The sequence below is a fragment of the Pecten maximus genome, chromosome 11, assembly GCF_902652985.1.
Source record: "Pecten maximus chromosome 11, xPecMax1.1, whole genome shotgun sequence".
In the NCBI taxonomy this organism is placed as follows: Eukaryota; Metazoa; Mollusca; class Bivalvia; order Pectinida; family Pectinidae; genus Pecten; species Pecten maximus.
The window spans coordinates 13,034,777-13,099,190 of NC_047025.1; the positions used below are offsets into that span (position 1 = coordinate 13,034,777).

At 34.0% G+C, this 64,414-nt stretch overlaps 2 protein-coding genes across 3 annotated transcripts; one reads left to right on the forward strand and one right to left on the reverse strand.

Annotated features, from left to right (window-relative positions):
- Nucleotides 1–14,811: 14,811 nt before the first annotated feature.
- LOC117337178 (lysophosphatidylcholine acyltransferase 2-like) lies at nucleotides 14,812–39,971 on the reverse strand. Of its 2 annotated transcripts, none has more exons than XM_033898026.1 (13): nucleotides 39,805–39,971; nucleotides 38,165–38,307; nucleotides 36,154–36,371; nucleotides 28,574–28,747; nucleotides 25,891–25,949; nucleotides 25,444–25,478; nucleotides 22,933–22,987; nucleotides 22,416–22,498; nucleotides 21,655–21,780; nucleotides 21,093–21,243; nucleotides 20,451–20,549; nucleotides 19,267–19,402; nucleotides 14,812–17,927 (listed from the first exon to the last, which is right to left on the reverse strand). In XM_033898026.1, the coding sequence occupies exons 1-13, from the start codon at nucleotides 39,868–39,870 to the stop codon at nucleotides 17,812–17,814; spliced, it is 1,461 nt and encodes a 486-aa protein (XP_033753917.1). In that variant the 5' UTR covers nucleotides 39,871–39,971; the 3' UTR covers nucleotides 14,812–17,811. The 2 variants fall into 2 exon arrangements, with proteins under 2 accessions (XP_033753917.1, XP_033753918.1); XM_033898027.1 differs by lacking the exon at nucleotides 36,154–36,371 and adding an exon at nucleotides 33,331–33,548 and having other exon boundaries at nucleotides 39,805–39,963.
- Nucleotides 39,972–40,025: 54 nt separating this feature from the next.
- Nucleotides 40,026–44,818, forward strand: LOC117337180 (casein kinase I). Its single transcript, XM_033898028.1, has one exon. It carries the CDS (start codon nucleotides 40,163–40,165, stop codon nucleotides 41,144–41,146), a length of 984 nt encoding a protein of 327 aa, XP_033753919.1. The 5' UTR covers nucleotides 40,026–40,162; the 3' UTR covers nucleotides 41,147–44,818.
- The last annotated feature ends 19,596 nt before the right edge of the window (nucleotides 44,819–64,414 follow it).

A 64,414-nucleotide genomic window follows, 5' to 3' on the forward strand; every position in this document is an offset into this window, starting at 1 on the left:
AAAATACTTCATATCGCAATTACGCACGCTGTGTTATTCTAGTCTATATTTTAAGTCAGTTCTTTTAGCGAGTTCACGTAAACGCCGACATTTGTAACGACAAATCTGTAAAGAGTCATAACATAAAACTTCATATTTTAGTAATAATCATTAAACGTAATCATTCTCAATTTTAATTGCGATTAAATTAATGAATATATTTAACAAACATATCAAACTAACTTTGAAAAAAGAATACAATGTGAAGGGACACCACTCTTACATAATCTAAAAAATTGGTGCTTACCTCAAAGTTTTTTCTCTCGTCCAATAGTTTATTGTCAGGACTAATTAAGTGCTTATCACAGACACATGCTATTCGAAACCTAAGGACAGAATGTATGAAAAATACAACGTAGCTGGTTCATAGCCAAAAATGTGGAAATAAGGGAAATTGAAAAATTCCTTTACAGGTGTTAAGATATATAGATGGTGGGGTGTGGTGTGTGGGATGGGGATGGTGGGGTGGGGTGTGTGGAGTGGGATGGTGGGGTGGGGATGGTGGGGGGTGGGGGCTCTATCACGTGAGCTACAATAGTTGTTAATGTTATACGGTGGGTAAGGGAATTTTCAATTAACTATAGGAGTTTATCACGCCCTCTTTAGTACATTGTATTTTACTCCAGTGAATCCATGTAAACAGGAAGTCATTGCTATCAGTTTCAGATACATTGTTCAAATTACATGCAGTATCACTTCCGTTACTTGTTTAAGGTTCCGCTTAACGGAAAACCCGTCAGCTAACCTTTCAAAAACTATGAAACTTCATATGCTCTGTTAGGGTTGCACATCTATTTTATCTCAGGGTTGTGTAGTTGTAAGTAGCTTTATTATGATAACTATCTTTAGTGCGGTATAAAAACTGCAGTTTATTTTTAAATGAATTATATGCCATATATAAATATGCACAATCAAGATTCTAAATATCTTTTATATTAAATTCAGCAAATAAATAAGAAAAAGTTATGGTCGATTGTCTTTAAAATACTTATTGCATGAAGGGACATAACTCCCATATCCAACGGAGTTTTGATTGCGTCCTCAATTTGATAATTATCAGCTTTTAATTTGAGTAGGTTAGTATATAATTACCTCACGAGTATCAAGAATGTTTGGAGAATAGTAAAAACTATCACCCCGGAGTAGAGGAAGCCCTGGCCGAGGGCAAACAGTTCTGCAGCGTATCCCCTACCGAGGGATGTACAGTTTTTGACTGTTCGCCAATGAGCATTGAATCATTTCTTTTATTACCAAATGCATCGACATGCATGGGTGTGGTGAGTGCGTATGTGTGTTTTGGGAGGCTGCGGTATGTTCGTGTTAAGTCTCCTTGTAATGGGCCGGAACTTTTGTCGATTTATAGTGCTACCTCACTGATGCATACTGCCGAAGACACCCAGCAGGTCACATTATACTGACAACGGGCGAACCAGTCGTGCCACTCCTAATATGCTGAGCGCTAAGCAGGAGTAGCAACTACCATTTTTAATTTAAAGGCCAAAAGTGAGGCATCGTATGCGTCAAGAGAGACATTAGGAAGAAGACAGTTGTTTTAAAAGAGAGCTGAAGAGAAACGATAAGATCCCAAATTTAGTCGCCTCTTACGATTTCTTACGCCCTACCTGCAGGGCAGTAGAACGAATATTGTCCGTCCGTCGTCCAGAGCTACGTTATTGCTGCTAGCAGGGCAGATGTGCTTGCGCTTTTCATTACACCGCGTTAACCGTTTCACTCAGGATATCCATTTTGTTTCTTACAAACACATCTATATCGATTTAATTTTAAGAAAAAACCTCCATACAGTTTTAGAAAAAAAACTTTTTTCACTAGTGTGACAGTGATGTGACAGTGAAGTCACCGAAATATCACGGTCTAGTCATACACTGGGTGTGATATACCAAAGTCTGTAACTGCCATTTGTTTGACGAAGGTGACAGTGTAGTCACCGAAATATCAAGATCGAATCATACACTGGGTGTGATATACCGAAGTCGATCATGTTTTATGTTTATTTGAAGAAAAAAATAACGATGTGATATTTTTGTAAAATTCATTTATTTTACATCGACCGGACAGGTGACCCCTAACCTTTTCATGTCCGATCTGGAAATTGAACCCTGGTTGCCTAGGTGAAAAGCAATTGTGCTACCACTGTGCCACACAGTACCGACGCTCAAAATCTAATTTACAGTTTATTGATATTTTGTTAAAAACATGTCATGGTCTTGTCTTTCTATATGTTCACTTCTCCTTTTTTCAAATTTTAACTCACGGTCCTTTTTAAGTTTCATAAAATTGTATTCAATATTTACAGATAAAAACGTCATTCAATAATTGGAAAGTAATATGGAATCAACATTGTAATTATTATCAATACATAACTCCTTTAAAAAAAAACCATTTTAAATAAATAAGTAAAGCACAAAACCATCGATGTAATTATAACTCACGGTCGGCTGCTTGTCCAGCCGACCCGACCTAAAAAATCCAAACTTGGTAACAGAAAAATTGTGATGTTTTTAAATATTTAAAATACCAAATAATAATATAAGTGTTATACAGTACACATTTATCATTATTAGAAAAAAATACACAGAACTTTACCAATCAAGTGTTTATTGTTCTAGAACAGCCTAGTTTTAGAATTATTATAGCTTTAAAAACGATATAAATAAAATGTTTTCATTAAAATGATTAATTCACGTAGATTGAAATGTATTATGTAGAGGGACATAACTCTTCCTTTCTTTCCGAGATATCCTCTGTTTGTCGATTGTGTTGACAGCTACATTGCCGCCTTTTTATATAGGATCCCTAATATAACAAAGTTTACTCTACTGTCGTTATATATATATATATATATATATACTGTAATCAATACCGTAATAAAGATGAGATTCCACGTGGACTGAAAATGACCATGCCTAAAGATAGACAGACTACCTAGTTATAGACTCGTACTAACAATACTACAAAGGAAGAGAGTGATGTATCTAAGTAGACTGGCCCACGGTCTCTAGGATATCAAAATTATAAATAACACTTATGTGAAGTTTCTAGATTGTCTCGTTCAAAGTTTCAAACTAGGGGAGATAATCGAGTACATGTATTATAATTCAGCTGAACAAAAAACTATGAGACTGGGTCTAGTGTCCAAGATATAGACTGACAGCCGCACCTTATACAAAGGGACGCTAGTCCTGCACCCTAAGTCCGTCACGTATATGTCACACTACAGCTATTACACCCAGAATGACCTTAGTCCAAAGTATATATACCATCTACATATGGTGTTGACCACAGCTAGCAGTTCGTAAGGAAGTCGTGTACCGCCACAAGATCATCGCCAAACCAGAGGGGTGTCATTACGACTAAAATCGATGTCAACCAGCGATTCCAATGTATATAGCACATTTTGAGACGTTTTGGGCTAGTAGCTTAAAATATGGTAAAAATGACAATCCCCGTTTTCATTACAACTTGAAGGATGGAAAGTAATCTGTGAGAAAAACCGATCCCGTTTACGTTTTTTCGATGAATAAATTAACATTTTCAGTCAAGTTATATTCACGACATGTTATGGAATCTGTTTTGTTGTTAATGTATTTGTTTGTTATATAACGCCAGCTGCGAGAGCTGACTTTCCTAAAATTTCCAAATTTGGTTGCTGTTGACATATTGCAAATTCGATATATAAAATATATAGCTAGTTATAGAAGATATATAAAAATATGTTAATTTTATTTTGCTAAAAACAAATATTTTATTAACCTAATTGATTGTTTTGTTATTAATATTTGTATTCTAAATATTATGAATATATAATTTGCAAAATTAATGAAATATTGAAATTTGAACTTCGTTGGAGAAGTGAATATTACAAATCGTTTAAGGGAGATAACTCTAGATGAAAGTTCATTTTAGAAGAAAGTTTGCCATCTAAACTTGATGGGATTTGACACAGATGTGTCAATTAACGAAAGAATTACAATGTACTTATACGACCGTGAGGCTGGGAATCTGATAACGATTCCTTTTATTATCTATCAGAGAACCAACATTAAAATCATCCAGCTGACGTTCTCAAAATTTTCATATTTTACTGACAAAAATTGTCATATTATATACCTTAACTATTATGGGTGGTTCATGGTTGAGAGAGAGAAAGAGACAAAAAATAGCTAAATAATGCAACAGGACACGCATGCAAATGGAAAATGGAGTAATTAATGATGACCCAAGAATAACAAAAATACCACATGTTAAAGCAGGGACGTAGCCTACATACAGGGATTGGAATATGTACCGTTTGAATGGCGTAGCGAGATTACACCGAGTTAACTACACAACCACTTTTAAATGTATGTCCCTTGTTAAAGTAAAACAGAAAAACTAACTGAAAACACATCCTGGTTGTATATAGTATCGATTGTATAGAAAACATTACATGAGTCAAATACCTATGAATTTCTCCTATCTGTCCTCATATAATTATTCTTTCAAAGCTGGCAACGGATACGTTAATATCCGGCCGGCAGTTCCAAACATCCCAAAAATAGTCAACCTAAAGGTTGTACAATTTTTATATATTAATCAGATAAATCTGCGTCAAACGATTGCCGTGAATATATTTTTTTAATTTTAACAAATTTCACAACATTTTATGCACTGTTCTATTAAAGCGTTATTGTTAATTACCAAATAAATATTCTAAATATTTTTATGCGAATTCGATAGAACGATTGTTATTCTAATTTTCATAAACAAAATTCAAATAATATTTATTAGAGGGAGTTAACTCTTTCTATGAAAATTCGTTTTCCTTGGTATTTATTGACCCTACATCTCAGTAGCTATTACCAGAAACATGTTATATATGTTTCTGCTATTAAATAGAGTTTTGTCAAAATATTTGCCAAATGTATCTGGTGTATAGGTCATGTTAGTAATTTAGTGGTTTGCAATCTTTAATCTTATCTTTCGGGGATAAAATTTTCGATAAGCTGGGGGGAGGGGGTTGGGTTGGGTTGGCATAGGCGTTTTTTTTAAGGCTATACAATTTTCCTCATCAGAAAGGGGGGGGGGGGAGGGGATGTCCTGACCCCCAGGACACCCCTTGATACTCTCTCTATAGCTTGCGTAATGAACCCAGGGAGTTAAAGAATTATGCGACTTCTTTTGTTTTTTCAAGATTTTTCTGTTACCCCTTAGGATGTCTTACGTCAAGTCAATAGTGTGTTGCATTACAATTTTTATTTATTTTTTTTAAACTAGATCCTTCACAAATAAAACAGTGATACTGGAGAACGATATCACCCATTAACCTTGAGGAATGACAGAAATCTCCAACCGAGGAGTGATATTCTTGGATGTCGAACCCAGACTATACACACTTGGTGTAAGAAAGATGTTGTTAGTCATTTTATTTATGACGTCGAAATATAATATATTGTTACACTTGAGTCCTACTGACAGTTCTAAACAATACCAAATGTCATAATGGAAATTGTTAATAATTTAATTTACTAATTATAAAACTATGATACAAGGCTTTTGCTGGTATATTGTTTTTAATTTGAAAATAATATAAAGTTTTTATACATTATTTGAAATAAAAGCCCCTGTTAATTACACACGAGACATTTGAAAAATAAATGTATGCACATTTGTTAAATTATTATCAGTAAGCAACATAATCATTATTATTTGAATCATTGTTTAAAGGGAGAACACTCTTGCTTCAAAACTTGCAGACAAATGACGACGTGATTATTTTCGAACTAATTCACAGCGCTTTGATATTGATTTGAACTAAATCCCATACATTTGGAAGAGTGCTATCTTTCATTCTACATGTCAGGCGTCAGCTGCAATAGCTGTTCCAAACCCCTGTGCCCTGTGTTATTGATCTATGTCTCTACTATTAACATATGATTCAATTTGTAGGACATTCCTTTTAATTATTCATTTATCAAAGGAAAACCTTTAAAAAAATGTTAGTAAGAGATTTTGTCAATAGTTAATTGTGTTATAGATATTTCAACAAACATACAAATTGAAATTGAATTTACAAATAGTCCCCTGCCGTTTGAAAAACGGGGGGACTTTAGGTTTACCCTCCGTCCGTCCGTCCGTCTGTCTGTCTGTCACGCAACAGTTGTCCGGGCAACTCCTCCTAAAGTACTACTCCGATTTTAACGAAACTTGGTATACATGATCAGTATAACATGTAGTTGTGCATCCTACATTTTTTTTCTCGAAAATTCATTTTTTCAAAATGGCCGCCAGCTTCTCATTGGTTGAGGCTTGTCCGGACAACTCCTCCTAAAGTACTACTCCGATTTTAACAAAACTTGGTATACATGATCAGTATAACATGTAGTTGTGCATCCAACTTTTTTTTTCCTCGAAAATCCATTTTTCAAAATGGCCACCGGCTTCTCATTGGTTGAGGCTTGTCCGGACAACTCCTAAAGTACTACTCCGATTTTAACGAAACTTGGTATACATGATCAGTATACATGTAGTTGTGCATCCCACATTTTTTTTCTCGAAATTTCATTTTTCAAAATAGCCGCCGGCTTCTCATTGGTTGAGGCTTGTCCAGACAACTCCTCCTAAAGTACTTCTCCGATTTTAACGAAACTTGGTATACATGATCAGTATGACATGTAGTTGTGCACCCCACATTTTTTTTCTCGAAAATCCATTATTCAAAAATGAATAGGTGCACTTCTAGCTCAGGCAGGGGACTTTGTAAATTCATTTTTTCAAAATGGCCGCCAGCTTCTCATTGGTTGAGGCTTGTCCGGACAACTCCTCCTAAAGTACTACTCCGATTTTAACAAAATTTGGTATACATGATCAGTATAACATGTAGTTGTGCATCCAACTTTTTTTTTCCTCGAAAATCAATTTTTCAAAATGGCCGCCGGCTTCTCATTGGTTGAGGCTTGTCCAGACAACTCCTCCTAAAGTACTTCTCCGATTTTAACGAAACTTGGTATACATGATCAGTATGACATGTAGTTGTGCATCCTACATTTTTTTTTCTCGAAAATCCATTTTTCAAAAATAAATAGGTGCACTTCTAGCTCAGGCAGGGGACTTTGTATTGCTGTTGCAATACTACCCATCCTTGTTAACATTTGACTGGCCTTAAATCTAATTCAAAATTACATTCACAGAGATCAGTCCTACTGAAGTCTCAGCTAATTCACAAGATTGTAAAGATTTTATTTTTCATATGTCTTATTTACAAATACATGAAATTGAAAATCATCAAATTCATTATCAATGAAATTCGGACGGTTATTATTTTAGATTCTAAGACAGTTATGTCGGTTGTGACATCACAATCACAAAATTTTATTTTTAAAAATTATAGTATTTAAATAATTACATTTGTCTTCCGATCAACGCAAATATGCAAACCAATATAGCCATGTAAATTTGTTGCCATTTGGGACCATGTTAAGCTAGTGTTGCAGCACATTATGTTCTAAAGTCAACTCATGACACATCTGCTTTTGATGTTTGATAAAACTTTATTCATCAAAATACAAACAGAATAACCAGTTTAACTTAATATAACATCACTCCTGCATCGGCTGGCTAATCTAGAAAATCCCAAATTTAATAGCTGTCTTAGTCATAATTTCGATTTATTGAAAATATAACTATGACAAATGATTTTTGAAACAATATTATTTTTAACCTCATAGTAAAACATAGTCAGAAGCATTGTTTGAAATATTATGATTATTAATATATTAGCAGGAAAATTGAGCTATATAGTATATTTTTACCCATCTTCGCTAGCCAAGGCTTCTAATTACGTTACACATTAGAAGCCTTGGCTAACAAAGATGATATTTACCTAGCATTAACAGTGGAGAATGGTATTATAGGATCAGCATGTCTTTGAAGCTTTTTTCACATTTTATTTTTTTTACAAATTATCTATAGTGTCCATTAGCTCTGCGAGATATGTATGCTTATAAGCATTAACAAAATTGTCCAATCATCCTAAATACTCCATGGGCTATATTCACTTTCACTCTCTACACCCCAAAACTATTGTATGTATTCTTATTTTTGTTACAACTGAAGAAAATCCTTATTTTTAGGCTACGGGTATACAATGTACATGTTTTGATAACTTTGATAATGAATTATCCTGTTGTGATATGAATTTTTATGGGTATCACAAGGCTTTGGATAATGCATGTCAAATATGATAATAATGACATGCCTACTGTACACTGAAAATTTTGTTCATGTAAAATCTAAATCTATACATCAGAATCACCTTATATTTTGTTATTTCAGATCACAGGGGCTCAGTTTTGGGATTTTGAGTAATGTATTTTATTGATGAAGATGATTTGATAGACAGCAAGCTAGGTGGATAAAACCGAAAGGTTTGTGGCATATCATATTATTGAATTCTCTCAATAAATTCCATAGTAAAGTCACTCATGCAAGATCCTCTATTCAATAACTACTCCTGCATTCCTCACAACTTGAAGTTTCTGAACAGGAAGGGCCAGAAATAAATGATGTCAGAGAAATCAGAATTATTTATAGATTTCGCTATGAAGAAATCGTCAGTGCAATCAAACTATAATATGGATAAATTTCACTTAGAATATATACAGAAGTCGTAAAAAAAATATATCAAAACTAAACGCAGGTCAGGTTAACCTTTTATTGACTCATACTGGAGGCTGATACACAAAAGTACTAATTATGCATTTTTTAACCAAATAACACACCCCACCATATTTTACTTCACTAAAATGTTATAACATACTTATGACACCGAGCTGATTTATATGAAGTGTCAATTTTATTTCCCTGAACTTTTTGTCAGGAAAAGTCTATAAAATATACACTGATTTTGATCAGTGTTGCATTTCCAATTTTCTGTCAATAAGTGGATGGATTTGGAATTACTTGGCTTGTACAGTATCGTTATCATTTGATTTATAAAATATTTCATTGAAAGAAAATATTGTAAATATATTGCTCTAAAACCTCAGGAGATATCATCCAGGGTGTTGGATCTTTCAAAAGCACTCAAAATGCAAGATCTTGGGGCCAAAGCCAAGGTTTTAAGGTTTTAATGGAATTTAGTGGATTTTTTTTTTTGCGGTTTTGACAGGGGGGGGGGGTTGAGAAAAGAAAACCTAGACAATCCCTGTGAAAATTTGCAGAAATATTTCGGAAGGGCATGACAAATAGAGGACTATAACATGAATTTTAGTTTAGCGTGAAATACACATATATATTTGCATTAAACTAAGATCTTCATGTGGAAGGAAAACTTTTGATAGATAAAGAGACACTCACTAATGGCAAGTTTGCATGAATCTCATTTCACTATTTTTGTGGAAGCATCCAGTTTATACTTTGACAGAGACATAAGATAGAAAAAAAAACCTCAAGTCTCTATGATCAGATTTAAAAGGAGATAAAATAACATTTTTCATTGGTAAGAAAATAAGAAATCAGTTTTCAATACAGTAAAAGCCAGGATGTTGTACTTATCAGTTACCCCTGAAATAACATAATAAACTAATCCAGAACAAAAAAGGAAGAGTCCATTTGTAACATTAATGGGTGGAAAGAATATTACCAGAATACTTCAATGAACAATACAATATAAATAACAAAGGTCAGATTTAAATAAGTTGACATGCCATACAAATATTAACAGTTTATATAAAAATATGATATTGCACAGTGAATATGAATCGACTTGAATTGTTTCCGTCACAAGACAGATACATCTACTTACTATGAAAGCATTGGTATTTTTAAAAGCACCTCATACCTGTTAAAATGAAAACAAGGGTTTCAACCCAATAGAGTCTAGATGAAAAAGTTCTTTCGATTCTGCTCACATAAATAAAATTCTGTTTTTGAAGAAATGAGAATTTTAAGCATACATTTGTATTGGATGCTAAGGTAATTAAGAAGATACCTCAAAGCAGTCAGTACACATAGATAAAGTGCTAACTGTGTTGCATTATAATAAAAACAGGGCTTTTTCAATATTTTTTTAAAAGACAAATTAAATTAGACCAAAGTGTTATGTTCTATTCTTTAGAAAACGAGGTTCTGAATAACTTAAAAACAAAACTGTTTTTTCATAAAATTTCAATAGTGCCCAAAATATACATTTCAAAGCTTCACAGTTTTCGAATTGCTAAATAATATCCTCCTTTCTTCTCAAAAATTCTAGTTTCTTTCTTGTAAAATGACAAAACAGCGATAATATTATATCTAGGGACTCAGGACTCTGTCCTATTTTTAGCGTGATATGCCATTGATATCAGAAAATATACAGTACAGCACACAGATTAGTATAGATTTACAAAACGCTAGGTTCTCTCACATTTACAATAGAAAATAGGTCATTTCTCTGGTACAAAAGTGTTCTTATATAAATATTCTTTGAAAATTTAATTGTGTTTCAGGATATAAAAATTCCATTAAAATTTATCTTAACATAGCAGGGAAAATGTACAGTATTGGTGATGTCTTTGTGAGGGAAACACCCAATTTTACCTAACCATAGTTAGAATTTATGGACAGGCTATAAGGCACTTTTTGAATACTCCTCTTGTTCCAATAACTAACCTCTGACCTTTCTCACCAATCTGTAACCTTCCCAATAATCATCTTATCCTCGTTATTAATGGGACTGTTCAGACACTTAATTACACAAAAAGATTCTGAGAAAAAAACAACATATTTCCAAATTGATATAACTAATATTTTGTGTCTTTTGTACAGTCTATTCTATAGTATTCAAGTTTGGATTAATGGGTTTCGGTGTGGGCTTGATATTTTTGATAATTTCAAAAATCTACAAGATATTGGGACTAATCCATAATTAATCAGGGCAGGGGTATCCTGTGGTTGTCCAGGGAGCCAATTTTCCTTAAACAACATTATTAGAAAGGTTTCATGCAGATCTTCCCATCACGCCTTTTGCACATGTAGCAAATACTAGGTAAGAGTCGCCAGTACATTGGTTACCTCCCACATTAAGATCCGTTGGTTACCTCCCACATTAAGATCTGTTGGTTACCTCCTACATTAAGATCCGTTGGTTACCTCCCACATTAAGATCTGTTGGTTACCTCCCACATTAAGATCCGTTGGTTACCTCCCACATTAAGATCCGTCGGTTACCTCCCACATTAAGATCCGTCGGTTACCTCCCACATTAAGATCTGTTGGTTTCCTCCCACATTAAGATCCGTTGGTTACCTCCCACATTAAGATCCGTTGGTTACCTCCCACATTAAGATCCGTTGGTTACCTCACACATTAAGATCCGTTGGTTACCTCCCACATTAAGATCCGTTGGTTTCCTCCCACATTAAGATCTGTTGGTTTCCTTCCACATTAAGATCCGTTGGTTACCTCCCACATTAAGATCTGTTGGTTTCCTTCCACATTAAGATCCCATGAACTGTTCTGTTTTAGCCAACTTTGTCTCTGGTGACCTAATACACCTAATACAAAGAAAACTTACTTTTTTTAGGTGGGGCGATAGGATTTTTTCTGCCAAGCATATCTTGACACGATTTCGAGATAACTTCATCAAACATCATAATGTTAATCTGATTTGTAGTGTAGTAGTTTCTTCAGAGGTTTGTTAAGGTCAACAAAAAGGAGTTTTCAATATTGAGTGTTTCTTAGGCATAGTGTACAAAAAATATCTTGCTGTCATAGGAAAATAAATACAAAAATCCCTGTAGAATATTCAGAAGGATCACAGTATCCTGTCAGATCACAGTCGGTCAACGTCATACAAAGTTGATTTTGAGATGTCAACCTTTCATCAGTCTTCCAACCTAATTGAGAATGTAAAAATAAAATATGATTTTTTTTTTCAAAATACAGCATTAAAGGAAATTCCACAGTGAAGTGGTAAATTAAACAGAGTAAAATAGAAGAAAGGGTTTGATACATAGTGGAGTTGTGTTATCTTCCCTTTGAAAAATGTCTTTATACATGTATACCAAACTTGTACTGAACATATTGTCACAGTATAAAAAGTTGTTATCAACAAATACGGCGTCAGTATAAAGTTTTACTGTACGCCTGTAAAAATCTGTCTTTGCTATTCTAGCATTTCAATCAAATACATATATTTCTTAATCTTCTGTTGAGAAGTGTACTTGATTATAATTACTAGGTCAGTGAAGTTGGTCAAAATGTGAAACTTGGTTTAAATACTGGGTATATCAAACAACATCAAGATCATTACAATATTTTCTTTAAAGTCATTTGGTAAAATAAACAGAAAAAGGCATTTTTCAGGTAGACAAAAAATTTGCAAGCAAGAAATGTTTAAAGCATTCATAAATTTGTGGAGCAAGTCTGTGTCAGTTCTATGGTATAACAGAAACTTTTATAACTGTTCATGGCAATTTTACCATTAAAATAGGAACTAGCATGTATGTGTACCACAATTACATTACCATGTAATAAAACTAGCAATGAATTAAATATCAAACAACTCAACCTAAACACTATCACCAGATTTATTCTATAGTTTTACTTCTACTGTCAGAACATACCAAATTTAATTTTGAAAATGTTCACTTTATCTACATAAGTCAACATTTTATATATTCAAAATTTTCTGAATATTCTTTTCATCATTAAATATTTATGCAAGTTTTAAATATTTTTTAAAATAAAAAATTGCCATTAAATGTATGTTTGCCTTTCACCCTTGAATGTTCAAATGTATATTTAATATTACTATTACATATTGGTATGTATGTTGATGTGATGGTTTTAGCCATCAAGTATTGGCATATTTGAAGTGCATTTTGGATGTATTTTGCCATTCAATAGTGATATGTCTGTATATTTTTTCACCACCAAATACTGGTGTTTGTTTTTCGTGATTAAACATTGGCATATTTTCTGACAAAACACTAATTTAAAAAGTAAAAACCCCACACATTTCTAAAATTTTACTCCCCAATAAGATAATGTTTTTCTATTTCTACTATCTAAAATACCCTGGCCCAATCCGAATATACAACCTTCAATAATTATTAAAAGAAAAAAACTGAAAAAAGGCTTTAAAATGAAACAGGATTTCTCCTCTACAATATAATTAACAGTAAGAAATACAAAATGAAACATTAAAACGGGCAAGAAGAGAAAACAATTAGTAAAGTTATATGAACCGATCATATATATCCTTCTAATCTCTGGTAAAAAAAAACCAACCCAAAAAAACCAACCAAACAACAACAGGTAAATGCACCGAGACAATGACTGTCAAAACAAATCACTACAAAAGTCAAACAAATCACTACAAAAGTCATATCATGTGATCTGCCTTTAATTCCTCTTTATGTTTTCTTCCGTTACCAGTTTCTCAACATGTATAGAGGCTAAAAACTTACTGGGTATAAAACATCGGGCAGACATTCCATTTGTTTTAGAAGAAGGATTTTATTTAATCTCCTTTATTCAGTATACTTTATAATGTAGCGAAAGGGGATTTTGTCACCAAATGTATGGTGCAATAACAAGATAGACATGAAACCAATGACTAGAGATGATAGCAAACATAAATGTAACAAAAACTTTCATCAAATGAAACCAAAATAACAATATGATAATCATCATATATCCGTCCCATACATTTTACATATTTGTGAGGATTTTTCCTACTTATAATTAATAGTTTAAAATGAATTGTGTCAACCATGTTAAGTAGGTACAGATAAACAAAAAAAAAGAAATGTTTCTGTAGTGACAAGATGTACAAATTTTATATTTATAATGATACTGAAAGATTATGACAAATTACCTGTTCAGGTGAAAGTCCTATTACAACTCACCATACGTTTTCCAATATAGACTGTTTATAACAAACGAGTGTTGAATATTCATAAGAACACTGAATATTCATTCAAGTAATATACAGTGTATATATTCATGCATTACAATAATGAATATTCATTACATAAGATTGCCAGTAATATATATAGAGACAAAGATATAAAATATATCACACTATATAGGCAGGTAATACTTTGAATAATATAGTTATTATGACAAATAATACTGGGCTGTCATTTAAATGTATCACTTTTTATGTCTAAGACAAACAAAATAAAAAAAAAAGCAAAATAAAAGTGGAACTTTTAATTAGCTTGTCTCCTTTAAAAATTTTCAAACTAAAGTGATAAAAAATATATGATTTTGATTCCTTAGTAATACATGTATATATTACTAAGAAATCATGTGGCCTCGTAGAAACATTATGCCGGTTTGATTGTATAGTATAATTATATATGGTCATCTCTGCAGATTGGTCAGTAATGGCACATTTGAATATGCATTAATTCCTCTTGATACATATTTTTTTATAAATAAAACTGTATCTACAGCTGACAGTACATAACAATGACGTGAAAAATTATCTACTACAAAAAGTAAATAAACAATAAACAGTACATATCAACATTTACATATCCATACTTTTAAAACCGTAATAAAACATCCTTGAATCCAAAAACCACTGTTTAATAAGATATAGTTCGATACTAATGAAATCATCATTACTTGAACCACATCATTTTTTAATATTACTAGTACATGTGAAATATTGAAAATTTATGTTGTTTCAATCTGAGCTTCTCAAAAACATTTTTTTTTTAAAGAAACATGTTGTTAAATTAAAAAAATTTCAAGAATTATTTTCTTCTTTCAATTTCTGTGCAGTCTTAATAAGTGTTTAATTAAACAATATCATTTTAAACACTGAAATGGTGAATAATTTTAACCCAGCACCAAAAACTATTTATTAGACAATGAAAACTCATGTTTAATTAGATTATAAACACCATTGTTTAACTTGAAAATGGATACTAACACCTTACTAAATATATACTTACATTATTGTAACTGATTACAGTGCCAACAAGTTTTCATGTAGAAGGACAAAATGAGCAAAATAGGAAAACTACCGACACATATCTATATACTCTAGTGTGAACCTCAGAAACTATGTATTAAAACTCAATTTGTATATATAACATGGGCAGTATCTTAAGTGTCCTCATACTGTGTATAATATATTTTTGTATATTTGGTAGGAGGATACTGTGTATAATATATTTTTGTATATTTGGTAGGAGGATACTGTGTATAATATATTTTTGTATATTTGGTAGGAGGATACTGTGTATAATATATTTTTGTATATTTAGTAGGAGGATACTGTGTATAATATATTTTTGTATATTTGGTAGGAGATTTCTTCAATCTTTTTGAGATTTACGAACATATGGCATGCAGTATCCAATTAGATAGAGCAATATAATTATTGTTTTCATTGAAGATCTTTATCTGTGACATCACAAACATTAAAGAGTGACGGTCAGCTCAGAGGCGAGTTGAACATTGCTTCATCTTGAATTCGCAACAACAAATTCTTAAATAAATAAAGCTGAAAGCAGCATGAGAAAACCATTATTTGCTTTGCATAAAGATATGTGAATAACTAAATTATAGTTAACGAACTAATTCTAGCGTTTAATCATTTGGCTATATGTTATTTTCTCAGTCTGGTTTAATAGTACTTACATTATCTGTATATTTTAAGGTAATATAAAAAGTATTTTGACTGTTTGATAACTATTTGGACCCCGATATATTTGAGGATACCTAAGCAGTCTGTGAGACAGATAGCAGACATTAATATGAAAACCAGACGACTTTTAGTCATTTCTCAATAATATTTCACCGATTGACTGACAAAATTCATGAGCTCAAATGTGATGTTTGAGCCTCCATTTGAAAATCACAGTTTATATTATGAAAAAGACCCTAGAAAAATCTGCGGTTGAAACACTCAATGAGCACAAAACTGATGATTAAACTCCAGCAGGAGCACAACAGGTAACAACGCCATCTTTCAAAACTTCATGAGCTCAAATTTGCAGTTTGAGCCTCCATTGTGAATTTTGGACTACACGATTTAACATAAACAGCTAAAACTATCATACATTACCGGTACCATGAAACAGAGCTTGGACTGCCATACAGAAATCAGTACCACACAACACTCAATTATTCCTGCCAGAAACAATACAAACATACAGAATGTATTTCACTTCATATAAAAAGATCTTTTTTCTTTGCCAATAATATGAAAGTTAAGAACCAAGCATTTCTGATATAAAAACATCACACACTCCTTTGTGCACATACATACGATATTAAGGCAGCGTAATTACTCAAAACCTAAAACCAAGCATACTCCATTTGGTGCAAGCTTCCTTTTATTAAAATCTCGCAACTCTCTATCTCATGACATACACATTCATTTTGAGCTCTCTGTACCAGATCACCTTACAAACATTGATCACATATATTTAGCAATAAATTACTTTTTTTCCCCTTTTTTTTCTTCTTCTGTTTTTTGCCTTTATGTCAAGAAAACACTTATCTGTGACCTTACATTGAATATTTCTTTTACATTTTTTAGTTCAATAAATTCACCATTTGGTTTTACTTCAGTTGTTCATATTTTCTTTTAAAGAAATCTGAATTTCCCAAAAATTGAGGCATTTTTCTTGGATCTGGACATACATTTTCCTAAACATTAATTTAAATAATATAAAGCTTGTTCAGTACTCACAAGTTGAAGATGATCTTTGTCCAAAGAAATCAGATATAATATGATATTCCAATACTGTCACTCAAACAAGCACCCATAAACATTGTCATACAACTAAAAAAAGTGCCTTGCACACATCAAAATTTATCAATAATCTCGGATATTTGCTGCAAGAAACTTGGATAGAAAATACAGTTTTCTTATCACATTACAAAATAAACATTCGTGAAAAAGTGAATGTTGTATAAAGTAGGAAGAAATATACTGTTTTGGCACCAATGTCTGTTTTGTAATGAGACAGATTTGGTATTTTCACGGTTGTAGAAAAATATCACATTATTTACTGAACATCCAACGGACTGGCCTATCACACTAAAGTGAAAGGAATATATTTTTAAAATTTCGATCTTAAAATTGAGTAAATCAAAAACAGAAAACAAAAACAATGTTCAATTGAAGGTTTTGAAATGTCAGAACAATTACGTAATAAAATCAAAATATTATAAATGATTGAGAAAGTTTCAATGTTTTTCAGGATGTATGTGCTACCTCACTCCACTACCTCTTTTCAAAAAAGAGTTCCAATGATTCGGTCTAATATCTTTTACAAATAAAAATAAACAGAAAGTAACACCAGAATAAATGTGAAGATACACTTAATTCTTATCAATTACACTACGTAAGGGAGATAACTCATAGTTATCTGTATAAGGTCTAAGGTAGCATACAGCTTTAGTTTAACAACAAATACAATACATAACTTCCTTTCCTTAAAAAAAATAACTATTTTGTTTGATATGATATTTTTTCTTTGAATTCGTTTTTTTTTCTGGAATTAAAAAATTGGTTTATAAAAACTCATGACTAACCCATTACTAATGACCCAGCATTGTATGTTTATGAAAATACAGAAAACTTAAAATGTTAAATCATAATCATACATCTCATTATAATTTGTGTTAGCCAATGATGAGCCCTTTTTTCATGAAATGGAATGGACGTTACATATTTGTCATTGACTGACAGCAGAAATGTGTATCTCAAATAATAAAACCACCTGCCAAGTAAAAGAACAAATCTCTACTACTGATAATCCACTACTCTGATTTAGTGTGAGCCACATTTCCATTTGTAGGTGCTGTTTTTGCATCTCTGTACGTTGTAAATAATTTCGCATATTCAGGATGTAATTCTGCATATGCCTTGAATTCATCTGTAAAGACAAAAACATTGACTGTTATTTAGACCTCACTTGAAGTGTAGCGTTCATGCACATGCAGACCTGCCAACCTTTCAAATTCAAAAATAGTAATTTGGCCCATTTTTGAGCAAAAAAAGAGTAATTCTTAACAATTCTTGCCAAATCTATTGCATCAAAAAGAGTAATTTGCTACTATTTCGAGAGAAAAAAGAGTAACGACCACCACAAAATAGTAAAGATTACTATAAAATAGTAGTAGTTGGCAGGTCTGCACATGTAACTGCCACTAAAACATTTTTTCCCATTATAGTTTATTACAAAACTGTGATACAGGCTTATTTTGAATATGGCAGGTTATAACTATATACAAAGCTAGGTCTTAGACATCAAGTAATTTATGTACCGTACCAGATATAAATTTGATAATTCAAATACAGTAATTGTGGTGACACCATTTCAGTTCATTTGTCTCAACCTAAAATACATCTCACAGAGGCATTTTTATTACATTTTTACCAGTGAAATATCAAAAATTATTCAGTCTATAAAAGTGATATTTTTCATCATATTTTTCACTAGTGAAAATATCACTTTTGCTGATTTGACCAATCAAATTAATGATTAGAAAATACCAAAATAATTGACCAATCAGAAAGCCCGACATATATGTCAGCACCTGGACAGGGGGAACTACTTTTTTTGTATGCAAACTTTCGCTGTAGGCCTAGTTAGCATACGGGGTAGGTTTTTCGTTGATAAAAAATGTAATAAACAGAATATCTAACAGTGTCTTCAGTAATACCAAATATATTTCACTCGTGTGGCTAATATTTTGATATTTTTCACTCGTGCTGCGCACTCGTGAAAAATATCAAAATATTAGCCCCACTCGTGAAATATATTTGGTATTACTGAAGACACTGTTAGATATACATGTACTCTATATCCTCCACACAACATGGGCCCATTTTTTTCACCCACCATCCTGACTTTACGTTTCAGTTACCTAACAGTTTAAGACCTCCTCCTGCACTTTAGTCAGACCAACAAGAGTGATTATTATAAGTTTATATCAAACTTGTATTTTAACAGTTGTAGAATTGATCAATAGGATATGTGCTAGCTCTAGGTAATGATATACCCCTCAGTATGGCAGGTTATAACTATATACAAAGCTAGGTCTTGGACATCAAGTAATTTAAATTTAAAATTTAAATTCCCTCCACCTCCAAAACCTGGCACGTCCTTAAATGACCCTGACTGTTAATAGGACGCTAAACAAAATAAACCATAAACCAAACCTGCTTTAATATCAGAAAGAGCCCTGACTTATTAACCAGCGACACCGTACCATAAGTGATTTTCTCGTCGTTCTTTGTGTCCACCCGTTCAAACAACTCATCCACGTCTTCCATTCCAAATGCATTTTGTAGGATCCCTGTGAGATCTTCCCGACTGATATAACCTTTGTTTTCTTGATCAAACAACTGAAATTCATACAAAAAAATAGATATTTCTAAACTTCCTAAAAGAAGACATATTCAAGGGTGAACAATTTCCCAATGAAAAGTTTATGCGAAATAAAAGATGTTATATACAAAACACTTTCTTCAGGTTGGTAATTTATACATTGTATATACATTCCAAGTATATACAATGTATATATGTAAATACATATGAGTGTAGACTTTGGTATATCACAACCAGTTACTATATAAGATATTTTTGTGACATTCTGGTGACTACACTGTGGGAGGTATACAAGACTAATCTTTTTTGACTTCCTTATACAAGCTGTTTTGGCTACCAAAAATCCTATACTGGTTGTGATATACAAAAGTTGACTCACATACCTAGGGAGATGTTTTTTGTTGAATTAGCCAAGCAGTTCTGAGAAATTGCTAGCTAGCCATAAAATCTAGAGTACCTATAGTTGATTCAAGCTGTGCTGGCAGACAAGGATTTAATTGTTCTTCTGGGATCAGGAGTAATTCATAATCATGTTGGACATTCATTTATATAGAAAACACAGATATGATAACTCTTGCTCCTGGACAGGTATCTATAAATAGCGTATCCATCGACTTTCATGAAATGAAAAAGTGACCTTTTACCCTCTAAACCTGATTGATGACCATCAGAAAGTGATCAGGTGCAAAATTTGATGCTAGATTATGGTGTGAATGAGAACCATATATGATGGGAGTTTCATGAAATAAATTGTGATAAATATTTTGTTGCAGAAGTAGTCAAAGTGACCATTGACCCTTTAACCTTTACCGATGACCATCAGAAAGTAAACTTGAGGCAAAACTTACTGTTATGATACTTTGGTGTCAATATGAGCCAAATCTGTAGAGGGGGTTCTCAAAATATATCATTGATCAAAACAGGATGGGACACGATACGGTAGACAACACGATCAACACTCTAAAATGGCGGCCAAATGAGCAGAAGAAAATAATGCTGAGGAGAAAATTTGCCACAGATCTACTGTAACAGAGCAGACTTGAGTTTGTTTAAATATTGACAAACCTGGAAGGCCAGCTTGATGGTTTCTTCTGTGTTTGCAGGAGACGACACCAGAGACAGTCCTATGACATACTCCCGAAAATCTATCATTCCAGAACTGTTCTGTAATTGGCAAAAGATGTCAGTCATACCTAATGTACATTATATTACAGGGAGACCACAAATAGAAATCACCATTTAACATTCTAAAACATGGTTAAATTTAATTTTTCTATACATTTGATGAGTTATAGAGCTTGTAAGCTTTAAAAGTTTTGCTTCTACAGAAGTTTGAACTTCTAATTTTATCTTTTAAATTTAAAGTGGATATTTTAAAATAATTAATATCATGTTCTATCTCTATATTTACTGATTGCACACAAGACTTCTTGCACTACCCTATCAAATATTCATTCACAGCTGAGTTGATTGGAATACAACAGAGATAACTATCTTTGATACAGCACAGTGTCTGTGGAAGGACTTAAACTAGCGACCCTTCTGTAATTCTGCATCATACTACTGTTACTTTCTGAACTACACACTTCCTCTATGCCTTCAAGGTGCTGGGCAAATAGGCTTTAAAGTTATGCTAATTTCAGTTTTAGTACAAAGATACATACAGTGACAAATTTCAAACAAATCAAACAAAGAATTGTAATTTACCCTGTCATAAAGGGCAAACACTTGTTCCAGAGCCTCAGACTTTGGCAGACGCAGGTAGCAAGCAAATTCATCTAGAGTTATCACCCCTGTCTTATTTGGTGCTATAGATGAATATCTTTCTAACATTGACTGTAAATCTTCAAGCTTTACCCTGAAACAAAATTCAACTTTTAAAAATAATTTCAGAATCAGGGGTGATGTTTGTCGTGTGTAAAAACAAGTTAATGTGAAATATTATTGAGAAATAATGAAAAGTCCCCTTTTATTTTCACAAGCCAGCCCAAATTAATAACATGTACAAATTCAAACAGACTTCAGGGTAGAAGAAATGCGATTGAAATTTTTACTGGAAAATAACAATACTTTTCCCATTTTGTTTACCAGCATTACTATTTTTCAGTTCCACATCTCTATTAAGAGACCACTCTCCATTAAGAGAACTTCCCTGGAGGGGGCGCTTAATATTGTTCTATCTGATAAAATTCTGGTGGAGACAAGCACCACCCTACTTTGTTTTTGAGATTCTGTTTGAAATAAATACAGAAATATGAGTCTTACTTACCCGAGTTTATTATGAAGTTTAGAGAACTCTACAAGTCCAGTCGACAATGGCATCTTTAGTTTGCCTGCCTGCTTCATTAGTCGACAATCATCAAATGAGTGATCAGTCGTTGGTACCCCTAATGATCTAAACAACACACAAAACAGTTAATTATTCACCATGACGTGTATTTACAATATATGCTTAATTACGGACCTTTATGTCTGAAATTTCATACTCAAGAAATACATTGTACATGAGGTGTCTCCATGCAGTAAATCTTATATTTTATGTATAACTTGAAAATGTCTGCAAGACATGAATGCCCCTCTCCTATACAAAAATGTGTCCTATGCAGAAGGGGTCAAAGGTGACCTATCATGACCCTTTAACCTTGACCGATGCCAATCTGAATAAGATCAGGTTTCATTTAGAACATGATTTCATAATATTATGGTATAAACACGAACCACATTTGTTGATGGGTTTTAAACTACTGTATGACTTTAATTTGGAGCTGGACGGCCTGGGTCGACATGGTTACTACACTTTATTCCCTCTACCATCTTTTCCATATAAATTGGTGAGAGCATAAAATCCCAAAGTTTATACCAATGTTTCTTCAAACATTCCTTTCTTTTGGGGATATGGTGTAAGGGGAGATAATTTCTGTGTGATTGTGGGATAAAATACATACATCCTCTTGGAATGGATCATTACACAAAGAATCAGCTTTGAATGACGCTTTGATTTAAACTTTAATTTCCAAAAATTCAACTTACTCTGCCATAATGCTTCGCACCCTCTCAGCAAACAGTTTAACATTATCTTTTTCTCCCTCTTTTGGAACAACAACAGGTAAAAACTGAAAATATAAACAGTTAATTTATTCATTTGAATAACATCAGGAAAATTTAAAAGTTGTATGGTTCTCTGAATTTTATGAACAATCATAAGACATCCAGATGAAAATTTACCCAAAACAGTTAAGCCTACATATGCATTACCAGCAATGTTGAATGTTTAATTTAATAAATACTTTGTATACTGGTATATTTTACTCTGTTGTAATAATTCACATTTATCTCTATTTATTTATTTATATAGAAGGAACCTCAAACTGAAAAGGTTCAAGAGATTTATAGAAAAACAACAAATATTTTGAATCCTTTGGTATGACCCTGTGTATATGCTGCTGAATAAACTATTACAAAGGCATGCTACGGATCACAGTGTATGGATGAAGCCAGGAAATAAAGTTGAACACCAGACCAAGTCTAGAAATTGGCGATTGAATACCTCTATTTCCATGGAATTGTGGAAGTTGCATAGTGTCAGCCAAAAGCAGGCAAACCTGAAATATGAGAAGATGAATGGAATACTGTATAGCTGTTTAACTTCTCTGGGCTAAAAACTTGCTGTTGTCTCAGTTGGAAACTATTTTGTAGGTACATATGGTAATACAAAAGGCCAGTATTGCTCACCTGGCTGAATTTGACCAACTGTTAAACCAACGTTGATAGACTTATTTGCTGATGTTGAACAATATTACACATATGGTTATGGGTTACTGCTTCAAAGACATCACTAGGACTCCCTTGAGATGTAAAAAGACTAAAGTGATCAAGGGGACTTACATATGAAATTTTAGAAAGATCCCTTTAGGGCTTTCTGAGAAATAGTGACAACAAACTTTAATTGTCAAAATCCAAGATAAGCACCTGTCGGCCATGCTGTTTTCCAGTCTGTCTCAAAATGCAATAGACCCCAGCACCCATTTACAGATATTACCACCTATACAGTACATACCAGATCCTATTTTTTAAGAAATGAATCATGTTTGAAATTCACTTGGTAGAAAATTCTTTTACAAATTGTAGTAAACTTGCAATAATAGAGTACGTCATTATCTGCTTGATTTAGCTATATGGACGATATCAATCTGTACTCATCAGCTGTAATAAATGAACAATTACATTAAGTATTGCTATACATGTCCCCTCCCTACTATTACACTGTAATGATATTTAAAGAAAGTGGCTTTTCTAATCTAAGTGTCGATGCCACTCATAGGTGCTGTGCATGAGGGATTGAAATACGGGAGAAAAGCAAATATTATATAAATATAAAATGGCATGTAAAAAGAAAACACTTTTATTGTTTTTTAAGTGCATTCCTGAATGTTTTACTCATGATTATCCTATGTCATTTTAAGAATTTTTATTTACTTTATAAAGGCTGTGGTTGCATTAAAGTTGTGATGAACAGTGAAGAATTACGTTTTTAAACCTCACTTGAATTGGCATACTCGTGATGTTTCTTGATAAACCACATCGCGATTCCCTACATACAGGTATAAGATTCCTGTGAATTACTCTCCCAGTTTATTTTGGTTCCTAAAAGTTTTAAAATTGTACTCAATTTACTGGGTTTTTTTCTCTCTGAGTAATAACTGATCTGTATCTAAATTGGAGATCTGACAACTTTAGTTAGAAGAAACTCGTCTCGGAAATTTATTATTTGTTCTCGATGAATGGGCCTACCTGATCTATTCGGTGACTTGTTGAATCACACATTATATACTTTGTGCAAGCATTTCACTACCGACTGATTTAAAATATGCAACCTCTTTATTGCTATCAGAATCTCTCCTGCGGAAACAAGCTAACGTTAGGTTTCGCCTCACAATCACTTCAACCAACTTAACCAGCATGGCCATTTTTGTGTGGCCTATGTCTCGGAAATTATTCGACTTTCATTTTAAGTATCGAATGTAAAAACAATCAGAGATTTCACTTATTGATTTCCAATTGGAAAAGCCGAGACTAAAAACAGTCTTCGAAGACCAAGGGCCATTTTTATCAACCCAAGAGCCTGAGGTGACTTTCCAATGTCGCATCAACTAGAGTGTATACGAGTTACCTCCCCTAGCACAAACCAGGAAGCAAGTGTAATAATTTGCACAGAAAATAGTTCGGAATACTCAGGGATAAAACAGGTCATATATGTAAGATTTAAGCAGATTTTCTATAATTTATTTAAATTCAACAATTGTCTTCAAACAAGTAAAAGCATGAATAATATTACTTATCACAAACAAATACTTCGTGGAAGGAGACAAAATTGTTTAGTGTGTTGTTAGTGTTTTTTGGGAAAAATTATTTCCGTTCCAATCCTGAACTGATTTATCATTGAAATAAGCGACATTTTGGTTCCCCGAGAGTTCCGAATGAATTCTTTCTAGCAAAATTTGGCGATGACCGCTTAAGGTTGCTGTTTCACAGCACCTAAATATAGTAACGGTGAACTTAACCCAACTACACTGAAACTTGAACTTGTCTGAGATGTTACGGTCTTTAGCAATTGTGCAAAGCTTGATCAAAATCTCTCAAGAAATGAAGCCGCTAAAGCATTGACAAACTTCAGTGTCACATATAACAAGACGGATGGTGAAGAGAACCCCAGTCCCCCGATTTCACTGGTAGCGTACTAATAACTTAGAGCGAAATTCAGCCTTTTTACCCATATTTTCAACGTGAATTTTGCAGAATCAAACTAACTACTACTGGTAATGGACTTTCAACAGCAACCACCTGTCAATAGTGACCAGCTTCATTGGTTCCTGATCATGAGTGGTCACTATAAACAGGTTTTATTGTAGTAATACGGACATCGTCTATCTATGCATCACTGTTGTACCATTCATAACATCTACAAGTGTCTGAGACTTTATGTAGACAAAATAGAGATCTAGATTTTGTGATCAGTATTTGTATCCAACTCCTTGGTTAAGCAGTGTGAAGTACTTACGCCCCAGGTCCTTCCCATGTCCATGTATATGTGTCCTGAAATTCAAGATGAAAGACAATTCATGTAAAATAATTTTTCATCTACTAATTTTCAAAGGAAATTTAACTTGCACTTCCGTTTCCTTTGATCAATTATATTTATTTCAAAGGTTGTATCTGTGAGAAATATATGAGAAGATTGATATATATTTTTTAATACAATGTTTTTTATGTAATTTTTAACCATTTTTTTTACAAAATTGATTACTTCAGGCGGGGATTCGACTATGGAGGGACTAAAACGTAATTTTACGGGAAAAGCATGCGACCAGCAAAACATAATTTTACAGGGATAGCAGCTCTAGGGTTAAAATGTAATATATGCTGAAAGAAGTTAAAAGTCACTAAGATATAAGACTGAACATATGAATATACTGTTAAAAACAAATTAAATTCCAATATTACTCACCATTTTATTTGGATAGCGTATACAAACAGGCTGAACAGGCATACAGGGGTAAAAAGCACCTAATAACAAAATATAAATGGTTACTATATGGTGCTACAGGGTAAACTCTCAACAAAAGGCCAAGAGGACCTGCATCATTTACCTGGCTATTTCAGTGAGTTAGGCAAATGCACTATTATGATGTATATTTCCCCCATTTGGGCCCTGTCCATTTAAATTTGTTGCCTTTCCTAAAAGGATGCCTTTAGACTATATTTTGGACTGAATCCTTTTATTCCTTCTGCAGAAGGATTTTAAAGTGACTACTACCTAAGATTTGGCCCTCAGGAAACGGTAAGTTGCCTTTATAAATAATCAACTATACCAATAACAAGAGGCCCAGAGGGCCTGTATCGCTCACATGGATTTCATGAGATATGAAACAAGAATGATGATTAAGTATATTTGTCACTGGTATTGCTATGTCAATATATCATAGGCACTTTATATGGGAAAATGAGGATTTGATGTCAAAAAATGCATTAATCCATGAAATAAAATTAACTTTTGGCACAACCCCATAGGGATGCTACCACACAAATGTGAGTGATATCCATTGCTTAGTTTCAGAAAAGAAGTTGTTTAAACCAATTGACCCCTTTTGACCCCGCCTTCTGCACCCCGGGGGGAGTGGGGGTCAGTTCCTTCCTTTATAAAATTTTGAATCCCTACCCAAAAGGATGCTACCAGGCAAATATGAGTGATATCCCTTGCTTAGTTTCAGAGAAGAAGTTGTTCATATCAATTCAGCCAAATTGACCCCTCTTGGCCCCGCCCCTCAGGCCCCCGGGGGTCAGCCTCACCATTTTTACAATTTTGAAGGCCCACCAAATAGTGATGCTACCAGGCAAATATGAGCAATATCCATAGATGAGTTTCAGAGAAGAAGTCGCTAATATCAATATAGCCCAATTGACCACATTTGGCCCCGCCCCTCAGGCCCCTGGGGGGTCAGCTCCATCATTTGTACAATTTTTAATCCCCACCCCATAGTGATGCTACCAGGCAAATATGAGCGATATCCATCGCTTGGTTTCAGAGAAGAAGTCGTTTATATTAAGAGAGCCAAATTGACCCCTTTTGGCCCCGCCCCTCAGACCCCTTGGGGGTCAGCCCCACCATTTGTACAATTTTGAATCCCCACTCCATAGGGATGCTACCAGGCAAATATGAGTGATATCCATTGCTAAGTTTCAGAGCAGAAGTCGTTTATATCAATTCTGTAAAACTGACCCCTTTTGGCCCCACCCCTCACACCCCAGGGGGTCAGCCCCGTCATTTGTACAATTTCAAATTCCTACCCCAAGGTGATGCTACCAGTAAAATATGAGAGATATCCATTGTTTGGTTCCAGAGAAGAAGTCAATTATATGAATATAGCCTGATTGACCACATTTGGCCCCGCCCCTCAGGCCCCTGGGGGGTCAGTCCCATCATTTGTACAATTTTAAATCCCAACCCCATAGTGATGCTATCAGGCAAATATGAGTGACAGGCATTGCTCGGTTTAAGAGAAGAAGTTGTTCATATCAATATAGCCAAATTGACCACATTCGGCCCCACCCCTCAGGCCCCTGGAGGGTCAGCCCAATCATTTGTACAATTTTGAATCCCCACCCCATAATGAGGCTACCAGGCAAATATGAGCGATAGCCATTGCTTGGTTTCAGAGAAGAAGTCGTTAATATCAATATAGCCAGATTGACCACATTTGGCCCCGCCCCTCAGGCCCCTGGGGGGTCAGCCCCATCATTTGTACAATTTTGAATCCCCACCCCATAGTGATGCTACCAGGCAAATATGAGTGATAGCCATTGCTTGGTTTCAGAGAAAAAGTCGTTTATATCAATAGCGCAAAAATGACCCCTTCTGGCCCCGCCCCAGAGGCCCCCAGGGAGTCAGCCCCATCATTTGTACAATTCTGAGTCCCCTACCCATAGGGATGCTTCTGACCAAATTTGGTCAAATTCTGATGTGTGGTTATGAAGAAGAAGTCAATTGTTGACGGACGGATGGACGTCAGACCAGGTGAGCTAATAAAGCGATATACAAGCCTATACGGTAAGTACATATTTTTTGGTCATTCACTTCCGTTGAAAAGAAAATATGACGGAAAGGCCTGCATGGTATTACGATTGGATTAAAATTCATAATATATGAATTAGATCAAGACGACTCTGTTTACATTTTTTATTTTCTAGATATCAACCAAGAATTGTAAGTCACTTTAAACTTAATTAACAGAAAGTGTTAGTTTTGTGACAAATTCTTGGAAAATATCATGTTTTAGTGATTTTTAACACTATAGTTGCTTTAAAGAATTTGCTGATTTATCCCTGCGGGGCCATGGCCCTCAGGCCCCAGGGAGGTTAGACCCCCTATCTCCAAGAATGCTTGTGACCGTTAAAATGCACCCTTAAGTAGGCCTGCCTGCTCAAATGCTCACCTGTTTCTTATTAAGATGACCGTGAAGAGATAACCAAAGTTCAAAGCCAGTCAATTCATCAAATGATCAAACTTTTTTTCTTTTAGCCATAAGACTGACTGAGCCCTCGATTTTACCATGACATATTCCAGGTGTGCAGAGAGTGAAAGTGGACATAGCATTTGAATTTAATTTAGTAAATTTCCAAGTTATACCGACCTGACTTGAAATTGATGACAGCCTTTCTGTTTGTGCAGGTGCCCTCTGGGAAAATAATGATCTGAGGCCACTGGCCTCCCGACATGGCCCGGCGATTGATCTCTTTGATCGTGTTCTGTCGAGAGTTAGGGTCCTCACGATTCACATAGACTGGTTGTGTGAACTCCATGAGAGCTGAAGTAAATGCATACCATAGTTACAATGTAAAGAGAACAGCAATTTGAAACGACTTTTTTCTATTTTACTAATTTTGTGAAGATTACTTTAATGTCATTACTTGTGACTTATAAAGAAACATATAAGTCAAATTTGAACATTTTTTTAATATATTTTAGTATCTAACATCTATATTTTTTAGTTAATACTTCACAATAAAGTTTTGCACAACTGAAACCTGATAATTACTTCTAACTTGAATTAATATGGGGAGATACATGAGAATTTTATTAGAGAGAAACACGGCAATTCAAATTATTAGTATCAAGGGAATCTGTAAGATCTATGTACCGTCAGGTTGGTAAGTATATGATGCACACAAACTTATTATTCAAAAGTTTAACAAAATATTAAAAGGGGGGTTCTAAATTAAAAGAAACTGGTGTTATAATTAGAGTTGGCAGTTTTTTTGTCCTATACTTTGAGAAATTCCTCAAAAAGGGAGATAATAAGAAAAAAAATGTTCAAATGGTGATTCAAATATATTGTCTCTCTGTCCTATAAATAATTCATTGAGATGAGAAATCATCAAATTGAGGATGCATTATACTTTACTTTCGTCCCATCGTCGGAGACTCACGGTTGATTGCACTACGCTTCGCTACACTCTACACTTATAAGTGTAGCGCAGCATAGTGCAATCAACTGTGGGTCTTGGACGATACTTTCGTCCATAATAGGTACATATTGTATATACAGTAAATGTATTTAAGTTTAAATTTGACTTGTTTCTTATACATGTAATATCAAATTACCTTGTTAAATATGGGTATCAATATATAATAAATTAGTATTATAATAGCCATATGTGGTATACATGTAAATAATTGGTTATTTTAATGTCAGTTTCGTTATAGGATCAAGTTTAATATACATATATATATATATATTTATCACATAACTGGCCTGTTCTACTATATGTCAGTACTATCCTAAGACATATGCAATAACACGATTGTGATGTCACAAGTACTTAATGTCATCACAATGAACGTGTGACATCACATGATTTTCTCTGCAGAGAAAAACATACTGTCTCAAAATTTGCCTGTCTTATATAGAATTTAGAAAATTTTTACTTGTATTTTAATAAATACAAGTTATATGATAAACAGAATCTTACACTCATGACTATGTCTTATGGAAATATTAAACTTGTTAAATTATCTTATATGCCACAAGCCTGGTTTACGCAAATACCATATCAAATTATTGAACTTGATTTATTAATTCCATATATCATATAGCAAATCAAGTATGATCTACTTTATAGCATATGATAAAGTGGAGCCCCTGCTTGACAAGGCAGTGACCAAATTGATAGTTCAAAATATGGAGTTTGTATGTCAAGCTTTTATCCGAGTTTACTGCATTTTTGTCTGTTTTCTATAACAATCACTATGACCATGTTATACAGGATCCAATATAATTGGCCTACAACCACGATGCATTAAAATGCTGTCAAAGATTTTTGTCCTAACAATCCATCAGATCTCATGACATGAAAAATATATACCAAGTATTATAGTTATTCCTCTCTATGTTAACCTACATAATACCACAAAATCTCTCTATCCTGATTCAAACTGTAATCATTTTACAAGATTTAGAAGCGATACATATCATTTTGCTATTAAATAAGTATTTTATAAAATGACAACTTTAGTTACATTGTCACAGGACAATGGGTTGAAATACCTAGATTTCATGGATTTTTTTTATTCTTGCTATTATATTTGTGTTTCCAATATCAGATCACAATAGGTCAGAAATAAATACTATCATATGCCCAGCATCAGGGGCACTGCCATTAAGAAATTTGAAGTTATTTTACCGACATCTAATAAATTAAGTATGTTTTAACACTGACAAAAGACTCTCAGTAAACCTCAAACACAGAAGATTCTGATCCAGATATTAATAGAAGCATAGCACTACTACATTACACAATACATAGCCACAAACCACGCATATTACAACACAGTAGTATACCAAGTAACATGCACATGCAGAAAACATGCAAATTCAATGGCTACTAAAAAGGCATAGAAGACAGAGTATGTTTCTAAAAATATTGAAATAATAATCAATTTCATAGTAAGTAAATAGCAGCATTATTCTGCAGCAGTCACCCCCCTCTCCTGCACATTCAGACATGTGAAATGATATGGGGATAATAGGGGAAAACTATCATATCCTTCAATGGGTAAATTAGAATGTATTTAAAATCCAAAAAGTTTACATTGTATACGATAATCATAATATCAAATACTTACTTATCAGAAGATGAAATATGACCAAAAAAGTGAAATAGCAACAAGGTTTGTATAAGGCCAGTGACAGTGACCTCCATAATTTCAACTAAGTAGGTCAAGGTTATAAGGGGAACAAAGTGGAGATATTTTTGTGATGAAAAATCTTACTTGAAAGACACAAACAAGAAGGAACAAACTTTCAGCTTTTTTCAGCAAGATCATAAAGACTGAAGAAAACTTGAGCAAGTCAATAATTTAAGATGGCAATAACAATATTTACAAGAACAAAAAACAAAGCGAAAACGTATTTTATCAAATTACTTCAAATTATATATGCCAGAATTTTTTTTATATGTAAGACAGATAGAATTAAAATTTTGACAATTTATTATGCAAGTATTTTATCAAATAACTTCACATTATATATGCCAGAAATTATTTACAAAATATATGAAACTGTCAATATTTTTCTTTCCATTAGAAAATTGTTTGTAAAGCAATGATCAGACTACATGTGTAAATACTCACTTAAAAGTGAGCCAGTGTTAATAAAAAAGACTGATTATATGATAAAGCAGAATTAGATTAAGTTTTTAGTGGGAAGTGCAACAAGAATGTTCAAATATCTGTACTTCAGTTGTTTGAAGACAAAATAATTCATTTATTGATTATAAATGATTTACGAGACCCAAACACATGGTCCACCTCTCAATAAACAACTAAAAATTACATAACAAAAATACCATCATGAAAGAAGAGTAACTAACTCTTCTCGATAGAAAAATCTCAAATTGGATTACTGTTGTGAGCTAGTCTTGGCAGTTGTCTTCTTTAAAGGGTCTAGTTTCATATTTTTTGTTTTTTTTTATTTTTAAAATAAAAATAGAAAAGTTTTGAATTTTTTATTTGCTATATATGTTTGTAATAAACGTACAAGTCACATGACCAGTTAGGAAATATGGCAAAATTACTATTTCCAATTTTTATGGAGACTGTTACATGTTAGTGATGTTTTAGGAAATGTGATACACTGTACAATATTTCTTCTTGAGGTGATATGATTATCTGATGCATTGTGTATGTAATGTAGGGTTTTGCAAAGGTACATTGTCCAGGTCATTCAATGGTACTGAAATACCAAAAACTACTTCTTCTGCGTGTTTTGTTTTGTTTTTGTTAAATTAAGTATTACACAAATGTGATAATCGTTTATATGTAGCAATGTGAAGAATATTGTTGATATTGTGACCTTGATTATAGGTCAAGGTCATTTATATGAGGACACTTTAGACTGCTGCCCAATGTATATTCTCCATGGCAGGAACATACAGGCCAAAGATGAGTACCATGGGTCTTCAAGAGATTGAGGAGAGGATTCACACATGATTTTTTTCACTATTTAGCCTGTGTGACCTAGAAAATAGGTCAAGGTCATACACTCTGTCCTCGGTACCTGATAGCAAGATATCAGCCCTCTGGCCTTTCTTGAACTTTAGAAGAAGATTCCTGATGGTTATGATACATTTTACCTCCGGTCAGTGACCTTGCAAATATGTCAAGGTCATTAATATAGGAAACTTTAATGTTTTCAGTTGCTTACAGTTTTCTAAATGAGGTTGAAAGTTGACTTACAGACAGATGACAGACGCCCACTCATATACCATACCATAAGCTCACTGGCACTTCCTGCCATGTGACCTAAAAGTGAGCTGCAAATATTCATTTCAAAATTTGTTCTCTGTGTACCACGGCCACTAATTGTATATCAATAGCTTTGTTCTCTGGTTCATTATTTTTAGTTGCCAGGTAATAACATATGTAGTTAGGTTTGAATTATCTTTCTCCTAGGAAAGTCAACACATTGCACTAAAAAACAAATATTACGAATCATATTTACATCATATTTGTGCTGCACAAACACGATAATACTTTTTTTTTTAGAGATCTGCAGTATCAATTTGGTAAACAACTGTAAAACTCCTGCAATTTTGTCATTTATATCATAAAACTGTCATAATTGTTCTGGTTATCTGATGAAACTTGACCCAGACGCTTGACCTTACTGGACTCTGGACCTTGACCTTGCTGGACCCTTGACCTTTGATTGCACTGTATTGTCTATGGTAATTTGTGTACATATGTAATATCAAAATTAATATATAGATTTTCCCCAGACATCCTGATAAAAACAGATACATATTTTTTTTTAATCTGACAACTTTTTATTCCAAGTTGAGATTTTTCCTATAGTGAGAGCTAACAAAAAAATCTTGCTAAGATACGTACTTTTCATTAAGGGAGGGAATCGTTCCGCTCTAGCGAGGGAAGTCGGTAAGAATGGAAAGTAAAACAAGACCATTGCATCAAAAAAGGTGGAGTGAGGCGCACACACAGCTATTGGAGCGTCACTAGCCAGGGCACATTGACCTTTAACCTTGATTCTATGAAATCCGACGCTGAAGCAAACTGCTCTTCCTAGAAATGCTAACGGCCCATGAATCGATCTAAATGTAAGCAAACAAAGAGATCTCTGTTACATGTCAATCAAGCAGAGAACTTGTCCTGCCACTGCTTTATACTTCATTTGTGGCAAAAATATGATTCTGAACTGTTGTGCCATTTTGGCTTGTCGTTTGTCTGTAAAAAAAATGGAGGGAAAAAACTTCTTTTTTTTTTCAATTTGGGATCATCTTTTTATATACCTCAATCAGTTTTTGATGAACTTGTACTTGCAAAAGAAAAGCACAGAAATATGAAACTTGATATAGTGAAGACATTTTTATTATTATTGTACTCTATTTTAGTCCCCGAGTACGAAACTTGATGCCAAATCTGAAAGCTTATATCCTAAGTTCATTAATAAATCATTTTAAGTGCAGTTTTAAAGCATTTAAGAAAAGACTTAAAAAATAAATGTAATGTATTCATTGCAAGCAGTGAAATTTTGCAGAGTGCATAAATCACACAAGTGCCAACGAGATCAAAATTACATGTAGACAATTATGAATGTATGAATTAATTACATGTATATCAAGCAATTTTCTTCCTTAAAATTATGAAAAATTCTGGGTATTCAATAATATATACATATTATGCTTTTCAAACAGCACTTCAAAAAATAACATTAAATAAATGTGTTGTGACAACAAACCTAAAAGCAAAAATTTGGAAATGAAATGACAAATTCACATAATTACAGGTCAGCATGTAATTGGCCAACAGCCTGAACAGGGGATCTTGTATCTTCAGGTCTAGAAATGAAAATGTATAATGAAAACAAAAATATTAGGACTGTACAGAAGTACGTACCAACAAATTATGTTTGATGAAACAAATTGTCGCTCCAAGTTGTATATATGGAATCATCCAGTTTTAATGAATTTATCAAAAACACAGGCGTCATGCTCAAATTCACCATGCAGAGAAGCATTTTCAAATGGGAATTTGTTGTTGATGGGTCATGTAGGTAAAATAGTTGTAATTTTGATCATATAAAGCAGATAGTCTTTTGGATAAATTATCTAAACAATGACTGTCCATTAAAAATACTTTTTAATACTGAAGTACAGCTGTATAATTCAGTATTACTAGTAATTGGCAGTTAGGTACATAAAAGAATTTAACTCTAGAGATTTCTCTACCACAGCAATTTTCAGCAGAAGTCAGTTGGCCATGCCTTCTGTTCCCAGACACACGGATCAGGGAATACAAAAGTAAGTGGTACCAATTGTTTCAAAGGTTTGGTAAAATCCAGGACAAAACTGCTGACCCTACAGATTTTTTCTAATTCATGTATATCTTTGTAAAAAAAGATAAAGTAAGCTACCTTGGTTTTTTGTATAAATTATCTGCTCAAAACACAATCAATCAACATTTTCACATGGCCAACCAATAACATATTTGAATGAATGGTTTGGAATCTTCCACTTTCATATTAAATCTAAACATAGTGAAAGCAAAAATGAAAGCAAAAACCATCTTGCACAAGCCAAAACCACAGACAGAAAACATCGGTTTCATTCCTTCAGCCATCCCCAACAAAGCCAGTTAGTCTCAGCATCGGAAAAATGGACACAAGTTTTCTTCGACAAGACATTTTAATTGCTACCTTACATTTATGAGTAGGATATGTAATATGCAAAAACTATAAAGCGGTAATTTCTTTTCTTGAACATTGATTGTCATATATTACACAGGGATTCATGCATCCGGTGCCTGTAGTTTTGAATTATTTGATACTGAAGGGAGACAAATCCAACAAAAGTTCGCATAAATGTATATGACAACATGCATCTTTAAATTTCTAAGACTCCTGTGCTATTTAAGCCACCTGATATACCTGGTGGTTGCATTGTTTGTATAGGGTCCTGGATGATCTGACAGTATTGGTGGGTCACAGAAATAATACAATCTATGATCATGGCCATTTTTCCGATCTGATCAACAATGAGCAAAAAAAACATGCAAATTAGTTTTTCTTTTTTTTTTTTTTTTTACAAAATCAGATGGCAGCAAAATATTAAGCTGTAGTAACTTGTATTGTCAGGGATTTAATTACACTTAGTAGAAAAATATCCTTTCAAACCAAATTAAGTGACTACCTAAATATTTTATCAGTTAATACAGAGACTTTACAGCATATTTTCAATGTTCATGCCACCATGAATGCAAGTTGGTTGTTATCATGGTAGAATATTGTAGCGCTCTCCCCATATTTGAGAATGATGTATACCCATCTGTGTCATCAGTTCAAATAATTTCTGTAACAATTTTAGTCTATGAAATGTTTACTTCTGATGCTGTTCTCCAAATTGCATTATAAAAGGCAAGATAAGAGTGAAATGACACTGCCAAATACCCTATGATATATACTGCCCAATATCTTATCATATACTGCCCATATCCTATGACAAACTGTCCAATATCCTACGATAAAACTGCCCAATATCCAATGAAAGCTATTTCTTGCTTCTGGCAGCATTGATATAAATATATGTAGTCTCGTGAAATTTGACACAGATACAACTTTGTTGACCGGGTAAATATCATTATTACTTCCATAAAATGTTTTGGATTTAGAGACGGGAAATATCATACACAAGGACATACTTCCAAATAATGGCACTTTTTCAGCTTGAGACTTTGCAACAATGGTAGTGAGTTCCAAGGCTACAACAGGTAGAGCATCAAAGTAGGTCGAGTGTGGAACAAGGGTAAGTATAGGTGCTTCCTCAGCACACACTCTCTTCCCCTTAATTGTTACCCAGTGAAATCCACCAGCCAGGAATAATCCTCTGCACATCAGAACAACCAGTGGTCGTAACAAGCTACAAGCAAAAGTCATAAACCTGCATACACATCAAGCTTTGAGGAATTCAGTGCCGACCTTGTGACATATCACACAAGCACCATTTTTCCTTACTTCTGATCTCCAGGGAGTATTCAGTAACTTTTACTTTAAGCTAAAAAAAATTCTAAGTTAATATTAAAGTATCTTAACAGATTTATTATCAGTCTTTTTAAATTGGTAATTTGCTTCAATAAAGTTGTTAAATGTTCCATGAAAGTAAATGTCATTTAAAACTATGAAAAGTGCAAAGTAATTTAACTGATTTATAACTGATACCTGGTAAGCACTAAAGCAGACTTTTTAAATTGCTTCTATACTCGTATATGTAAACCCTCCATGGACAAAAATAACCAAATCTAAATAAAGATAAATTCAAAATAATGGATATAATTAATTATTGTAGTAGCTAATTATAACCTGTTAGTAGTCTTACTCAAAATCAGGAAAATAAATTAACTCATATTATTGTCTGAAAACCATAATGCTCAAAAGTTTGTTAGTACAAAATCAATTATTTATGAGATTTTAAGAAATTTTCTCTGTAAAATCTAAATTTTAATCTTGAATAAGCTTTTAGACTTATGACCTTAAAACCTAGTTATGTACCGGTACCACATTTATCCTGCATGCATGATGACTTGCAATAAGACTAGGGGCAGCTCATAACCTCAACTCAAATAAGAAGCTGGGCTTATTTCCAGACAGGGTCTTATAACAGGATGTGCACATTTCAATAAATTGGGTAACAATATAAATGTATATGCTTCAATTTCCTCAAAATTGGAGAAAGTTCATTAAAAAGTACATTTCTTAGATATTGTTAGAACTAGTCACAGCAAACTGAACATTGCATTGCTGAAAAGAAAAAAAGTATGAACTAGTTCAAACATTTCAAATTAGAGGTTCTGACATTTCAAAATACTGTACACATTTAGAAATTGTTAGGATACATCACAGCAAACTGAAAATTATATTGTTGGATGTTAAATTTTGAGAGATACTAATGCACATACCCTACAAAAATTTAGATTCATTTCATTTCTTTGTACATGTATATGATAAACATTGCACTGCTGAAGAGAAAATATAGCATTGCATATATGATATCATTTCAGAGATGATAATATCAAAACAGTCTAAACCTAACTACAACATGAATCATTATAAACACACTGGAATTAATAAGCCTGCATTTAAATGCTATCTATATACATGTACACTTAGTCTAGCTGATGGGACATTGGATTACCCGGTAAAAATCAATAATCCATTATCAATTATCACAGGAAAGACTTCCCAATGTAATTAATAAATTTGTTTTTAACTGAATTTTCACATCATTATTGTGTACTGTATAGGCTGTAAATGCTGGATCAAAAACAGGGTGAAATATCAATAACATAATAAATCAATAATAATTACAAGTGATCTATTATGAAAAAATAAATCAAATACCAGGTCTCGTGATCTACTATCTCCAATGAACCATTGTTTGAACACTTTTACAATATATATACTTCTGGTTTCACATGTGAATACTACATCTACCTTAGCTTTAAAGTACAGTGTATTGAGATTGAAAAGAATAGAATTTCCTCAAGATTTGAGATAGTAATATATTAAAAGTATGCAATATATCTTCCACGAAAATACTTGAATTGTTTTAGAAAACATTCAGCTTAATGTCTTACCAAACTTGTTACTCCATTATACTGTGGTCTAATTATAAATTCTTTTAAAAAAGGACAGTGAATGTTTTAGGAAACTTACTTTCTCCATCCACAAAGAGGTTTCTGTTTCTCCTCTGGGGTCCTGAATGCCAGGGCTATTTTTGCTAATGCGAAGCCAGACACAAGGAAAATGGCACAGAAAATCAGGCGGAATGGGACTACGAACACAGACATCAGTGCTATCTGTAATGGGGATTATACATAAATATTATATTTACTTTTTTATTATTATACTTCCTCCAATATCAAAAATTATATAAACTTGTCTTCATACTATATATATAATAATCTTCTAAAAGCTTGAGGTTCTGTTTTTATTTTTCAAATTAAAATGAATAAAGAACTGACTGCATCACAAAGAAATTATATTGTACTGCGCATCTCAGTAGCTTTGGTATGGATATTTCAGTCTAATATTTTTCCAATGTAATAAAATTTGTCTATACTGTGCCCATATTGTGGTAGCCATTTTGTGCATCTTTGTTGTGACAAGCAGTATATTATATAATATATTATGCCATCATGATCAGCTGTGTAGCATACATGTTCAACCAAAAACAAACTCATAAGCTGCTGCAAACACATTTCGTTTTGGACATTGGATAAAAAAACTTGAGCTAACCAATTTGCCATCAGTGAGAGAATTACCATTTTGCTATGATTAGCCAAACAGATATCATCCTCCCTTGCCAGAGTGTATCTTGTTCTAAGGGAGATTAATCTGAAACTTATGCTTGAAACACAGGGACATATGCATCATAATTCTTAATGATAAAATTATTCATAAATACATATAAATTATTTCTGGAAGCATACGACTATACATGTGACGTCCGTGTTTGAATACACTCATTGATGACCTGCTTATATTTGTGATTATGGGATACAGATTGAATCATGTTGATGAACCCCATCCAGTCACCACCGACATTTTGTTTTGTGCATGCATGCTCATGGCAGGAAAATATCAAGAAATTTTGTAAATTAACTAAACTCAGAGTCAAGGGGGAAATCTGTATTATATATTGGTCCTCTTCTTCAACATCCATAACTCAATCTTACTCTGTAACGTTCAATATGTCTAACATTATTCAGTGGCAGAAATGTTGTAACCTTGCAAATTATGATTAAAAAAAAAAATAAGTACAATACAGTACCATTATTCTTTTTTTCCAACATCCACCCACAATGGTATCGATTTACAACAAGGTAAAATATGCTTACTAAAAAGCATTTAACGTTGACTATAAATATAGAAACCTGTTTTATCTACCGGAAGTAATGCATCAATTTTTGGTACTTTCCCATGTGCTAATAAATTTCAGTTTTGCATTTTTATGATATTACATGACTAAATAAATGTGATTTGGACGAATAAATTGATGAAGTTAAGTTTAAAATGATTTTAAGTTTGTGTAGATCTATCAAGTTTTTCCCCGACCGGAAAATATAAACTTCAAAATATAAATATTCCTATAGTCTAATATCGTTTTATATCTAAAGAATACATCTTAATCAAAACAATAACAAATTGTCTCCACAACAAATTACAATTCGTTTGCAAAAAAAAGTATTGCAACAACAGTGAATTAGCACACGCTTAATATTTCAAAACCTGTGATTCAGATGACTAAATGAATCACATCCTCATACGATTACAATATACATCAAGGGTCATACCCTGATCTTGTCCATATTTGTGAGGTCGATCTGGTGCACAAATGGATTAGGAACAACTGGCGTCATCAGAGATTCCTGACGAGGAATTCCCTACGTTTCTTTTCATGTTTTTTACGTGTTGATAATATGGCTTTTACAACATTGTCCGGTTCACTGACGGAAACGGTATTAATAGATTTCCTGCACGCATGCGCTCCAGTCCGACGTAGACAGAGACAAATGAATTATGGGTAATCCTTATTGCGATGCAACCACCCAAGATGGCAACCAGTCAGAACAGATAATTTTGTGAGATATTTGGATAATTTTACCCATAAAAACTATAAAACATAGATGATACACGGGTAACAAAGTCAAGATGGAAAGTGGAGGTAAAGGTAGTAGTGGACAGACGGAATTTATTGTTGGTGGAAAGTACCGTCTTGTTCGAAAAATAGGCAGTGGCTCGTTTGGTGACATTTATTTGGGTATCAACATAACAAATGGAGAGGAAGTGGCTGTGAAGCTTGAATCCCTCAAGGCCAGACATCCCCAGCTATTGTACGAAAGCAAGTTATATAAAATATTAGCTGGAGGAGTAGGTATCCCACATATTCGTTATTATAACCAAGAAAAAGAGTATAATGTCCTGGTTATGGACTTGCTTGGGCCCAGTCTTGAGGATTTGTTCAACTTCTGCTCAAGAAGATTCACGATGAAAACTGTGCTTATGCTTGCTGACCAAATGATTGGGCGTATTGAATATGTTCACAACAAAAACTTCATTCACAGAGACATAAAACCTGACAATTTCTTGATGGGTATAGGTCGTCACTGTAATAAGGTGTTTCTCATTGATTATGGTCTGGCCAAAAAATACAGAGATAGTCGGACAAGACAACACATCCCATACAGAGAGGACAAGAACCTGACTGGGACGGCCCGGTATGCAAGTATCAACGCACATCTTGGTATTGAACAAAGTCGGAGGGATGACATGGAGTCGCTTGGCTATGTGCTAATGTATTTCAACAGGGGATCACTACCATGGCAAGGATTAAAGGCTGCAACGAAAAAGCAGAAATATGAAAAAATAAGCGAGAAAAAGATGTCAACCCCAGTTGAGGTCCTGTGTAAAGGATTCCCCGCAGAGTTTGCGATGTATTTGAATTACTGCAGAGGACTTCGTTTTGAGGAGGCCCCAGACTACATGTATCTACGACAGCTATTCCGCATCCTTTTCCGCACATTGAACTATCAATATGACTACACATTTGATTGGACAATGCTGAAGCAAAAAGCAGCAAATGTGACCAGTACTGGTGCAAGTATCCCTACCGGAGCCACTGCTGGGCACAAGTAAAAAAAATAGTTCTGATTTGAAGATTACCACAAAAAGTAACCGGCATTCATAAAGATGGTGTGGCTGATGAAGACAGTTTGTAGTAAAGAAGTAATGTTTTGAAGATAAGAATGTAACATGAATGGATAATAGGTTGGTTGTAGATGACCAAATGTCATGCTTATCGTTCATGTATACCATGAGAAACAGTATTTATGTACTTGCTAATCCCTGCGAGTAACATGAAAAAAGTGAATGAGAGCCTAACAATATATAGATGATCCAGCACATTTTGATCTGGTTATAAACATGAGTTCAGATCAAAGAAAGAAAGTACTTGTTGTCATGAAAACAATTTGACAGTCTTCTGGTCATAAGGACCAAATGTCTAAATTATGAACTGGGTACACTATATATGTACGTGTGTATATGACATCGCTCAATATGTATTGGTATATCCTTCATGATAATAATTGATTTAATTAATCGTGTAGAAAGTGATAATACAGTACACATTATTTAATCTAGACATATTGGGTACAACAGAAAGCAGAGAAATGTGTGTTTCCATTCTGAAATTAACCACCTTGAAGTTGAAACCATTATTCCTTTATTTTTCACATAGTTTTTTGGCTACTGGTATTTAGTAATTGTATATACATAATTAATCACAATAACTACTTAATGGGGGATATGATATACAAACATACATGTATAGCGATACTGGCCAAGATACACACATTTTTTGCCAAAACAGTTCTAGACTCACTGGTTTAAATCCATTATAATTGTAAGTACATTATGCTGAATCAATGTCCCACATAATCTGATGATTTGGTGGTATGTTGATACATGTATGACTATATATGATGTAGGGTTTCATGTTTCTGTATCCATTAATTTAGTTCCTTGTAGTTGTACATACCAGATAGATCATATAGTAGAAAAAACTATATGTTAATTCTGTATATATTTATTTAAAAATGAAACTAATTGTAAACTGCTTTGTAATATTTGGACCTCTGGTGTAATATGTGTATATATGTGTTCTTTTAGTGAAAGTAATACTATTACACCAACGAGAAGTATTTTGTAGTATTTTAAGAAAAAATATAACATAATATGAAGAAATGGGGGTTTCTTATAAATAGTCTCACTTGATACATATGTTTATAGTTGAACATTTTCTGCTTAAAAACAAGACCAGTTTAGGGAGAACGAACAAATGGATTTAATACAGTTATAAGATCAGTGTAGTGTTCTCTGTATAGGATTTCAGACAGTGGGGAGATCAGGAACCAATACAAGTACAGTTTTCTGTCAAATTTTACTTGTGCATCACAACCTTTTTCAAATAAAATCAATTAGTTTAAAAAATAATGAAGTACACAATATTGCATTGACTGATGTCTTAATTAACAGCCAGGCATTCACTGTGGGCAATAAGATAGCATGTCATTTGTCTTGGTCAAAATCACAAATATTTAAAAAAAAAAAACACAAAAAAAAACCACACAAAAAAACAACAACAACAAACAAAAAAAAGAAAGAAGGAAACAGGACATACATGTTCCTTTGCCTATTATAGATATATGGGTTGTTTAAAAAAATGATTAATTTTGAAATGTAGAGCTACTGATTTGCTAAATAAAGAAAAAATTCTAGAACTCGCTATGAAATAACTTTAAAAAATTCTTCTACTTTATCTAGTCTGTAGTATACTGTAGTTAAATCATATAATTGGGCATGACTATCAGACACTCAGTGACATAGAATTTATGTTTGGTTTTTAGTTTGTGGCCTAGTTGGCAGGTTGACAATTTCAGCTTTTAATATTTACAAACGAAACATTTTACTTCCCCATTAGTAGAAAAGTTGTTAGGATTTAAACTTAAAGGAAAATTGTAATGATGTAAACTCATATACTGTACAAACATTTAGTAGTGCTGTTGATGTAGTGTACATTGTGTAAGTAAATTATAATTGTATGCTGTTCATTGTGCTACATACATGTATATTATTAATAATCACATAATTGTTTCTTGTGTGATGGAAAATGAAAGTCTGTCACTTTTTTTGTCACAGTGTTAAGTATTTGTGGTTAAGTTTTTGATGTGGCACAGGGAATTTCTATCATATTTATCGTAGTGTTCGGCAAATTCACTTTCTGTAAAATGTAAGTGTTTGTTACATTGTTAATTGGAATAAACAATAAAATCTTACATCACAGATCTACAAGTATATATATGATCATTTCAAGTTGATGAATGAAACTTAGATGTTAAAAAAATGAAATGTTTATAAATTATGTAAAATCTAGAATACTGTGGCATATATATAAGAATGTTTACATTTTATGATTTGTACAGAAGGAAAGGTTGATGCTGCAGTTAGTTTTTTGTTCCAGCTTTGAGTCCAATACTAAACCTTCCAGAGAAAGAAAGTAAAGTCCTAAATACATTCATTTGTAACACTGTAAAATTGTTTGGAGTCCTCCCTATATTGAAAACACTACATCTTGTTTTGGAACATGCTGTACAAAAAAAGTCTTTCTACCTTTTGTTTTTAATAATTCTGCTTGATAAGCAAGTTTGATGTTTCAGCAAAGTAATTTGTATGTACATGTTGAATGTTTCACTGTATATGTCCTGCGAAAAATTGTCAGAATGGATGTACCATTTAATTAAAAAAAGATTTATTGAATATGGGTCATCGTGTATGTGAATTTACTGATATAATTATAATTTCGTGTAAAGTGGGTGTTAAATATTGACATGTAATCCATTTTCACATGCAAATTTTTGCCATGTTTGAGCAAATAATTCCAAAAATATCTTTTCCTTTCTTTCATTTTCTTCTCTTTCCCCCACATTCATATATATTCAACCTTTGTACTCTGCTTTTGTGACAAAATATTCCTGTAAAGTGTAAATAGATTTTAGCTGAAACTGCCCGTCATTATGTCTCGATACATCATAACTTCCAATTAGCTTTTAAAATACCATATTCATCTAAGTTTTCAGCATGTTCATCACATGCTTTACATAACGGTTAAACCCTACCATTATTTTGTAATAAAATTATTCTCTTCCAAATTGTGATGTGATTTCACACTAGCTGGTACCCTTGATTTCTACATAAGCTACTTGAAGTTATAGCAGAATGAAATGATGTGGTACCTCTATGATGATAAGAGTGTTAAAATGCATTAAGAATTTCGGATATATACTTGATCACCAGATTTTCAAACAAAAATGTGTGAAATTGTGCAAATGATTAAATCATTGTTAAAGTATGGTTAAAAACATATGTTTAATAATGATTAGATCACAATTAAGCAGAAATGATATATATGTAAATAAGAAAATTAATCAATTCTATGATATGATGTTGATTTAGATAAGAATTCACTCCAGACAGAGATGTTCACAGTACACAAGTCTGGTAAAGTGTGTGTATTATAAGTGTATACAATGTCATTGTGTGTGTATTTCACCAGTACTTCACCTTCTGGATCTGTATTGGAGATAAATGATTTATGGTGTAGCCAAATGGAACTAGCACTTGCTCACTGTTACATGTTTCCTGTTCTGATTACAATGTGTGTGGAGCCCATTATCTTCAACACTGTATAGGCTTGATATGTGATGTGGTAAATTCCCTTCAGTATATTAAACGGGGAAACACTTAAAATTGTCTATGTCCTGTTATTTTTCATCAGTAAGGGAAGTTTTAAGTACATGTCCAAGTTTCTAGTTTTCAAATAAACTATTCATTTCAAACAAAGTTGTCATGTTATGATGAACTTGGGTATCAAATGAAACATTTGTGATGAGATAGGATTTTAGTCAGCTAGAACATGTTTGTTGATGTGTTTGACTATTTTCATTATTCTCCAGTCTTAAAACATGGTGTTTATTGAAACTTGAGGTTAGACTGTAAGTAAGTATTATAGTTTAAGATAAACAATTGATAATTGGCCATGGTATTGTCTTGGGACAAGGGGTTTGGTGGGGAGGGGGTGCTGGGGAAGGATAAAACTGTACAGTTTTATTTTTAGCCCACCATCATCAGATGGTGGGCTATTCAAATCGCCCTGCGTCCGTGGTCCGTCGTCCGTCCGTCCGTCCCTCCGTCCGTCCCTCCGTCCGTCCCTCCGTCCGTCCGTAAACAATTCTTGTTATCGCTATTTCTCAGAAAGTACTGAAGGGATCTTTCTCAAATTCCATATGTAAGTTCCCCTTGGTGCCTAGTTATGCATATCGCATTTTGAGACCTATCAGAAAACAACATGGCCGACAGGCAGCCATCTTGGATTTTGACAATTGAAGTTTGTTATCGCTATTTCTCAGAAAGTACTGAAGGGATCTTTCTCAAATTCCATATGTAAGTTCCCCTTGGTGCCTAGTTATGCATATCGCATTTTGAGACCTATCAGAAAACAACATGGCCGACAGGCAGCCATCTTGGATTTTGACAATTGAAGTTTGTTATCGCTATTTCTCAGAAGGTACTGAAGGGATCTTTCTCAAATTCCATATGTAAGTTCCCCTTGGTGCCTAGTTATGCATATCGCATTTTGAGACCTATCAGAAAACAACATGGCCGACAGGCAGCCATCTTGGATTTTGACAATTGAAGTTTGTTATCGCTATTTCTCAGAAAGTACTGAAGGGATCTTTCTCAAATTCCATATGTAAGTTCCCCTTGGTGCCTAGTTATGCATATCGCATTTTGAGACCTATCAGAAAACAACATGGCCGACAGGCAGCCATCTTGGATTTTGACAATTGAAGTTTGTTATCGCTATTTCTCAGAAAGTACTGAAGGGATCTTTCTCAAATTCCATATGTAGGTTCCCCTTGGTGCTTAGTTATGCATATCGCATTTTGAGACCTATCGGAAAACAACATGGCCGACAGGCAGCCATCTTGGATTTTGACAATTGAAGTTTGTTATTGCTATTTCTCAGGAAGTACTGAAAGATTTCTTTCTCAAATTTCATATGTAGGTTCCCCATGGTGCCTTGTTATGCATATCGCATTTTGAGACCTATCGGAAAACAACATGGCCGACAGGCAGCCATCTTGGATTTTGACAATTGAAGTTTGTTATTGCTATTTCTCAGGAAGTACTGAAAGATTTCTTTCTCAAATTTCATATGTAGGTTCCCCATGGTGCCTTGTTATGCATATCGCATTTTGAGACCTATCGGAAAACAACATGGCCGACAGGCAGCCATCTTGGATTTTGACAATTGAAGTTTGTTATTGCTATTTCTCAGAAAGTACTGAAAGATTTCTTTCTCAAATTTCATATGTAGGTTCCCCTTGGTGCCTAGTTATGCATATCGCATTTTGAGACCTATCGGAAAACAACATGGCCGACAGGCAGCCATCTTGGATTTTGACAATTGAAGTTTGTTATCGCTATTTCTCAGGAAGTACTGAAGGGATCTTTCTCAAATTTCATATGTAGGTTCCTCTTGGTGCTTAGTTATGCGTATCGCATTTTGAGACCTATCGGAAAACAACATGGCCAACAGGCAGCCATCTTGGATTTTGACAATTGAAGATTGTTATCGCTATTTCTCAGAAAGCACTGAAGGGATCTTTCTTAAATTTCATATGTAGGTTCCCCTTGGTGCCTAGTTATGCATATCGCATTTTGAGACCTATCGGAAAATAACATGGCCGACAGGCAGCCATCTTGGATTTTGACAATTGAAGTTTGTTATCTCTATTTCTCAGAAAGGACTGAAGGGATCTTTCTCAAATTCCATATATAGGTTCCCCTTGGTGCCTAGTTATGCATATTGCATATTGAGACCAATCGGTAAACAACATGGCCGACAGGCAGCCATCTTGGATTTTGACAATTGAAGTTTGTTATCGCTATTTCTGAGAAAGCAATGAAGGGATCTTTCTCAAATTTCATATGTAGGTTCCCCTCGATGTCTAGAAATGCATATTGCATTTTGAGACCAATCGAAAAACAACATGGCCGACAGGCAGCCATCTTGGATTTTGACAATTGAAGTTTGTTATCTCTATTTCTCAGAAAGGACTGAAGGGATCTTTCTCAAATTTCATATATAGGTTCCCCTTGGTGCCTAGTGATGCATATTGCATATTGAGACCAATCCTTAAACAACATGGCCGACAGGCAGCCATCTTGGATTTTGGCAATTGAAGTTTGTTATCGCTATTTCTGAGAAAGCAATGAAGGGATCTTTCTCAAATTTCATATGTAGGTTCCCCTCGATGCCTAGTTATGCATATTGCATTTTGAGACCGATCGGAAAACAACATGGCCGACAGGCAGCCATCTTGGATTTTGACAATTGAAGTTTGTTATCGCTATTTCTCAGAAAGTACTGAAGGGATCTTGCTCAAACTTTTTTGTAAGTTCCCCTTGGTCTGTTGTTCTGCATATTGCATCTTGGGACTTATAGGAAAACAACATGGCTGACAGGCAGCCACCTTGGATTTTGACAATGGAAGTTTGTTATAGCTATTTATCAAAAATTGCTGAAGGGATCTTTCTGAAATTTCATTTGTAGGTTGCCCTCTGTGCCTAGTTATGCATATTTGATTTTGAGACCAGTCAGAAAACAACCTGGCTGACAGGCAGCCATCTTGGATTTTGACAATTGAAGTTTGTTATCGCTATTTTACAGAAGGTACTGAAGGGATCTTTCTCAAATTTCATATATAGGTTCCCCTTGGTCCCTGGTGTTGCATTTTGGGACCAATCCGAAAACAACATGGCCGACAGACAGCCATTATCGCTAAATCTTAAATTTTATATATAGGTTCCCCTTGTTTGAAAAGTACTAGAGGGCTGTTTCTGAATTTACACAGATTAGTAAGACTTAGAGGAAGGGAAAAGTAGGGAAAAGATCAATCTGACATGGAACCTATAAAGATCATTCAATGGTGGGCGCCAAGATCCCTCTGGGATCTCTTGTTATATAACTTTGTGCAGTAGATGTTGGTGTAAATCTGTACTGCCTGTTGTTGATTTTCATCATTCTGTGATTTTGTTGACTGTCTACCTGTGTTTGCCATTTGTTTACCTGTATAATCAGTACAAAGAGATGTGTACCTTAGCCCCTGTTGGTCACAGGTGCTTGAATTGGATTGCCCAAAACTCACAAAAGATATCATTGTCTTACTATATGACTGGACACAGGAAAAAGGTCTACGAAATATTATCTCCGATATTATTTAGACATTTTTATTGGTGAAGGGGCCAAACATTTCAAGCACCTGTGCTAATGATCATATATATATTGACAAGGTAGATCTTTTGTATTACATCGGTGTGATGTATAGGAGTGGCTAATTGTGTGTTATAAATTTACCTATTAATTTCCGTGAAGTAGCTTAACTCTATATAATAATACTGAATGTGTATGTTCAATTTTATCAATACTGTGGTGTATTGTAGAATGAGTCCAGAGCGTTGATTGTGGATGTAGTTCGGCTTCAATGTTTTACATTATGTTCCGTTTCTATTAGTAGAGCTCAAATATGCTTTAAACTCTAGTAGTTACCGTAGAGCTACACTTGTATACGATTTGATTTATTAGTGGGTAGAATTACCAACTTTGACATGAAAAAAATCTACTTTATCTTGCCATCTTAAATAAGGAAAATCAAAATTTCAAAACTTTAGCATGATGCATATTTCAGGGGAGGGAGAGAATGTTAACTTATGATGAACATATTTTTGAAGTTAATTGATTATAAAATTGATCAATGAATTTTTCCTACACGTAAATTATATATAAGAATCAGTTCTACTATATTTGACTAGTGATGAGATTATAAGTGTTAACTCTCCTATGGTTGTAACATTGTTTGTATGGTTAAAGGCTAAGTTCATTTCTCTATCACTGACCATTGTTTCCTGTGAGGCTTATTTTTTGGCATTTCTTCTGTATAGTAATGGAATTTTAATAAATGTTGAAGTTCTGAAACCCATTGTTTTATTCGTTCATTTTAACATTATACATGTATTCAAAATAATTATATTTTACACTTTTATGACAAGTGTCTCGATTACTTTGTCATCAAACATGAATTAAAAAGTTTCATGATTCTAACTGAAAAATAATGAAAAATACCCAACATTAACAAGTATGATTTACACGTGATCTCTTGAGACATAATACCGGATTATACAACCCTGGCCACATATATCTCCTGCCCCATCAATGAAACCTGTCGTGTAAATCTAAATCAAACCCCAGAGATGCTGCATTCTCAAAATAGGAACCATGGCAATAAAGACAAATGTGTACCAACTGAAAAGCATGAGGTTTGTCTAGACTACTTTATATCATATGACAACTAAAATCTATACACAGTCCTGACTTTCCTTCACCTACGTTTCTCAAACCATCATTGTTATTGAGTTATAGGACGCTAACACGTGCTCCTACTTAAAATTAACTTTGCGTCATATCTTTTGCCCATAAGACATGTACAGTTGCCAACTACAATGTATTCTGTAGTAAATCCTTGTGTACTGGTATAAAGTTGGCGACAAGGAAGTAAACGCAGCGAGATACTTTTTAGTAGGTCGGGCATTGTATTGTTCGCTGAAGTATTATTTGTATTTGATTATATGCCCAACTTCATATGGTTAAGCTGAATATGTATCCCCACACAGGTGAAAAATCTTAAGATGACGTTACTGAAGAGAAATCCACACTTTAAGGGCGAAGTCTTTCCCAGAAAATTTTATTTGGCTAGCCGTGGACTCTATTTCGGGATATGGAGTAATATTTGACGTCAGACAATAATCAAAACAACAAAAATCCAGTTCTTATACACATCTAAAGTGTTAATGAACTAATGTCAAACAACTCAAAATCACGAAACCGAGTCCCTGTGAAGTGTTGGCATTGCCTAGTGACGATGGTGCCCTTTACACTATTTAAAGCTCGTTTGATTGTATTCAGCTTATTTTTGGTAACTCGTTGCTGTGTCAAGCTTAACATTAGATAAATACACATCTAGCTACACACAGACTGTAAATAAACTCTGAGGTCCCTGTTTACTGTACTATAATCAGAATGGTAAACTGAGAATCGATCTCCGCTGATAAAAGTCACCTTGCCACATACACTCTCATTCCATCGGGATAGATTCGTGCCCTGTAATTCGTGTCCTGGTGATAGATTCGTGCCCTAGTGATAGATTCGTGCCCTGTAATTCGTGTCCCGGTGATAGATTCGTGTCCCTGTGACTGGATATTAAATGGAACAATTACAGTTAGGTGAATTGTTCGGCGTCGACTGCGGTAAAAATTTAGATCGATATGCTAATATTTCCTTAATTGATCCAGATGTGGTTTAGATTACTGAATAATATATACAAGTGTCATAAATCGTGGATGTTTGCACGGACCCAGTTAATCAACTAAGTACACTTTTGTATTACTAATATACTGATATCGTCTTTAAATTTTTCGTCCCCGAGTGATGTAGTCAAATTACATGTTTTAGGCTTTAATTTGGACTCATACCAACGTATAGAAAACGGGGTTTTTGTCATGGTTTTAGTTTCAATTAGTTGACAGAAATAATAGTGGTGAATATACATGTACTGATAATTATCCACCCTCACCCACACCCTCAACCACGGGGACATGAGAATTTGTTACAGTCTACACATGTATTTGGACCTCCTCTAGTTGTATTGTACATTTCCGCCGTTTGTGGGGGCTAGATTAAAATTCGGTAAAAATGACACCCCGGTGTCCATTTCTCAAGTCCCTGTGGCCACACCCAGTCTTTAATTCAAATGTTTATTAGATATTTTCAACTCCGGCAAAATGACTTTTTTAGCCCACCATCATCAGATGGTGGGCTATTCAAATCGCCCTGCGTCCGTGGTCCGTCGTCCGTCCGTCTGTAAACAATTCTTGTTATCGCTAATCCTCAGAAAGTACTGAAGGGATCTTTCCCAAATTTCATATGTGGGTTCCCCTTGGTGCCTAGTTATGCATATTGCATTTTTAGACCAATCGGAAAACAACATGGCCGACAGGCAGCCATCTTGGATTTTGGCAATTGAAGTTTGTTATCGCTATTTCTGAGAAAGTACTGAAGGGATCTTTCTCAAATTTCATATGTAGGCTTCCCTTGGTGCCTAGTTATGCATATTGCATTTTTAGACCAATCGGAAAACAACATGGCCGACAGGCAGCCATCTTGGATTTTGGCAATTGAAGTTTGTTATCGCTATTCTTGAGAAAGTGCTGAAGGGATCTTTCTCAAATTTCACATGTAGGCTTCCCTTGGTCCCTGGTTATGCATATTGCATTTTTAGACCAATCGGAAAACAACATGGCCGACAGGCAGCCATCTTGGATTTTGATAATTGAAGTTTGTTATCGCTATTTCTGAGAAAGTACTGAAGGGATCTTTCTCAAATTTCATATGTAGGCTCCCCTTGGTGCCTAGTTATGCATATTGCATTTTGAGACCAATCGGAAAACAACATGGCCGACAGGCAGCCATCTTGGATTTTGATAATTGAAGTTTGTTATCGCTATTTCTGAGAAAGTACTGAAGGGATCTTTCTCAAATTTCATATGTAGGCTCCCCTTGGTGCTTAGTTATGCATATTGCATTTTGAGACCAATCGGAAAACAACATGGCCGACAGGCAGCCATCTTGGATGTTGACAATTGAAGTTTGTTATCGCTATTTCTGAGAAAGTACTGAAGGGATCTTTCTCAAATTTCACATGTAGGCTTCCCTTGGTACCTAGTTATGCATATTGCATTTTGAGACCAATCGGAAAACAACATGGCCGACAGGCAGCCATCTTGAATTTTGACAATTGAAGTTTGTTATCGCTATTTCTCAGAAACTTATGAAGGGATCTTTCTGAAATTTCATATAAAGGTTCCTCTTAGTGCCTAGTTATGCATATTGCGTTTTGAGACCAATTGGAAAACAACATGGCCGACAGGCAGCCATCTTGGATTTTGACAATTGAAGTTTGTTATCGCTATTTCTCAGAAAGTGCTGAAGAGATCTTTCTCAAATTTCATATGTAGGCTCCCCTTGGTGCCTAGTTATGCATATTGCATTTTGAGACTATTCGGAAAACAACATGGCCGACAGGCAGTCATCTTGGATTTTGACAATTGAAGTTTGTTATCGCTATTTCTGAGAAAGTACTGAAGGGATCTTTCTCAAATTTCATATGTAGGTTTCCCTCAGTGCGTAGTTATGCATATTGCATTTTGAGACCAATCGAAAAACAACATGGCCGACAGGCAGCCATCTTGGATTTTGACAATTGAAGATTGTTATCGCTATTTATCAGAAATTGCTGAAAGGATCTTTCTGAATTTCATTTGTAGGTTGCCCTCTGTGTCTAGTTATACATATTGGATTTTGAGACCAGTCAGAAAACAACCTGGCTGACAGGCAGCCATCTTGTATTTTGAAAATTGAAGTTTGTTATCGCTATTGTACAGAAGGTACTGAAGGGATTTTTCTCAAATTCCATATGTAGGTTCCCCTTGGTCCCTGGTATTGCATTTTGGGACCAATCGGAAAACAACATGGCCGACAGACAGCCATTATCGCTAAATCTTAAATTTTATATATAGGTTCCCCTTGTTTGAAAAGTACTAGATCTAGAGGGCTGTTTCTGAATTTACACAGATTAGTAAGACTTAGAAGAAGGGAAAAGTAGAGAAAAGATCAATCTGACATGGAACCTATAAAGATCATTCAATGGTGGGCGCCAAGATCCCTCTGGGATCTCTTGTTAAAATATAACATAATTACATCCTTGCATTATGACGGCACTTCTAACAAGTAGAATGCATTTCCCAAATTCTATTTAACTTCATTCTAAGATAATGTTCGCCCCTCTAGTGGATCTGTATTGAAATAAGACTTGAATAGTACCGTGCTGACAATGTTACGTCACAATATAAAGTCATATGATTCTGTGTACTGTTAAGGAGTGGTCTCCGCTAAACCAGCCACGTGGCAAATACTGTGTCCTTGGACAACGCCCACTTTAGTTAGTAACACACCTATAATTTGTTTAACCGATTTAAAGGCAAGATATCTTCATATTGTGTTTGGCTATAAATCGTACATCATAATAGATTCAGCCAAGCGTAACGTTCTCAGCACTGTGACCACCGCCCAAAATGCAAACATGCAGAACAACATTATGACTTCATATAATGCCTCTGTTCATTTTACAACGTAGAAGCGACTTAAAAATATAGGTTAATTTCTCTTATAACTATCTACTTATGAGATAGGAATGTATGAACTTCATTGGCCTGAAGAATTATTTGTGGTAGACCTGCTCAAGTCAGTTTTTCCCTCAACGCTATGCCATTTTTAATGCAAGCTATGTTGTTATAATAACGCAATGGCTATGCTATGCCGATATTCATCCATGTTATGTCGTCAGAAAGGATGCCATGTCGTCACAATACAAATTTATATGTTGCTATGACGTTAAAACGCAATATATCGTGTTATCACAATGCGATGTCGTTTTAAATCAAATACCAGATACATATATTGTTACGTTGCAAATGAATAACGATGGAACCTCGGACATCCATCAAATTCAATATTACACCAGATGTCACGAGCTGGAGACACGTGCGTATTTTATCGAACATACGCTATACAACGTGATCCGGTATATTGACTCGGAGTATCATATCTGTCTCCGGAATATCTCACCCGACACACAAGTGGTCGTGTTACACAAAAATAGGTTAGTAATATTATATCAGAAAACAGATAACAATTAACAAAACAAAACATACAGTCGTCTGTCTTAGTAATTGTATAGATAAATAAAATAAGACTGTATTTATGATACCTAATTAGTTTCTCTGAAACAACTTAACGTAATGAAATTGCGTTAAAAATGAAGACATCAATGTATTTCGTTGTCCCTTCCCCCTATCCCCGGCCTCTGGTGAAAATCGCATCCCTGCGTAAATAAGCGATTTTTACCTCGGGGCCGAGGATGCCCCCTCTCCCAAGGACATTTTGCACGTATTACATATGTGACGTCACAGAAGGGCGTGACACTTGTGTTCCGTCACACCTTCACTACGTATACGTGACAATATCAGACTGCGTACACTACTACGTGTAACTGTGTGGACTGGTCACGCCCATCCAATAGTTATCGTCCATGAAGTGTGTAATTAACCTTTTCCCCGTGACGAACTCAATAGACAGTCATATCTTCTAACTGAGACCCAAACTCAAGGAGGGAAACGTCAAAAAACGATACACTTGTCTGTCAAAGTACTAGTATAACTTCCCGATAGTTTAAAAATCAATTTGAATATACATATATTTATTTCATCTAGATATATGTGTTGTGAAATTGAGTTATCAAATCCAGTCACCCAACTTAAAAAAAATACTTTAATATGTCTATAAAATTGGAAATATTATTTCTAAAAAAGGACTTAAACACAGTTTAAGCTAACTATGCTCTGACGAATTGGACGGTGATATGAATGTACGTAGATATACATGAATATCTGCGCCCTGTGTTAATAACAGCTCTAAGTGAATAATACAGCTTTACCTATATCACTACTTCCGTACGTAACGCCCTAACTGATATTTACATATGATAGTAAGTATATAATATGTCAACCGCGTTTTCTGGTGTTCACACAAGTACTCTCATATATCACTGGCACCCCGTATACACAGGGAAGTTCACCATCTGGGTATTGTTGTCAGGCCCAGATATATAAATAAGAAAGGTTTTCGGTTCCTCAGTAATAAATCATATATTTTTATAAACGATACCTGAGAATGTTCATTTAGGTGGTGTTTTTAAGTATTCGTCAAGTTTGTGTTCAAAATCTCTGTTTTACTGTAGGCCCCATCTGAGATACTTGAACGTCTGTTACAGTTTTGTGTTGATATTTGAACCTACCCTATAGTATGTATGGGGTTGGAAGGGGTGTCATGATAGTCCATGGTCACTAAAAAGTCTAAAATGGCAATCTAGCTCCCTAAACGTCTTAGAAGTTGTCTTATATACATGGACACACTTGAAGGGCTCTGAATAATAACTAATATAAAAATTTAAATCAAAGTACTGAAAGTACTGTAGGAGGCGTTAGTCAGATGTAAAAGGAGATATTTGAAATAAAGCAAGAATACAAATTAAACTGATATCAACATGACTAAACATTTCCACTTAAGTGTGTCAAACCAACTGGACATAATGGTTTTCACAGTCCTGATGAATGTAATGGTTTAGACTGTTTCGATGTACATAATGGTTTTAACCATCTTAAAAGTTGCAAACCTACTTCTAAAAGTAGTTAAACATTTCTTATTTCAATCAAACCTTTACTTAAAAAGTCAAACATTTTAATTTTTTTTCAAATCAACTTCTACTTAGGTACATGTCATTAACATTCATACTTTAAACCATCTTTTATACTTAAGTAGTTCAAAATTTGCATTTATGTGTTTAAAACAAACTTATATTTTATAGGCCTGGGTATTAGAAATGTCGAAACAATATGATATGCATTTCGATAAGTTATAACAATACACGATATGTATTGAAAATACAGGGAGTGTCTGCTACTTTTTTTGTTGAAAGTGTGCAATGTCTTTCAATATCTTGTAAACAAAATTGTTTATTCCTTTCTATTTTGATCTTAGAATAATATCAAAATTAGATTGACAGCTTTTAAAAGTTATTACACTTTTTTTTCAACAAAGACCTCATTTTTAAGGACAATTATTTCAAAATTAGATATCAATTCCATCTATTTTAATAGATCCAATGGCAATATTCACAATAAACTGTGATTTGTGATTTGTAGCTTTTTAATTTAGCACCAAGATGTAGATAATAGCCTAGTAGCTATAGGTACTGTATATAAATATACAGCGTTTTACATGCAAAATATTGAAGAAAACTTTCATATTTGATATCAATTCAATTTGATTGTATAAGGCCCTTGGGGTGGGGAAAGAACCCTGGGCCTATTTTTACATCAGGATTGTGTTCATCTCTTGTTGTCCAGCAAGATTATGGAGTTGGGATCTGAATGGTTTCACAGATAAAACAAGAGGCCCAGAGGGCCTGTATCGCTCACCTGGTTTTATGAGATATGAAACAAAAATGATGCTTAAGTTTATTTTTCAATATATCATAAGCATTTTATATGGGTACATGTACATTGGTTTATTGTTATTCTAAAAATGTCAATTTAGCGAAATTGACCTATTTTGGTCCCATCCTTCAGCCCCCGGGAGGTTAACCCCAACATTCGTACAATTTTGAAAACCCACCCCATAACCATGCTACCATACGAATGTAGGTTTTATACCAAATTGTGCAATCAATCCATGAAATGAAATTGACTTTGGGTACAACCCCATAGGGATTGCTACCACACCAATGTGAGTTATATCCATAACTTAGTTTCAGAGAAACCAATTGACCCCTTTTGACCCTGCCCCCCGGGGGTCAACCCCACCATTTTTACAATTTTGAATCCCTACCCAAAAGGATGCTACCAGTCAAGTATGAGCTATTGCTTAGTTTCAGAGAAGAAGTTATTTCCGTCAATTGAGCCAAATTGACCCCTTTTGAGCCAACAATTGAATTGCAATTTATGGATAATTTTTGATTTTGGCAAGAAAACATTCTTTAAAGGGCATGTCTGCATCATTTTTAATAATTTGCCTTTGAAACTTCGCACACACCTTCATAAGAGCCGGTTCTTTAAAATGTGAATGAAGGTCAAGGTCAGAGAGATAAACTCAATATTTGTAGCCAGTCACACATCTTACATGTATCCAGCCTTCGTGTGTATGTGCAGTTTTGGGTCATTTTTTAATTTTGGTAGGAATTTCTTTTTAAAAGTGCCATATCTGCGTCATTTTGATTATTTGACCTTGATGCATTGCACACACCTTTAAAAGGGCTGATTCTTTAAAATGTGACCCAAATTAATAATTTGAAAGAACTTTGAATTTTCTTGATCATTTGACCCCCATGACCTTAAATGAAGTGCCATATCTTTCTGCCATATTTTTATCTGATGACAATAAAATATGCACATTCTGTTTCAGTGGACTATGTTCTTTCATATGAAATGGAAAAAAATAATCAATATAAGATTTTTATTTTTGACATTCGAACCCATAACAAGTCGTTGGCCTTGACATTCTCTGACAATATATCATTGAGAAAAGTTTGCCCTAACCACGTGCTAACCAATTTCCAATGAAAATGAAACAAATTATGCTAAAATATGTGTGATGAGTTTTCTATATAAACTATAGTAAAATGTATCCTCTCCCCAGGGAGAATGCGACACATAGGGGGCCATGAAATTAACAATTTTGATAAAACAGCTTAAGAACCTTTTGTACACCATTCTGCGATATCTTGGTCTTAAGAAGAAGACCGACGCATGACGACAGATCAAATTATAATGGTGTATATTATGAGCTGAATGTCAAAGGATTGTAAACTCTGTACAAATTGTATTATATTATCAGGCAGTCAGCCTAAATGTATGTTTCATTTCTACCATATTAGAAGTTTGATGTTTTGTACGATATATATATATACTTAATTTTTACACATACATTAAAGGAGTTAGCTACTTTCATAAATTAAGATGTTTTTTCTAGAGTTTACTAGGCCGGATGAAATATGATCATGAGCAATCAGTATGGTAAATATGAGATTTGATAAAATGCCTCTCGTAGTCAACCAATCATGATCACTCAACTTCTTTTTGTAGGAGTCAATATTATCTGTAGGAGAATTAAACTCTCGCGATGTCTGTTGCACATAAGTACAAAGAAATACATTATCACTGGAGCCGAAAAAAATCACACTTAAGTAACAATAACACATAATAGTCAAAAACCCAATATATGTGATCAGTGATAAGAAACAGTACTTATAAGCATTTTTGGCAATTTATCCTGAAACAGCTATAGCCTTCCATATTTGACATCCCACAGATTGTTGCTTGTATATATATATAGTTTTAAAGGTCAACATTGGAAAAAACCTAAATGGTTATACATGAATTCATAATGAATAGAATTATTGACAAAAAAGTTTCATTTATTTTCACACTTTCTGGAGACCAATAAGGAGATTGATGATAATTTTAAGGGATTTGTTCGTGACATGAAAATCAAACATTTTTAATGAAATTTCAAAAGCAAATATAGATTTATTTTGAAAGTTATGAGGATATTGATATTTGAGAAAGTCTTATATTATATGGATTGTATATCGATTGCCAATAGATATACATGTATTTATCATTTTACATGAAAACAACAAAAAGTTATATTACATGAAAACAACAAAAAGTTATATTACATGAAAACAACAAAAAGTTGTACTAGTACGTTAAAATGCAATTGGTATACATTTTGTTAATCTACAATTACTTTGTATTGTTTAAATATTCTATGTAATACAAACATTTCACAGCTTGGTGCATACAAATGTATATATATATATTACATGAAAACATTTGAAAAGGTTGCATTGAATCGTGAGCTGAATAATATATAAATAAGACAAGCTGGTTCAATAATAATTTAGCATTTTCATATATATTACGAGTGCGAGTAGCTACTGCAGTAAACCTTATCACAAAAATCCAGATTCTGTATATTGTCTCTGTCGGGGAAGGTACAGCACAAATGACCACCACGACAGATATGTGCCAGTTTTCTTAGTTTTGAAAAATAAACGATCGAATTCCATCACGCCATCACGTAGGTCTGCCGATTCATAGATTTGAAACACAGGGACTTCGATCAGTTATCGCAGTAATCCGAAAGGTTCTGGTGTTGATATTGTCTTAAAGCTGATTAAAGTCTGCATATAGTATATAGCAAGATCGTCAGAAAATTCGGACTATAATCGCAGTAGATATTGTGATTTTGTGGTCTGGCCAGGCTTGAACAACTTATCGTAAACAGTTTCGTCCTAAACAAACAAACGCTTATTTCAGTGGGTCAACAAACAGATTTAAACTTTGTAAGCAACTTGCCTTTAATTCATAATGATAGATATTAATTTCTAGCGACAATCATCGCACTTTGATGCTTCGTGTGAAGCCCGTGTCCACGTGCCTCCATTTTGACAGAGTGCTCGCTCACGTAAACAGACGAAACACGTGATCGCTAAATATCGGACCAAATCTCATAAAATCTCGTGAACAAACTACCAAGTTGTAAACAAAAGAAATGTTGTTAGCCAAAACCTGGAGGGTTTTATGAAAATCGGAAATTTGTTTGCGCTTGGGTTGTTATGCCGTCTTTATTCCTAGTAGTTAAACAAGTGTCCTCTGTAAGGTAACGTCAGAATATCGCAGTTATCTCCCTTCAATCAGTATTTTCGATATAGATTTGCAAAAATCGATGCAGGTGTAGATATTTACAAGACATTATTCTTATTGTTTATTCAAAATAGTTCCTGAAATGTTCACAACATTATCAGCATAGTTAATACATTTCTGTGCACATCTACTTTGAATGACGGACTACAATGACGTGCCTCATACTTGGACTAATAAGCGAATCATTACCACTAGTTACAGAAATTACCACCAGAGGTCTCAAATTCCGGGCTTCCGCCGAAGAGAAATTTATACTGAATATACCTTTTTTCATGTAATAGCACTTTATTTGTAGTCGTGATAGTTTTCATAAATGTATATATAGTTCAACTACATCATATATGAACCGAAAGAAACTACAAAAATGAACTGTGAAAGGAAATATAACGAAAATGAAAGTGAGAGATTGTGACGTCACAACTCGTAGGTGATTGTAATATGGCAGGCGTAAACGCCTCCATAAAAACGTGTCTTTTAGGATGGGTTTAACTAGGCCAATAGTTTATCGAGTCCTTGTCATGTGAATGAACAGACAGCATTGTCTTCTGGAGTGACGTCATGGATGTAATATCGGTCATCACACCTCACCTCAAATTCAAATTCATTTTATTCTCTTTTCACATACTGTCATGATGTATAGAAAAAAAACAACATATTTACAGTATAATATATACAATTATAGTAGTGTTCGTAGTTCATACACAGCACTTTTATCTCCTGGATATGGATATACGCTCTGATTTCATAAATTACGAATAATGCTTATGTAATATGTATAAGATAATACCATATAATTACATCGACATTATATATACCTAGGAAATTATCGCCCTTTCCCACTCTGACTTCTCAATTTACAAAATATAAATTACGCAACATCACCTTTGACCATTTAAGTCTGTTATCAAATCGGATATCTGGTATAATATTCTTACATGTATTATCTAATTCTTGTATTATTTGTTCTTATTTTAACATTTCCTACAGCAGAGATCTATATTATGATATATGTTGAGGTCTCGATCTGTTGACAGTGATTTTATACACGATTTTTTCCAAGGATGTATGATATATCAGAACCATCTATAATCTAATACATATGTTTCCGGATATATACACTATATATACGTCCTGGTAATTATCTTTTAATGTAAATTATGAAACATCTATGGGACCCGCTAAAAATGAAACGTTGGCAATTCATATGAATGGAAACTAATTCAAAATTCTCTTGTATTTAAACACTTTAATTTATATATATCACGCAAAGACATGTACGTGTACATGTATTCTCCGGGTGTGCGTAACGAAGATGTTACCTATATACCAATTAAGCCAGTTAATTACAAGCATGTGGTGTTGATTAATTCAATATTATTTCATCTCTTTAATGACTTGGAGAACACAGAAAGAGCATTTCTGATGTAAAGCTACAGTCAGTTAGACGGAGGTTTTGTTAGACTACGCCCTTGAACTGGAAAACAGGTTGGTATATCGAAATCACCACCACACTTTCAGACACGCTCTAACGCCTCCCGTCTCTTCGCGGTTAAATCCTGACTCAGTTTTAAACGTAACTAGTCGTACCAGAGAAATCAACGTCAGTGTCTATTATACTATAATCCTTCAGCAATTTAATTCACTATACATACTTCGTGTTAACGGTATATGTATTGGTAAAAATAGATCCGACCGATCGATACAGGTAAAAATAGGAACACTCCGATTAGAATAGAACACAATATATTTACATGTTATTCCAGGTAAGTACCCAATACACATACAGTAGTATTAAGGTTTGTACTACCCGAGTATATATGTATCCTAAGGATTGTAGGTCATGGACAAGACCGATCTGTATTATACTTGGATCATATATTGTGCATTGTGGGAACCGAGAGATTACGGTCAATGTACTTCAGACAAAAATAAGATGACATTATTTCTAAAAATAATTATTAATAATACTTATCAATTCTGGATGACGACACTGCGCAGCATTTAAAGTTCGCATGTTTACAGCGCGTGTAGGGGAAATGAAATCACTTTTGTTACAAATACATGTAGTTATTTCTCAAAAAAGGCGCAATGGGCAAGTAACGTTCACGTGATTTTTTACTCTCAAGTACAGCTCATGTACAAGGTTTACTGGGCCAATAAACTATGCTAATGTTCAACCGTTTATCATCATTACACATAAACGGATATTTATTATTAGAGAGTTTCGATTTCCTTGTGAGCGATAGGATGTCAGACATGTTTGTTGTTTATTGATAATGACACTAAACCAGGATTTGACATATATTTGCATGATGTTGTCGTCACCTGAAGACCTTTACCCTCCCGGAAAACATCATAGATATCTTTGTCCATATTTTATTTATACCCGCGTTTTGTCGATGTTGAGTTAGAATTACCGTCGAGTTTGAGTTAAGAATTATTGTCGGTGAATTTGAGTTAGAATAACTGTCGATATTGAGTTAGAATTACTGTCGATATTGAGTTAGAATTACCGTCAATTTGAGTTAGAATTACCGTCGATATTGAGTTAGAATTACCGTCGAGTTTGAGTTAGAATTACTGTCGATATTGAGTTAGAATTACCGTCGATATTGAGTTAGAATTACCGTCGATATTGAGTTAGAATTACCGTCGATATTGAGTTAGAATTACCGTCGATATTGAGTTAGAATTACCGTCAAGTTTGAGTTAGAATTACTGTCGATATTGAGTTAGAATTACCGTCGATATTGAGTTAGAATTACCGTCGATATTGAGTTCGAATTACCGTCGAGTTTGAGTTAACAATTATTGTCGGTGAATTTGAGTTAGAATTACTGTCGATGTTGAGTTAGAATAACTGTCGATATTGAGTTAGAATTACCGTCGATATTGAGTTAGAATTACCGTCGATATTGAGTTAGAATTACCGTCGAGTTTGAGTTAACAATTACTGTCGATATTGAGTTAGAATTACCGTCGAGTTTGAGTTAACAATTATTGTCGGTGAATTTGAGTTAGAATTACTGTCGATATTGAGTTAGAATTACTGTCGATGTTGAGTTAGAATTACTGTCGATATTGAGTTAGAATTATTGTCGATTTTGAGTTAAGAATGATTGTCGGTGAATTTGAGTTAGAATTACTGTCGATATTGAGTTAGAACTATTTTATCATTCCCGATTTTTCTTGGTAGACAATTCTTTTCCGGCCCCTTCACATCAGTAGCGAAAAGAGAGAAAATCTTTTTTTTAATGCCAAAAACAAGCTTTTGCTCATATAATATTATGTAACAGAAAACATTATTTATTTGAAAGGTTAAAAGATAGGTACATAATGGGAACTTTTGTTGGCCTTAATGGAAATAAATGTTTTTTTTCTATTATGTGCATTTTATTTAACTTGGTAAAAAAGCAGTCTTGCCAATATGTACATTATGGCAAAAGTTTTTGACCTTAAGGGAAATATTTGTTTGCCATTATGTGATCATATTTATCTACACTTAAGGTTAAAAGATTTTACATTAAAGTTAAAAAAACACATTATAGCAAAAATGATATTTGCCATTAAGGTAAAATAACTTTCTCTGAAGTAATATATGCATTGTTTGACACTCTGGAATGCTTATATTTCTAGATAATGCTGCAAAAAGTGTCAGTAAATTTGACTCCTTCAGCATTGAATGTGAACGAATTTTGAATATTCATTTGAATACTGACACTGTACTTCCTCATAGGACCATCAATGCTATAAAAGACGACGCCACACATTTTTTTCCACATCAATCTTTTGTTTATTAATAAGCACATTTTGGAGTATTGTGACTTGGAGAGTTGGTCAAGGTATTTGATGGTCTTCTACCCAGAATGCCATGGGCCACATTTCAAGCATTCCTTCAGTTTTGACCCATGTGGGTCAAATAATTTTACTTGATAGCTCCCCATATGAGATTGCTACAGACCACATGTTTCTACCCTCGATTTCCTGGTTATTCAGAAGTTTTTCAAATATTTTCTTACAGTTTGACCCCATAGCCTCTAACTTGGCACAGAATTGTCAGCTGAACAAACTTTCTAGCCTTTTAATCCAGCAAAACATTAAAGATCTTACATGTAATCTCTAAGTTAAACAAGAGATCCCAGAGGGATCTTGGCGCCCACCATTGAATGATCTTTATAGGTTCCATGTCAGATTGATCTTTTCTCTACTTTTCCCTTCCTCTAAGTCTTACTAATCTGTGTAAATTCAGAAACAGCCCTCTAGTACTTTTTAAACAAGGGGAACCTATATATAAAATTTAAGATTTTGCGATAATGGCTGTCTGTTGTTTTCGGATTGGTCCCAAAATGCAACACCAGGGACCAAGGGGAACCTACATATGAAATTTGAGGAAGATCCCTTCAGTACCTTCTGTAAAATAGCGATAACAAACTTCAATTGGACCTAAATACGAAAATTTGAGAAAGATCCCTTCAGTACTTTCTGAGAAATAGCGATAACAAACTTCAATTGTCAAAATCCAAGATGGCTGCCTGTCGGCCATGTTTGTTTTCCGATCGGTCTCAATATGCATAACTAGGCACCAAGGGAAATCTACATATGAAATTTGAGAAAGATCCCTTCAGTACTTTCTCAGAAATAGTGATATTAAACTTCAATTGTCAAAATCCAAGATGGCTGCCTGTCGGCCATGTTGTTTTCCGATAGGTCTCAAAATGCAATATGCATAACTAGGCACCAAGGGAAACATACATATGAAATTTGAGAAAGATCCCTTCAGTACTTTCTCAGAAATAGCGATAACAAACTTCAATTGTCAAAATCCAAGATGGCTGCCTGTCA

Excerpts from the sequence above, each read along its gene's own strand:
- LOC117337178 (XM_033898026.1), bottom strand. The coding sequence starts at position 39,870 with ATGACGCCAGTTGTTCCTAATCCATTTGTGCACCAGATCGACCTCACA. Across the intron at positions 25,479-25,890 it reads TACGCTATCCAAATAAAATG|GACACATATACATGGACATG; the intron begins GTGAGTAATATT and ends CTTGAATTTCAG. Across the intron at positions 22,988-25,443 it reads ACATGGGAAGGACCTGGGGC|GTTTGCCTGCTTTTGGCTGA; the intron begins GTAAGTACTTCA and ends CTCATATTTCAG.
- LOC117337180 (XM_033898028.1), top strand. The coding sequence starts at position 40,163 with ATGGAAAGTGGAGGTAAAGGTAGTAGTGGACAGACGGAATTTATTGTT.